Below are 72,089 nucleotides of genomic sequence, written 5' to 3' on the forward strand. Positions count from 1 at the left end.
CTGTATGATGCCACTTTTGTCATAAATCCAGTTTTCAAGTATGAGTGATAAACCGTAAAGAAAAGCAAAGAATCAAGTATCTGCTTTTGGTAAAAAAAAATAAAAATAAAAAATAAATAAATAAATAAATAAATAAATAAATAAAAATAAATAAGAAAAGCAAAGTGTCATAAAAGTCGGGCTAGTGGTTTTCTCAGGAAGTGTATCGGCAAAAAACCTGACACTATTCTTTTTTCGCTCTAATGACTTGTCTGTTCACAATAATTACACTTTGCTTTATATTTCAGAATAAAATTGTGTTATATTTATCAATAAAAGGTTAAAAGTAAGCAAACAGAAAAAAATATATATTAATGAGGGAAGCGCCAGCATCTCTCAGAAGTGAGTTCGTGGTTTTGCTCTCACTGGAAAAGCTGGCGGGAGGTGCTAAGGTGGGGATGCTGAATCCACGGATGGCCAAGCGAAGACGCGGCACTTCACTGGGGGCAGCGACGGGCCCAGACCTTGCTCGGACTGTCGTGGTGGTAACTGGGAGACCTCGCCAGAGAGGGAGCTTACAGGTCAGCTGCGCCCGGAATTAAAAGACTCACAGACAGCGGCGCAAACAGAGGGACTGACTTTAGCGACTTTAGCGAGCTCCCCAAACCTGTCCTCGCATAAGCATCACCCTCCCCCGCCCACAGAGACAGATTTCCGCCCCAGCCGCAGGCTCGCCAGGTAGGCGGTGCCGCGAAGGCCTCTGGGAAGGCGGTCCGTGGGCAGCCGCGGGGCACTCTGGGACTGGGCTCTGGGCGGCTTTTTTGCAAGTGGCGGGGCAGGCGGTGTAGTGCGCTCCGGCAGCGCGCTCTGCCCGGCTTCTTCAGTCTCCTCGCTGGGAGCGTCCGGGAGCAGCTCCGAGGCCGCGGCGAAACCAGGTGGAGTCCGAGGTTCGGAGGAGTATCCGAGGTTAGGGGAAGGCCGGAGAATGGGGTGGGAGGCTGCGTTTCGGAGCCAAGGGTTCTGTCCCTGCGATCGCCGCGTTCCCCTCCCTTGGTGGGAGCGGCTCCCGGGAAGCGGCTAGTCTCGTCTCCCCTCGCAGGCCGGGTTCCTGTTCTGGACCTTTGCCCTCGGAACACGGTGCTGTCGGCCGGGACTCCTTCCCGAGGTGGACGACTCCTTGCTCTCATTCCTGGCTCTGCCAGGACTGTAGGAAGTGCGCAGTACACTTTAGGGCATGCATAGCACTCCCTGGGAGACAGTGCTTTAGGGTCAGAGAAAAGATCTCCGCTGAAGGCAAACGCCCGCGGAGCCCACAAGTCCGGGCTGCACTGAACAAGTCAGGATGTTGCCATTGGCAATTCCGCAGAAGTCAGGAACCCATGAGAGAGAAAGAGCCGCTGTCGTAAGGTCTCGTGCCTGAGCTGTTGGGTTGAGAATGGAGCTGGAAGAGGGAACTGATCTCGGAGCTCCTCGGGGACCTTGGTTATGTTTGACCCTTTTACTTTCAGGGAGCAGGGATTGGCTCAAGTCACTGCATCCAGAGTACGGGGGAAACGAAGAAATCATGGAGAGAGTTTGCCCCAGGAGAGAGGCGAGCGTTATGTAGACTAGGATCTGGGGTGGGTAACAGTCTGTGCAGTGTGAATCTGAGAGGAGAAAACACCCAACATGGGAATGGTCAGGTAAGAAAGGACCAGAAGTTCCGGTTCTACGGTTCTGCCATAGCAAGGACCTAAGTTGCTAAATTAGGTTCTTTAATGCAGACCTGGTCTTTCAGAACTTCTTTCTCTTCCCTAGCCTCGTCATTTCAGCATTCTGGCCTTCCCTATGAGGAGGAAGATCAACTAAGTCACAGGTGAATAGGAGTTTCTTCTCTTCTAAAGTTTAATCTCCTTTGTCAGGGGGAATCGATACGCTCTCTCATCTCTTACTTGGGAAAAACAAGATCTATCTTTATCGAGTGCCAATATGTGTACTATATGTTATCACTCAATGGTCGGATAGCTGAGTAGGGTTAGTAGGTATTTTAAAGATGTGTCAGTAACTTAAGGAAAACTAGAACCTTGTCCAAGCTTACTCAAAAGGCAAGTAGCATACTACTAAATGCTACCGAACCACTTAGGATTAGGTTCAGAATCCAGATCTGTAGGAGGACTCTCAGACTCTTGGCATTATGCTGTTTCCCAGCATGCCATTCACTTACTACCTAACAATTTTGCCGTACCTGTGTACTACCTGTATTATTCTTATATGTTTTTACTTACTTTTGTTAAATCAAACTTGTCCTAAGAAACAATGTCTGTGAAATTAGCCATTTGATGGCTGCTCCTATAACAGTATAGTTATTCTAAGGTGTATCTAAAAATGTCAGTCCATGCGCTATGTAAAATCGTCTCGTGTCAGAGATACAAACTACAATTTGGGACACAATGCACTGCATTATGCTCTCTTCTGGATTCTTTTCTGGGTAGGAAAGTCCCAGCCACACATCTGAGTGTCAGTTATCCATCCATTCTTAGTGTACCGTTTTATTCTTATAGATGAATACTTTCACAGAGAATGCCCTGCTTTGTATCTTCTCCAAAAGACGTTTCACTTCCCTGTTTACAACTACCTGTTCTCAATGTTGTATGTAAAACAAGTAGGAACTCCATACATTTCAGGAGCTTACTCTCTCTTTGGGGAGTTAATGTGTACACAGAAAATAGTCTAACTCTGTGCTGTTCAATAGAGCTTTCTGTGATCAGGGAAATGTTCTCTATCTGTGCCTTATCTGTATCCACCAGCCAGATGTACCTGCTGAGCACTTAATATATGGCTAGTGCAACTGAGAAGTGAATTTTATTTTAATTAATTTAAATTTAAGTAGCCACGTATGGCTAGTGGCTACTAGTGGTTACCATATTGGACAGCCAGGTCTAGATATTTGAAATAAAATATTTTAAGGTTAATTGATTTGGACTTGGAGTTCCCCCTTACACCCCACAAAAACCTCATAGCATATATGTTACAAATGCGCTTTAACTTTAGTTTCTTAGTGAAGGGTAAAGATTCTTTGCAATTTTCAGAGACTTCATAGTTGAAATAGTTTCTTGAAATTATTTAAAGCACATTTACGGTTTATAACACTTGTGCAAATGTACAGCTTCTGTGTTTTGTTACTATTGAAATATCCGGTAAAGCAATAACTTTATAGGATACTCTATAAGCAAAAGTCTTACTATTGTGTTGTTTGTATTCATTGCAGATAACTTTTCTTCTATCTATGTTTTCTTTTATTAGTGACATTTAGACTATTTAAAAATCAGTTAAACACAACCACAATTGATATTAATGACGTTTTCAGGGCATCACTTCTTAACGCTTTGACATAGGAGTTGGTGTGTTCAACTTATTTCGCTGCTTATTAGAATAACCAGAGGGAGACATTTGGTTCATAGCTATATCTCTATCAGCTTAAATTCTATGTCAAATTATTTATTTTCCTGGCACTCAAAGTCAAACACTAGTGGACTGGTTGTATCTTGTTTTGTTTACTCTCTATGCAGGAGTATCTTCATAATTTGCCTAGTTTCTTTTTTTTTTTTTTTTTTGAGACGGAGTCTCGCTCTGTTGCCCAGGCTAGAGTGCAATGGCATGATCTCAGCTCACTGCAAGCTCAGCCTCCTAGGTTCACGCCATTCTCCTACCTCAGCCTCCTGAGTAGCTGGAACTATAGGTGCCTGCCGCCACGCCCGGCTAATTTTTTGTACTTTCAGTAGAGATGGGGTTTCACCGTGTTAGCCAGGATGGTCTCGATCTCCTGACCTCGTGATCCGCCCGCCTTGGCCTCCCAAAGTGCAGGGATTACAGGCGTGAACCACTGCGCCCGGCCACCTGTTTCTTAAGATTAAAAAATACTTGAAAGACAAAACAATCAAACATAATGTGTGATCTTTGTTTTCTGGATTAAAGAAAAGCTATCTGGGACATTTTGAGGAAGGTTGGGGAAATTCAAATATGAACTGGAATGTTAAGGAATTACTAATTTTGTTAGATGTGATAATGTAGTTATGAGGAGAATGTCATTTGGAAGACAATATTGTGGTTATGAAGGAGAATGCCATTTGGAAATGTATGCTGAAACATTTAGATTTTAAAGTGTTATGATGTCTGTAATTTACTTTAAAATAGGTCAGCCAAAACAAAAAAGTACACACACAAGAAGCAAATACAGCAAAATGTCAGCAGTTGTTCATCTACATGGTGTGGACGTGGGTGTTCATTGTTCTATTCTTTCTGCTTCTCTGTATGTTTGAAAATCTTTTTTCATTTTTTTATTTTTTGAGACGGAGTCTTCACTCTGCCACCCAGGCTGGAGTGCAGTGCTATCTCAGCTCACTGTAACCTCTGCCTCCTAGGTCCAAGCAATTTTCCTGCCTCAGCCTCCTGAGTAGCTGGGATTACAGGTACCCGCCATCACACCCGGCTAATTTTTTATATTTTTAGTAGAGATGAGGTTTCACCATGTTGGCCAGGCTGGTCTCAAACTCCCGACCCCAGGTGATCCACCTGCCTCGGCCTCCCAAAGTGCTGGGATTTGTACCCGGCCTTGAAAATCTTTATAGTAAGAAGTTGAAAGAAAAAAAGAGTACAGTACCCATCCCACAGTAGGGTAGTGAGATATTGGATGTAAAACACTTGGCTCAGTGTCTGTCACACAATAATTAACCGCACAATAAATACTCTCTGTTATAGCAGTAAATTTTGAGTTTTTAATCTCTAATAGGCAGATTTTTTCCCCATTATAAGCTAGTTTCTTGTGGAGGGAGAAAATAAACTTAATGGGAAACTCCAGTTTAGTGACAGACACCAATTTCTATCATATATATATATATATATATATATATATATTTTTTTTTTTTTTTTTTTTTTTGAGATAGAGTCTTGCTCTGTCAACCAGGCTGGAATGCAGTGGCGTGATCTTGGCTCACTGCAAGCTCCGCCTCCCCAGTTCACGCCATTCTCCTGCCTCAGCCTCCCGAGTAGCTAGGTCTACAGGCACCCGCCACCATGCCTGGCTAATTTTTTTGTATTTTTTAAATAGAGACGGGGTTTCACCGTGTTAGCCAGGATGATCTCGATCTCCTGACCTCGTGATCCGCCCGCCTCAGCCTCCCAAAGTGCTGGGATTACAGGCGTGAGCCACCACGCCCAGCCCCAATTTCTATAATATTAAGAGGATAATTTATGAAGTCAAGCTACTAATTTCCATGTGTTGCTGTAACATCCTCTTATTATTTCATGCATTAATTTGTATCAGACTATATTTATTTGTATTTATCTGTAGTTGATCTTTGAATTTTGCCATACTAGGTTCCTTGAACTGCATTTAAAAACAGTTATTGCAGAGCTACTTTCTCTCAAGGAACAGTTTGTAGTTGAAGTTCATTTTCCTCATCAAGGACTTTGTATCAAGGGAATTGTAGAAGGTGGCCCTTGGTAAACTTCTCAAACACTGTTCCTACAAAGATGTATATTCACTTAAAATAATGAAATACTCTTTCAAGTTAATAGAATTTTGAAGCAGAAAAGGCAAACCTCAAATCTCCTTTTTTTTTTTTTCTTTTTCTTGAGACAGTCTTGCTCTGTCACCTAGGCTGGAGTGCAGTGGCGCAGTCACAGCTCACTGCAACCTCCATCTCCCTGTTCAAGCAATTCTCCTGCCTCAGCCTCCCGAGTAACTAGGAATACAGGTGTGTGGCACCATACCCAGCTAATTTTTGTATTTTTAGTAGAGATGGGGTTTCACCATGTTAGCCAGGCTGGTCTTGAACTCCTGACCTCAAGTGATCTGCCTGCCTCGGCCTTCCAAAGTGCTGGGATTACAGGTGTGAGCCACCTGCCCAGCCTCAAATCTCTTTTTAAATCTGAAGAAACTGAGACCAAGAAACGTGGTTTGCTTAAAGTTACACATAGTATGTTAGTGGAAGATCCAGGAATAAAACTATTTTTCCCCTTTAAAAATTCTGTGGTGGCTCACACTTGTAATCCCAGCACTTTGGGAGGCTGCGGTGGGTGGATCATGAGATCAGGAGATTGAGACCATCCTGGTTAACACGGTGAAACCCTGTCTCTACTAAAAATACAAAAAATTAGCCAGGCATGGTGGCAGGCGCCTATAGTCCCAGCCACCCAGGAGGCTGAAGCAGGAGAATGGTGTGAACCCGGGAGGCGGAGCTTGCAGTGAGCCGAGATCACGCCACTGCACTCCAGCCTGGATGACAGAGTGAGACTCCATCTCAAAAAAAAAAAAAAAAGAAAGAAAAATTCTGCCAAGTGATATATATGGATTATATAAGGAACCCTATTGCAATACATATCTGTACTACAACTCTATGGCATTACTAATTGGTCATAAATAAACTGGCTTTTTTAAAGAATGTAAGTAAATAATTTGTCATGATTTTGTTTTTATCTTACTGAAATTTGAAAGTGCTTTAGTTTTTATTTGAACAATGCATTTCTTTAACATGTTATGCAGGGCCCTTCTAGCCCAATCCAGAGCTGTGCCATGGCAGAGACAAGAGAAGAGGAGACGGTGTCAGCAGAAGCCTCCGGGTTCTCAGACTTGAGTGACTCAGAATTCCTGGAGTTTCTGGACCTAGAAGATGCCCAAGAGTCACATGCTTTAGTTAACATGCCTGGCCCATCTTCTGAATCCCTTGGGAAGGATGACAAACCCATAAACTTACAAAACTGGAAAAGAGGATTGGATATCTTATCACCCATGGAGAGATTCCACCTTAAATATCTGTATGTCACTGACCTGGCTACTCAGAACTGGTGTGAACTGCAAACAGCATATGGGAAGGAGCTTCCTGGTTTTTTGGCACCTGAGAAGGCAGCTGTTTTGGACACTGGTGCCAGCATACACCTAGCTAGAGAACTAGAACTTCATGATCTTGTGACTGTCCCAGTCACCACTAAAGAAGATGCTTGGGCAATTAAGTTTCTGAATATACTTTTGATGATTCCTACCCTGCAGTCAGAAGGGCATATCAGAGAGTTTCCTGTGTTTGGGGAAGTGGAGGGTGTACTTCTTGTTGGAGTAATTGATGAGCTACACTATACAGCCAAGGGGGAACTGGAACTGGTGGAACTCAAGACACGCAGGCGCCCTATGCTCCCTCTGGAAGCTCAGAAAAAGAAAGACTGTTTTCAAGTCAGCCTATACAAATACATCTTTGATGCCATGGTACAAGGAAAAGTGACCCCTGCTAGCTTAATCCACCACACGAAGTTGTGTCCAGAAAAGCCACTCGGGCTATCAGTGCTGAGGCATGCCCAGAAAGGAGGTTTCTCTGTGAAATCTTTGGGTGACCTCATGGAACTGGTCTTCTTGTCTCTAACACTGTCAGACCTTCCAGTTATTGATATCTTGAAGATTGAGTATATCCACCAAGAGACTGCCACAGTGCTGGGTACTGAGATTGTAGCCTTTGAAGAGAAGGAGGTGAGAGCCAAGGTGCAGCATTATATGGCCTACTGGATGGGCCACCGAGAGCCCCAGGGAGTCGATGTGGAGGAGGCTTGGAAGTGCCGGACATGTGCATATGCAGACATTTGTGAGTGGAGAAAGGGCAGTGGAGTACTCAGCTCTACACTGAGGCCCCAAGCCAAAAAAGCCAAATGAATAGAAGGTATGCTTTCAAGAATGTCGATCCTTCCTGCTCCTGTTGTACCTAAGCATAAGAGGCCCAGTCTCTGAGTTTGGCTTTTATGGACAGTGTTCTTATTTTGTTTCTTTTTTTATTTCCACAACCTCTAACCACATTCAGTCCAGGACCAAGGCTCAGGGATGAGTGGGAGAGATGGGTTATACTACCCTGGAGCTTCACCATGGTTGCCTAAGAAGACAGATGCTCATCATGGCTGGAATGAAGGTATCCTTCAGTAAACATTGCTTTCTTAAGAAAATTCTTCAGTTTCTGATAAGTCATCCCTATTTTTATCTTGATCAAGGCTTTCTACAGTTACATAATACAATGAAATGCTGTCCGGGACAGTTGAACTGATGATTTTTTCATAATTGCAGTCCTTCAAAGATGGCCACCATACATAGTTGTGTACATGTTATTCCAAGCCTTTAAATACATACATAAACATATTTTTGAATCAGAATGAACAGACCAAAACATAAACGTAATAAATATTCTCAAAGAGACAAGGAAAGATGAAGTAGAAACAGGAAGTCATAAAAAGTGAAAATATTAGATATGAAAAACCTACTACATGGCTGGGTGCAGTGGCACATGCCTGTAATCCCAGCACTTTGGGAAGCTGAGGTAGATGGATCACCTGAGGTCAGGAGTTCAAGACCAGCCTGACCAATATGGTGAAAGCCCATCTCTACTAAAAATACAAAAATTAGCCAGGGGTGGTGGTGTGCACCTGTAGTCCCAGCTACTTGGGAGGCTGAGACAGGAGAATAGCTTGAACCGGGTAGGCAGAAGTTACAGTGAGCTGAGATCACACCGCTGCACTCCAGCCTGGGCAACAGAGTGAGACTCTGTCTTTAATAATAATAATACATGAAGTAACATGTAACATTCACATATTACAGTCCAGCAGTAGCATTCCTGGGTATATGCTGTAAGAAACATACATGTACAATAGAAAATGTGAACATGAATATACTTTGTGGCAGTTTCACAATAGCAGAAGCCTAGAAGCTACCCAGGTGCCCATAATCAGAAGAGTGGATAATGTACAGTAGCCAAAACAAATGAGCTACAGTGACATAAAACAATATGGATGAATATTAGCAGCACAACATTAGGTGAAAAAAGTCCTAAAAATTACATATAGCATGATACCCTTTTTATAAGGTGAAAAATAACATTTAAAGGAAAATGTAAAGGTAGTGGAGAGGAATCCCAATGCATCTTAGAAGGCAGTGGAGCTCTTAACTACAAACATCATCAAAGAAGCTGGAGGAAGGAATGATACAGATGTCACCTGGAAGATAAGGACTTGTTTGTGGCGACACTACTGGAGAATTTGCAGAAGTCACTGCATGGGGAGGGCAATTGGCAGGGGTAGAGTTTCTGTATTAACTGGAACGTTAAGAGCCAACAACATGGTGAATGTTGTATGATTCCATGCTATACATGAGCTGGTAAATCCTGGACATCTGTAGAAGATAAGGTAGGTTGTCTCTGGAGGCCCTTCTTAACTACACATACTCTTCTTATGGACCCTGAAATCTTATGATGACTTTTTACTGAGTGACTGTTATGGCCAGGCACTGTACTAAGCACATTGTAATTAAATCTGTATCCATTATCTCCAGCGAGGGAACTGAGACCTAGAAGGGTTATATAATTTTCCTAGCTGGGTGTAGTAGCTCACACCTGTAATCTTAGTACTTTGGGAGGGCAAGGTATGAAGATCACTTGAGGACAGAAGTTAAAGACCAGCCTGGGCAACATAGCAAGACCCCATCTCAAAAAAAAAAAAAAAATCCAGGCATGGTGGTACATGCCTGTAGTCCTAGCTACTTGGTAGGCTGAGGCAGGAGGATCACTTGAACCCAAGAATTCAAGGTTACAGTGAGCTATGATCATGCTACTGCAAAAAAATAAAAAAATTTTAAAAAAGTTTCCAGGATTCCACTTTTTGAAAGTGGTAGACTCCAGCCTAGATATGTCTGACTGCAGTGCTTATGTTCTTAATCATTATGCTATAAAAGTTTTCTTGTTGAACCTCCTGGACTGTATGTTATTATAGGCCCTAGTAAGTTTAGAGTTAAATTGGGAGCATAGTAAGCTGTACCTTGTGGGATAAACAGTATTAAGCTAATAGTCTTCAAGAAAAGAACTTGCTCAAGTTCTATAGCATCATCTTAGTTATACCAGAAGTTTTAAGAACAGGAAAAAGGGACAGGCGCAGTGGCTCGCCTGTAATCCCAGCACTTTGGGAGGCTGAGGTGGGTGAATCACCTGAGGTCAGGAGTTGAAGACCAGCCTGGCCAACATGGTGAAACCCCATCTCTACTAAAAATACAAAAATTAGCTGGGTGTGGTGGTGCACACCTGTAATCCAAGCTACTCAGGAGGCTGAGGCAGGAGAATCACTTGAACCCAGAAGGCAGAAGTTGCAGTGAGCCCAGATCACACCACTGTACTCCAGCCTGGGCAACAGAGTAAAACTGTCTCAAAAAGGAAAAAGAAAATTTGTTTTCAGATACTGATATTATTGAGAATTCAGTAATTCTTTGAGACTTCAAATCCTTATTTTAAGTTAACATCTTCTGGTTATAACCTTAGGGTTTCTCATAAGTTGAGACATCTTTAGTTGGGACCACCCCAGGATCACTGCTTATGAATGTTTGTGCTCCCTCAAATTAGTATGTTGAAATCCAAACCCTCAATATGGTAGTATTAAGAGGTGGGCCTTTGGGAGGTGATTAGGTAATGAGAGAACAGCCCTCATGAATGGGATTGGTGCCCTTATAAAAGAGTTCTGAGGGAACTCTTCAGTCTTTCCATGATGTGAGGACACAGTGAGAAGGTGCCCCCAAGACTATGAGAAATACATTTTTGTTGTTTATAAGCCACTCAGTTTGTGGTGTTTTGTTACAGCATCTCGAATGACTAAGACAATCACTGATGCTGTTTTCTATAACAAATACCTTCCTGTTTCAGCCTTCGCATGTCTAATAATGTCATCTCTCCCTTATGAATTCTGCCTAACATGTCTGAACTCCAAATTACAGCCCTGGTGGATGTTTGTTTAGTGAGTGGATAAAAGAGATGTCACAACAAAGCTATTTCTTGATTTTTAAAAAATTGTTTTCTGGGCCAGGAAATGAGTTGAATACCTTAATTGGGATTAGGATCAATTGTTTATAATAGAAATCACCAAAACAATAGTGGTTAAACAAAATAGAAGTGTATTTCTCACTTAAAAGAAGCCTAACTATAGTTAGTCCAGGACTGGTGTGGCACCCTATGATGTCAAGAGCCCAGATTCCTTCCCTCTTGTTTCTCTGACATAAATGTGTATCTTCTTCATAGTCCAAAATGGCTGGCCAAAATCCAGTCACCCATTACACATTCAGCATAAAGTTGGAATAGCAGAAAGGCACCCCTTTAAGGACACTTTAAAAATGTGTACTACTACTTTCACTTAGAGCCCACTGGCCAAAATTTGGCCACCTCGTCATAGCTAACTGCAAGAAAGGTTGGGATGTGTAGTTTTTATTCTCAGCAAGCATATGCCCTGACCAAAACTAAATTCTATGACTGCAAGAAAAGGGAGAATGGAGAGAGGATTTGGAGAAAATGGCAGTGTAGAAAGCACCAGAAATCTGTCTCCCAGCCTAGACAGCAGCTGCATTGGCAGAATCTATCTGATGTAACTATTTTGGAATCTGGAGTCTATTGAAATTTTGCAACTTCCGGGGAAGATGATAAATTGTAGTTAATTTTGGTCAATTTCAACTCTTAGGACAGTAGTAACTACCAGTTCCTCACCCCTCAGTCCTATGGCTACAGCTGTGCACATATTTCTGGAGCAGTTTGCATACAGCTTGAGTTTTTCCTCCTTCATTTTTCTTTTAACCCCCTTTGGGAGCAAGACATTGAAGACTAGGACATTCAAAAGCAACTGCATATATGGGGAAACTAGAAAATCACCATGTATGCTGAGGGGAGGTGCAGAATTAAAAAAGGCCTGAGTAGAAAAGTTTATATTTCATGCAGATTCTTGGGACAGACACAGCCTAAACAATGAAATAAAATAGAAACCCTGAGGAATGGGGAAAATCTGATATCCAGAGTTACCACATTAGATTAAAATGTCTAGTTTTTGGCCGGGCATGGTGGCTCACTCCTGTAATCCCAGTGCTTTGGGAGGCCAAGGTGGGTGGGTTGCTTGAGGTCAGGAGTTCAAGACCAGCCTGGTCAACATGGCAAAACCGTGTCTCTACTAAAAATACAAAAATTAGTGGGGCATGGTGGTTCTGAGGTTTTGGGACTCGGACTGGCTTCCTCAGCTTGCAGACGGCCTATCTTGGGACTTTACCTTTTGATCGTCAATACTCCTTCATAAACTCCCCTTCATATGTACATCTATCCTGTTCTGTCCCTCTGGAGAACCCTGACTAATACACTGGATGACAGCACATCTGTTTACAGCATGGATGACTGACTATTTTAAGTCCACTGTTGAGAACTGCTCAGAAAAAAAGATTCCTTTCAAACTTACTGCTCATTGATAGTATATCCATTCATCCAAGAGTTCTGATGGAGATACATAAGGAGATTAGTGTTTTCATGCCTTCTAACACAACATCCACTCTGCAGCCCATGGATCAAGGAGTCATTTTTAATTTCAAGTGTTGTTATTTAAGAAATACATTTCATAAGGCTGTAGCTGCCATAGATAGAGATTCCTCTGATGGATTTGGGCAAAGTAAATTGAAACCCTGAAAAGGAGTCGTCATTTTAGATGCCATTAAGAATGTTGATATTTTGTGACTCGCCTGTAATCCCAGCACTTTGGGAGGCCGAGGGGGGTGGATCACGAGGTCAGGAGATTGAGACCATCCTGGCTAACACGGTGAAACCCCATCTCTACTAAAAATACAAAAAGTTAGCCAGGCGTGGTGGTGGGCTCCTGTAATCCCAGCTAATTGGGAGGCTGAGGCAGAAGAATGGCGTGAACCTGGGAGGCGGGGCTTGCAGTGAGCCAAGCACTGCAACCGGGGCGACAGAGCGAGACTCTGTCTCAAGAAAAAAAAAGTGTTACCTTATCTTCAATTTTTGCAAAAGTTTAAGAACTGGTATTGCTTCTTCTTTAAATGTTTGGTAAAATGAACTAAAAAACAGCATTCTTAAAAAAGAGTGTTGAGATTTTAACCTCCAACCAAGACAACTAGAATTAGAAGTGGAGCCTGAAGATGTGACTGAATTGCTATAGTCTCATGATAAAACTTGAACAGATAAGGAGTTGCTTCTTATGGATGAGCAAATAAAGTGGTTTCTTGAGATGGAATCTGCTTCTGGTGAAGATGCTGTGAATATTGTTGAAATGGCAACAAAGAATTTACAGTATTACACAAACTGAGCTGATAAAGCACTGGCAAGTTTTGAGAAGACCAACTCAAATTTTGAAAAAAGTTCTATGGGGGTAAAGTGCTATCAGACGGCACTGCATATTGCATGCTACAGAGAAATTTTTTTTTTTTTTTTTTTTTTGACATGGAGTTTCGCTCCTGTTGCCCAGGCTAGAGTGCAGTCACAGCTCACTTCACTGCAACCTCTGCGTCCCCAGTTCTAGCGATTCTCCTGCCTCAGTCTCCTGAGCAGCTGGGATTACAGGCATGTGCACCACACCCAGCTAATTTTGTATTTTTAGTAAAGATGGGGTTTCCTCATTGTGGCCAGGCGTGTCTCAAACTCCTGACCTCAGGTGATCCACCCACCTTGGCCTCCCAAAGTGCTGAGATAACAGGCGTGAGCCACTGCGCCTGGCCTGAGAAATCTTTGTGAAGGGAAGAGTCAATCAATGGGACAATCTTCATTGTTGTCTTATTTTAAGAAATTGCAAGGCTGAGCATAGTGACTCATGCCTATAATCCCAGAACTTTGGGAGGCCAAGGTAGGAGGATCACTTGAGGCCAGTAGTTCACAACTAGCCTGGGAAACATAATGAGACGCTGTCTGTACAAAAATTTAAAAATTAGATAGGTGTGGTGGTGGGCATCTCTCGTCCTAGCTACTAGGAAGGCTGAGGGGGAGGATTGCTTGAGCCCAGAAGTTTGAGGCTGTAGTGAGCAATGATTATGCCACTGCCCTCTAGCACCTGGTTGACAGAGTGAGACCCACCTTTAAAAAAAAAAAATCAACAACTTAACTTTACAACTAAAGGAACTAGAAAAAGAAGAACGAGGCCAGGTGCAGGGGCTCACGCCTGTAATCTTACCACTTTGAGATTGTGAAGGTAGGAGCATCACTTGAAGCTAGTATTTCAAAACTCACCTGGGCAACCAAGCAAGACCCTGTCTCTACAAAAAATTCAAAAATTAACCAGGCATGGTGGTTTATGCCTATAGTCCTAGCTACTCAGGTGGCTGAGGCAGGAGGATCACTTGAGCCCAGGAGTTGCAGACAGTGAGCTATGATCATGCCACTGCACTCCACCTAATCGACAGAGTGAGACCCCATCTCCCAAATAAATACTCAACCCAAAGTTATCAGAAGGAAGGAAATAATGAAAATGAGAGCAGAGATAAACAAAATAATGAATAGAAAATAGAGAAAATCAATGAAACAAAAAGTTGGTTCTTCAACCAAATACTTGCATAAGTGTATGCCAACAAATTGGATAAACTAAATGAAATGGACAAAATACTAGCAACATAAACATGCTAAGACTAGGACTAAATCATGAAGAAAGGGAAAATCTGGATAGACCTATATGTCAAAGCCATTTCATTGCATCTTGGTTACTTTCACAAGTCTGGTTAGATGGAACACACACAGAGCAAGTTAAATGCAGTGAATTTGTTACTTACAGTTAGACATCAAGAGACAACAAGCCTAGGATTCAGGACAAGCCATCTGAAAGACTCAGGAAAGCTACCCAGGGTGGGTGGAGGCCTGTGTGTCATGTCCCATGTGCACTGCACCTGAGAGACCCCAGAAAGCTGCCCACTCCCTGGGTTTTATTTTTTATTTATTTTTGAGACACGGTCTCTCTCTGTCTCCTAGGCTGGAGTCCAGTGGTGCAATCTCGGGTCACTGCAACCTCTGCCTGCTGGGTTCAAGTGATTTTCATGCCTCAGCCTCCCGAGCACCTGGGATTACAAGCACCCGCCATGACACCTGGCTAATTTTTGTATTTTTAGTAGAGACGGGGTTTCACCGTGTTGGTCAGGCTGGTCTCGAACTCCTGACCTCAAGTGATCTGCCCCCCTCGGCCTCCCAAAGTACTGGGATTACAGGCATGAGCCACCGTGCCTGGCTCCTCTGGGTTTTATACCATGGGAACTATGGGAACAACATGACAGAGTGGGCTAAAGTGTTAAAGGGCATCCTGTTTCTATGGGGGACAGGAAGAGAGCCTGGGCTCTTCCACCCATCTCCTTTATCTTGGAATGTTGCATTCCCAGCATATTCCACACTTAATTTTTTTTTTTTTTTTCTGAGATGGAGTCTCAGTCTGTCACCCAGGCTGGAGTGCAATGGCACGATCTTGCCTCACTGCAACTTCTCCCTCCTGGGTTCAAGTGATTCTCCCACCTCAACCTCCTGAGTAGCTGGGATTATAGGCACCCGCCATGATGTCTGGCTAATTTTTATATATTTGTAGAGATGGAGTTTCACTGTGTTGGCCAGGCTGGTCTTGAACTCCTGACCTCAGGTGATCCATCTGCCTCGGCCTTCCAAACTGTTGGGATTACAGGTGTGAGCCACCTTGCCTTGCGGCTACACTTATTCTTAAGAAATAAGAATGAGTGAGAAAGAGGAGAGAACTAGGTTGCTCCAAGGCCACCCAGAAAATTGTCCTGTGCTATTAACTAATAATGAGATTGAGTCAGAAATCAAAAATCTTTGACAAAAGCCCAAGACCTGATGGCTTCACTAGTTAATTCTACCACACATTTAAAGAAGAAGCAATACCAGTTCTCAAACTCTTGCAAAAAATTGAAGATAAGGTAACCCTTTTTTTTTTTTTTTTTTTTTTTTTTTTTTGAGACAGAGTCTTTGCTGGGTACAGTGGTGCGATCTCGGCTCTCTGCAAGCTCTGCCTCCCTGGTTCACGCCATTCTCCTGCCTCAGCCCCCCAAGTAGCTGGGACTACAGGTGCCCACCACCACGCCCGGCTAATTGTTTGTATTTTCAGTAGAGACAGGGTTTCACCGTGTTAGACAAGATGGTTTTGATCTCCTGACCTCGTGTTCCGCCCGCCTCGGCCTCCCAAAATGCTGGGATTACAGGTGTGAGCCACCGTGCCCGGCCAAGATAAGGTAACACTTTCGACTCATCCTATGAGGCCAGCCTTAACCTGACATCGAAGCCGGACAAAAACGCTACAGGAAAAAAACAACAGACCAATATCTCTTAGGAATATTGATGCAAAAATCCTCAACAAACTACTAGCAAACCAAATTCAGCAGCACATTAAAGGAATATACACCATGATCAAGTGGGATTTATTCCTGGGATGCAAGAGTGGTTTAATATTGGAAAATCAATATTATATACCATCTAACAAATGAAAGGAGGAAAGCGTGCAGTTATGTCAATTGATGCAGGAAAAAGCATTTGACAAAATTTAGCACCCTTCCATAATAAATAAAGCAGTCAACAAATTAGGAATAGGAATACAACAATTAGTAGCATTTCTATATATGAACAACAAACTAGCCAAAAAGGAAGTCAAGAAGGAAATCCCATTTAAATTGCTACCAAAAATATTTAAATATTGAGGAATAAATTTGAGGAAGTGAAAGACATCATGAGGAAAACTACAAAATACTGATGAAATAAATTGAAGAGGATTCAAATGAATGGAAAGACATTACATGCTCATGGATCAGAATTAATACTGTAAAATGACCGTACTACCTAAGGCAATCTACAGATTCAGTGCAATCCCTATCAGAACATCAATGACAACCTTCACAGAAATAGAAAAATGTCTTAAAATTTGTAGGGAGACACACAAGACCCCAAATAGCCAAAGCAATCCTGAGCAGAAAGAACAAAGCCAGAGGGATCACACTACCTAACTTCACAATATAGTACAAAGCTGTAGTAACCAAAACAGCCTTGTACTGGCATAAAAACAGACACCTAAATCAATGCAACAGAATAGAGAAACCAGGAATTAATCACATATCTACAGCCAACTAATTTTTGACAAACGTGCCAAGAATACTTTTTGGGGACAGAGCAGTCTCTTCAACAAATGCTGCTGAGAAAATGGTATCAGTATGTCGAAGAACGAAACTGGAGTCTCATCTTTCACCCTATAAAAAAATCAACTCAAAATGGACTAAAGACCTAAATATAGGACCTGAAACTATAAAACTACCAGAAGAAAAAGTAGAGGAAATGTTTCAGAATATTGGTCTAGGGAAATATTTTATGAATAAGACCTCAGAAGCGCAGACAACAAAAACTAAACAAATGGTATTATATCAAACTAAAAAGCTTCTGCACAGCAAAGGAAACAACGGAATGAAAAGACAACCTGCAGAATGGGATAAAATATTTGCAAACTATTCATTCAACAAAGAATTCATATCCAGCGTATACAAGGAACTCAGATGTCTCAACAGCAAAAAAAAAAAAAATGAACAATGCAATTAAAAGTGGGAAAAAGATCTGGGTATTTCTCAAGACATACAAATGACCAAAAAATATATGAAAAATGTCAGACATCACTTAATCAAGGGAAATGCAGATCAAAACTGCAATGAAGTATCATCTCACCTCAGGATGGCTATTATCAAAAAGAAAAAAATAAGAAATGCCCATGAGGATGTGGACAAAACGGAACTTTTACACTGTTGGTGGGAATGCAAATTAGTACAAACACTGTGGAGAACAGTATGGAGGTTTCTTTAAGAACTGCAAATAGAATTATGTGATCCAGCGATCTCACTGGGGCACTTATCCAAATAAAAGGAAATAAGCATAGCAAAGAAATACCTGCATCCCCATATTTATTGCATCACTATTCACAATAGCCAAGATATGGAATCAATCTAGGTGTCTAACAACGATGAATGGATGAAGAAAATGTGGCGTATATGCACAATGGAATACTATTTAGCCAGAAAAAAAGAATAAAATCGGCCGGGCGCAGTAGCTCATGCCTATAATCCCAGCACTTTGGAAGACCGAGGTGGGTGGATCACAAGGTCAAGAGATCGAGACCATCCTGGCCAACATGGTGAAACCCCGTCTCTACTAAAAATACAAAAATTAGCTGAGCGTGGTGGCACACACCTGTAGTCCCAGCTACTCAGGAGACTGAGGCAGGAGAATCGCTTGAACCTGTGAGGCGGAGGTTGCAGTGAGCCGAGATCACGCCACTGCACTCCAGCCTGGCGGCAGAGTGAGACTCCCTCTCAAAAAAATCAAATCTAATATAATCAAATCCTGTCATTCTCAGCAACACTTATGTAACTGGGGGACATTATGTTATGTGAAATAAGCCAAGAAAAGAAGGTTAAACAATGCATGTTCTCACATGCAGAAGCTTTAAAAAGTTGATCTTATAGAAGTAAAAAGGAGAAAGGAGGATACTAAGGGGTAGGAAGAATTTGGGGAAGGAGGGAATAGGAAGATACTTGTTAAAGGATAGAAAATTACAGCTAGATAGCAGGAATAAATTATCATGTTCTATACCACTGTAGGATGACTATAGTTAATATAGTTTCAGATGGCTGGAAGAAGGGTATTGAATATTCCCAACACAAAGAGATGATAAATATTTGAGATGATGTATGTGTTAATTACCCTGAACGCTATACATTATACATACACACTATGCATATGTATACACATGCACTATACATATACACTATATGTCAAAATATCACTGTGTACCCCATAAATATGTACAGTTATTATATGTCAATTTTTACAAACCTCACAAGGGTCCTACAAATTTAGATACTGTTATTGTTCTCATTTTACATTTGAGGAAACTGAGGCACAGATCAATTTATAAACTGACCCAGTGTTGCATAAGAGGTAGTGCACTGATTCAAATCCAGGCGGTCTATCTCTGCAGCCCACACTGTTAGCCACTAGTATGTCAGAAATTCAAAAATTCAAAGTCAATGTCTAACCAACCCAGGAGCAGTGAACACCACCAGATGCCTGATCAAGGTCTTGAAATACCATCTCCCATTAAAAAGAGCCAGGTTCCTTGGAGAAATGGCTGATTTAAGGTCTGGATCAGGAAATGAACAAGAGAAACCTGAAGCACCTTGTCATATAGATAACAAGCTATTGAAGACTAATAGGATCACTCCAAAAGAAGACTCTCAAGAGCCAACTTAAAGAGGCTCCCAATGGCCAAAGATGTGACAATTTGAGTATTGGTAGGGATAACAACAGCAATAGATTGAAGCACATCAAACATGTTTATGAGTTCATAATGATGCTCAAAATGGTCATGTTTAGAAGATAATTGGGAATTGTTAAATTGAAGACTGGTAAATAAATTCTTTTTTCCTGACATTCCTATGTGAACTGTATACCTGAATGACTACATAGTACATGATGTGAAGCTCCTCTTTATAGAAATAATCCAGCTGCTAAATGACAAAGGAATGATAGAGTGTCCCTTTTCTACAACCTCTAACATTGTGGTGTGATCATAGCTGACTGCAGCCTCAAACTCTTGGCCTCAAGCAATCCTCCCTCTTCTTCAGCCTCCCAAGGTGCTGTGGTTACAGGCATGAGCCACTGTGCCCAGCATTTGTACTTAATTTTTTAAAACTCTAAAAGAAATTGCATTTATGAGAAAATTGATAATTTGAGCAATGACTCAATGTTTGATGATGTTAAGGAAATGTTGTTAATATTTTAGATGTGTTAATAAAACGGTTTTTAAAGTCTTTATTTTTATTGATGAAATTATATGTTCTGGGATTTGCTTCAAAATACTATGCAATGGGGTTGGGGATAGAGAGGAAACAGAATTGGCCCTGAGTTGATAATTACTGGAGTTGGGGGATGGATACATGGAAGTTCATCACTATCTACTATTGTGTAGTTTAGAATTACCATAATGAAATGTGTTTTGTAAAATTAAATGCCTAATTTTTGGGTTGCACAAAATACATACTGTTTCTAATAAAAATGTCTCACGTGTCCATGTGAAGAGATCACCAAACAGGCTTTGTGTGAGCAACATGGCTGTTTATTTCACCTGGGTGCAGGCGGGCTGAGTCCGAAAAGAGATTCAGCAAAGGGTGGTGGGATTATCATTAGTTCTTATAGGTTTTGGGATAGGCGGTGGAGTTAAGAGCAATGTTTTGGGGGCAGGGGGCGGATCTCACAAAGTACATTCTCAAGGGTGGTCAGAATTACAAAGAACCTTCTTAAGGGTGGGGGAGACTATAAAGAACCTTCCTAAGGGTGGGGGAGATTATAAAGTACATTGATCAGTTAGGTTGGGGCAGAAATAAATCACAATGGTGGAATGTCATCAATTCAGGCTATTTTCCCTTTTTCTGTGGATCTTCAGTTGCTTCAGGCCATCTGGATGTATACGTGCAGGTCACTAGGGATATGATGGCTTAGCTTGGGCTCAGAGGCCTGATAAAAAATACAGAAGTAATTTGGTCCAAAATACTTTAGATATTAAGATGTAATGAATTTATTCTACTACCCATGTCTTTAATGTATGTCCTTTCTGTTGAGAGAGAAGGCGAGAGGAGAGGAGAAGAGAGGGGAGGGGAGGGGAAGGAAGACACACACACACACACAGATTGAGAGAGAGAGAGAGAGAGAGAGAGAGAGATGTGTTTATGGTATAGAAAATGCCAGTAAAGTCAATGGGTACTCATACCAAGCCGGCTCTTAATGGTGCCAGGCAATAGTACTACATTTCCTTAATCTACACACTTGCTCATATTCAGTAAATAACACTTTATCGAATCTCAGATGCCATTGATTATAAGTTGTATTATTTTATGTACTAATAAAAAACAATGCTCCTGATTATGGAATGCCATCACTTGTAAGATAGCAATCTCACAGATGTTAAAATATGAAAAAACCATGTATCAAAATCATCATAATACAGTATTCATCTTTTCTGTCAAGCCTACAATACTTTCCCCCATCTTCATTTCAGCTTCCTATTTCACTGGGAAAATAGAAGCACTCAGAACAGGGCATCCTCTTTCTTCTACCACCATATTTGTCCACCTGTTTGCATCTGTACTTATAAACTCTGCCTCCCCTTTTATTTCAATGGAGATAAATTATCCATACTCTTACTTAGAACGATCCCTGTGATTGTGTACTGTATTCCATCCCTTCTCTCCTCAAGGACTTTCCTCCATGTAACTAGCCTGTCTATCCTGAATTGTGTATTTCCCGCCTCTACTGAATCTTTTATTTTATTAATTAATTTATTTATTTGAGACAGAGTCTCGCTCTGTCGCCCAGGCTTGAGTGCAGTGGTGTGATCTTGGCTCACTGCAACCTCTGCGTCCCGGGTTCAAGCGATTCTCCCACCTCACCCTGCCGAGTAGCTGGGATTACAGGCGTCTGCCACTATGCCCGGCTAATTTTTTTATTTTTAGTAGAGACAGGTTTTCACCATGTTGGCCAAGCTGGTCTCCAACTCCTGACCTCACGTGATCTGCCCACCTCAGTCTCCCAAAGTGCTGGGATTACAGGCATGAGCCACCGCGCCCAGCCTAGATCCTTTTAATTAGTACATAAGCTTACTATAATTTCTTCCATCTTTTTTATTTTATTTTATTTTTTGAGACAGAGACTAGCTCTGTTGCCCATGCTGCAGTGCAGTGGCGGGATCATGGCTCACTGCAGTCTCTACTGTCTGGGCTCAAGTGATCCTACCATCTCAGCCTCTCAAGTAGTTGGGACTTCAGGCAGGTGCCATGCCAGGCTAATTTTTTATTTTTTTGTAGAGATGAGGGTCTCACTATGTTGCCTAGGCAATCTTGAACTCCTGGGCTCAAACAATCCTCCCACCTTGGCCTCCTGAAGTGTTAGGATTACAGGCATAAGCCACCACACCCAGCCCCATCTTAAAAAAAAAAAAAAATTAGAACATGTGGGAAAAGGCAACAACAACCAAATATTACTGGATCCAAAATCCCTATCCCATGATAGCCTCATTTTTCTGCTCACCTTAAAAAAAAAAACTTCTTACAAGTATTGCCTGTATTTGCTTTCTCCATTTCCTCTCCTCCCATCCTTTCCTCCCACTCCTATCATATTTTCCTCAGACTTTATCAAACTTCCACCACTGCCAAAATGGCGTTTCTACATCACTAGTGACCATTGCTACAGTGGCCCATTCTTAGTTCTCATTTTACTTGACCTATGAGCAACATTTGAGACAGTGGGTCACTCCCTTCTTCTTGAAACACTTCCTTCCCTTGGTTTTACAGATCTAAACTCTCTTGCTTTTCCATCTACTTCATCTACTTCATGGATTATTCCTTCTCAGTCTTATTTGTTGGATCCTCTTCACCTCTCAGACTTAACCTGGTGCATTGCTAGAAGAAACTCTACTGAGTAAGAGCAAATTTTTTTTTAGCATACTGCTGATTTTACTTTCCAGTATTTAAAGATGCTGTGTATCCTTTTAAAAGAAAACGATTTAAAAAGCGCAGGTCTCAGGTTAGCAACACAGATACCAACTCAGGAATCTTCGCACCACCTCCCAAGAGGAAGCAGCGTCTGACGCCTTCCGGAAACGAGCTCCACTGGCCTTATGGGAAATGTGGTCTCTGACGGATGGCCTATACCCGGGAGGAGCCTAGGAACTCTAGGTGGACAGTTACTTCCGCACACGCGCAGTAGGACGCTAGCCGGTATTCAATCTTCAAATCAGCGCCGCGAGAAGTGCTGGCGGTGGCTGCCCCCCAGTCTCTGGACAACGCTGTGACTGATCCCAGGCTTGGAGCCGGAGCTGCGAGCGAGGCAGTGAAAGGGTGGCAGGTATGGCTTTGCTGGACTCGGAGGACTTAAGAGAAAGGCGGGGACTGGCTTCTAGGTTTACCCTACCGAAGATAAAACTTTACAGTCTCCAAGTGCAGTGACTTCAGGTTTGGATATGTGGGTCCTGTTCAACTCGAGTAACTGAGAGAAAGCGAGAGTTGGACTCCAACTGGCATTGGGTAGATGCCCAGGGATCTGGGGGAACTGGGAGAGGCTCAATTTGCATTCCCGCTCTTGTAGGTCAAGGTCACTGTGTAGGAGTCTGTTCATCTAACGGTACCTTTTCTGGTTCCAAAAACATAGTTGGCCCGACCGGAGCCTGCCACAATTTTAAGCTATTTCAAGGAATCCGGTGGAAACTGTAAGCCATTTCAAGGGATCCAGGAAGAAAGCATTCTTGAGAAACTGCTATGCATTCGAAGGGTATTCTCAGCAATCATTTGAAGTAAATGCTATTACCATTTTGCATGTGAATTAACTGAAGCTGAAAGGTGAAATTACTTGCCTGGACTCACACAGCCTAGTAAGTGGAAGAACTGAGATTCAAACTCAGATGCATTTTCTCCAGATTTCATTCTTTTTTTTACAGTATAGCATTCCTACATAAAACAGAGTTGGGTTTATTCTCCTGAAATATTTGAGCAATGAATGCTGAGTAAATTTCGATTTGTGGTCATTTTGTAGAGTCTCTTGGTGTATCTGCAGATCTTCCAGTGCAGACTGTGTAAATGAAGATGGGAGTCCCTGGTTTGCCCATTGTACCCTTTCTAGAGCCCCAGCAGTCCAAGCTCATAGAAGATGGGGAGTTCCTACAGAGAGAAACATTTGGAGTTTAAACTGAAGGATCCAGCTAAAAAAAAAAAACAAAAATCTCTTCCTGGGTCCCTGAATCCAGCCTTCTCAAGAAAGCCCAACCTAATTTGCAATCTCTTATCCCAGCTTCAGAGTAGAAACCAGACAATCACAGGAAGGAATCATTTTTAGACTTATGGAGCTTCAGAGGCCAAACTTTTAAGTTAGTTTTTCAACTCATTCATTATTTCTTCAGGATACATTTCTGGGAGGAAAAAAAAAAAAAATAACTGTTTCAAGAGGAACCACTTGGTGTTAGATCAGTAGGACAGAAACATACAACATCTTTATCTAAGCTCCATATATTCCTAACAATCACAAGTAGAGATCTGTGCTCATGGAACATGGACTTTTCTCTCTTGCTAGAAATGTCTTTCTCCCACACTAGGTAGCATTTTCTGAGGCTGCAGTGTGGGTACTTATGGTCTGATAGAGCGGGGTTCTACTTTGCATGCAGTCCTGGTATCTCAGGTCTTTCTATTCTCTTCCCCATTTCTGCTTTCATAGATTTCTGTGTAAGAGCTGCAGAAAATGATCAACTTCCAGGTAAGGTATCCATCTATTCATCCAGTTGTTTAAATCTCTCAAAAGTCCATATGATAAAAAGGAAATGTATGGTCAGGAAAAATGTAAACCGAATAAAAGATCAAGTCTAAAAGGAAATTTAGAAGATTGGTAAGTTGATATCCAAGTCATAGGGTTTGCAGATGGTTGGAACAAATTTGAGCTGGAAATATGTACTCCGTCTTCCTGGAAATCATAGTAAATGGATAACCAGCCAGTTAAAAAGTATTGGCATTGTCTGTGAAGATAAAGCAAAATTATTCTCCTTATAACTAAAGTTTTTCCTGACACATTTCTTTGAAGAAAATATTTTCTAATGAGTTTTCATGTAGATAACATTAGAAATAACATTCACAGCAGCAGCCTGTGATAAATACAGCATCAGGTTTCCTATGACTGTCTTAGAGTATTCCCTAGAGTAAGAACATAGTGCCAAGCAGCACTAAATGAACTCAATTTATAAGTTCAGGTATGTAGCCTTTTTAATGCCTGCCTGGATCCATAAGTAAATCTTGTACCTTTTCCAGTCTCTAGTTATCTTGAGCATTTACTCTTCTACATGAATTTTAAGGTCATCAAAATAACAAATATTGTCAAGGTTCATAAAGCAGTATGTTAGGTATTCTTTTTTCTTTCTTTTTTTTTTTTTTTTGAGACAGAGTTTGGCTCTGTTGCCCAGGCTAGAGTACAGTGGCATGATCTCAGCTCACTGCAGCCGCCACCTCCCAGGTTCAAGCAATTCTCCTGCCTCAGCCTCCCAAGTAGCTTAGATTACAGGCATGTGCCACCACGCCCGGCTAATTTTTGTGTTTTTAGTAGAGACAGGGTTTCATCTTGTTGACCAGGCTGGTCTCGAACTCCTGACCTCAAGTGATCCTCCTGCCTCGGCCTTCCAAAGTGCTGGTGGGATTACAGGTGTAAACCACTGCACCCAGCCAGATATTCTTATTATGATTGCATTAAACTTAATAGGTTAATTTGGAGAGAATTCATGACTTTTCAATGAGTCCTATTCAGGTTTTCTTACAACCTGACTTTCTTACAACCTGGCTCACTGCAACCTCCATCTCCTGAGTTCAAGTGATTCTTCTGCCTCAGCCTCCTGAGTAGCTGGGGTTACAGGCGCCCGCCACCATGCCCAGCTAAGTTTTGTATTTTTAGTAGAGACAGGGTTTCACCATGTTGGTCAGGCTGGTCTCGAACTCCTGACCTCAGGTGATCCACCCATCTCAGCCTCCCAAAGCGCTGGGATTATAGGCATGAGCCACCACACCCGGCCCTTTTATTATAATTTTACAGGATTTTATGAGTTTCTTATTGTAATTCTTGTACATTTCTTTTTTTTTTCTTTTTTTTTTGAGACGGAGTTTCACTCTGTCACCCAGGCTGGAGTGCAGTGGCCGGATCTCAGCTCACTGCAAGCTCCGCCTCCCGGGTTTAAGCCATTCTCCTGCCTCAGCTTCCCGAGTAGCTGGGACTACAGGTGCCCACCACTGCACCCAGCTAGTTTTTTTTTGTATTTTTTAGTAGAGACGGGGTTTCACCGTGTTAGCCAGGATAGTCTCGATCTCCTGACCTCGTGATCCGCCCATCTCGGCCTCCCAAAGTGCTGGGATTACAGGCTTGAGCCACCGCGCCCGGCCTGTACATTTCTAATATTTATTCTTACATGTGGTTTTAGTTGCTATTGAGAATGGGGTAGGCCTCTTTTTCATTATCTCTTCTAGTTTGCTATTTTGGTAAATAGAAAAATATGGACTTCTCTTGGCTGGGCATGGTGGTTCATGCCTATATTCCCGGCACTTTGGGAGGCCAAGGTGGGAGGACTGCTTGAGGCCAGGAGTTCCAGACCAGCCTGGTCAATATAGCAAGACCCCATCTCTAGAAAAAAAAAATTAATTAGCAGGGCATGATGGCACACACCTGTAGTTCCAGCTACTAGGGAGGCTAGGGCAGGAGGATCAGTTGAGCCTAGAAGATCCAGGCTACAGCTAGCTATGATCACACCCCTGCACTCTAGCCTGGGTGACAGAGCGACACTCTGTCTCTGAAGAAAATAAAAAGATGGATTTCTCTATGTTGAATTTATATCCAACCAATATACAGAACTCTTGTAAGATCTAAGAGTTCTTTAGTTGATTCCTCTATTTCTTAGGTAGACAATCATACATTCCAAATGGAGTTTTGTCTCTTCCTGCCTAGTATTTATACTTTCCCCCATATTTTCCTTGTCTCATTGCAATAGCCAGGACTTCTAGTCACTGCAGTTTTGAATAAACAGCCATCCTGTGGTATCCATGGGAGACTGTTTCCAGAACTCCTGCAGATCCCCGAATCTGAACATACTGAAGTCCCACAGTACAGTTGGCCCTGTGGAACTCAAGGATAGGAAAAGTTGGCCATCCATATTCATGGGTTTTACATGGCAAGAATACTGTATATATATATTTTTATTATGCTTTAAGTTCTAGGGTACATGTGCACAACGTGCAGGTTTGTTACATATGTATACATGTGCCATGTTGTTGTGCTGCACCCATTAACTTGTCATTTACGTTAGGTATATCTCCTAATGCTATCCCTCCCCCCAGAATAACTGTATTTTTTTTTTTATCTGCATTTGGTTGTAGATGCAGAACTTGCCAACCGAGGGCCAACCGTATTCATTGCAAAAAAAAAAATCTGAGTATAAGCGGACCCAGGCAGGTCAAACCTGTGTGGTTCAGGGGTTACCTGTAATTGCTAGCCAGAAGTCTTTTTTATCCTAACTTTAATGGGAGTGCTCCCAGTGTTTCACTGTTTGCTCCTGTATTCTGGTAGATAGTTGTTTATTTTGTTTTTAATCAAGTTAAGGATTTTTAACTTGTGAAGGTTATTTTAATAACTAGGAACTTTTGGCTTCATACCCTTTTTTAAAATAGCTGTCAATAATATAATATATCTTGCCACCCTTAATGTACCAGTTTAGATAATTTTTAGTGCATTTCCCAATGCTGAACTATCTATGCATTCCTGGAATAAACCCTTCCTAGTCCTAACTTTTTCATAAAGGGTGAAATAGTGAATATTTTAGATTTGAAGGCCATACAGCCTCTGTGGCAACTACTCAACTCTGTCCTTGAAGCTGAAGTAAATGAATGGGTGTGACTACGTTTCAGTAACATTCTGTTTACAAAAACAGGAGGCCAGTCCATGGGTTACAGTTTCCTAATTCCTGCTGACAATGGTCTTAACTATCTCTTTTGTGGTAGATATGTAACTACTTGTCTTTAATTTCAGTGCTTTTAACATTTATCCATTAAACATGATTTTGGCATTATGGTTAAAAGGACGTATTTTATCATGTAAAAATATCCATGTGTTCCTATTTTATTATGCTTACATGCATCTGGCATGTAAACCTTACAGTCTCAGTAACATCTTATGGCACTTACGTTTACTTTATTGAGTCTAATAGAGTGTAAGATCCCTGAGAGGAGTAATAATTTTATTTCTTTTGATATCTCCAGTATAGGGTTGGTGGAGCCTCATTAAATATTTTATGAGTGAACAAATAAGAATATGTAAGTTATATTTTAAATAGCTTTGTTGAAATATAATTATTATACCACAAAAGTGACCCGATTAAAGTATATACAGTCAGCCAGGTGCAGTGGTTCATGCCTGTAATCCCATCACTTTGGGAGGCCAAGGTGGGCGGATCACTTGAGATCAGGAGTTAGAGACTAGCCTGGCCAACATAGTGAAACTCCGTCTCTACTGAAAGTACAAAAAAAATTAGCCAAGTGTGGTGCTGCACGCCTATAGTCCCAGCTACTCAGGAGGCTGAGGCATGAGAATCGCTTGAACCTGAGAGGCAGAGGCTACAGTGAGCAGAGATCACACTACTGCACTCCAGCCTGGGCAACAGAGCAAGACTGTCTCAAAAAAAAAAAAAAAAAAAGCAATTGTATATAATTCAGTGGTTTTTTAGTGTATTCACAGAGTTGTACAGATGTCACCACTATCTAGTTTCAGAACGTTTTCATCACCCCAAAAGCAACTCCATACCCTAATTAGCAGTCACTACTCATTCCTCCCTTTCCCTAGCACTAATCGACTTACTGGTTCTATGGCTTTTCTCTTCTGAACATTTCATACAAATGGAACCATGAAATATGTAATCTTTCATGACTGGCTTCTTACACCCAAAAGTTTCCTCTTTTTCTTTTTTATTTATTTAGTTTTTTGAGGCAGGGTCTCACTGTGTTGTAGCTTCAACCTGCCAGCCTCAAACAGTTGTCCCACCTCAGTCTCTCAGATAGCTGGGACTATAGGTCCATATGCCACTATACCCAGCTAATTTTTTATTTTTATAGAGACTGAGTCTTGCTATGTTGCCCAGGCTGGTCTCAAACTCCTGGGCTCAAGTGATCTGCCCACCTCAGCCTCCCAAAGTGCAGGGATTACAGGTGGGTGGCATGGCACCCAGCCCCATACAGTATTTTCAAGGTTCATCCATGTTGTAGATGTACCAGTGCTTGATTCCTTTTTTATTGCCAAATAATATTCCATCATATGGATATACCACATTTTCTTTATCCATTTATCAGTTCATGGACACCAGATTATTCCACTTTTTTGACTATGAATAACTTTACTGTGAACATTTGTCTGTGGGTTTTTGTGTGGGCAAATGTCTTGAATTCTCGTGGGTATATACCTAGGAGGGGATTGCTGGGTTATATGGTTACTCTGTTTAACACTTGGAGGAGGCTGAGTGCAGTGGCTCTTGCCTGTAATCCCAGCACTTTGGGAGGCTGAGGCGGGTGGATCACTTGAGGTCAGAAGTTCAAGAGCAGCCTGGTCAATGTGGTAGAACCCCGTTTTTACTAAAAATACAAAAATCAGTAATGTGCACCTATAATCCCAGTTACTCAGGAGGCTGAGGCAGAAGAATTACTTGAACCCAGGAGGTGCCACTGCAATCCAGCCTGGGCGACAGAGTGAGACTCCATCTCAAAAAAAAAAACAAACACTTGGAGGAACTGCTAAACTGTTGTAGTTACTACATAGGCTGGGCATGGTAGCTCATGCCTGTAATCCCAGCACTTTGGGAGGCTGAAGCAGGAAGATCACTTCAAGCCAGGAGTACAAGAGCAGTCTGGGCAATGTAGTGAGACCCCATCTCTAAAAAAATTTTTTTTTTTTTTTGAGATGGAGTCTCACTCTGTTGCCCAGGCTGGAGTGCAGTGGCGCAACCTGGGCTCACTGCAACCTCCGCCTCTTGGGTCAAGCGATTCTCCTGCCTCAGCCTTCTGAGTAGCTGAGACTACATGCACATGCCACCATACCTGGCTACTTTTTTGTATTTTTAGTAGAGACGTGGTTTCACCGTGTTAGCCAGGATAGTCTTGATCTCCTGACTTCATGATCCACCTGCCTCAGCCTCCCAAAGTATTGGGATTACAGGCATGAGCCACCGCACCTGGCCCCAAAAAATATTTTTTTAATTGCCTGGGTGTGGTGGCACGTGCCTGTAGTCCCAGCTACTTCAGAGGCTGAGGTAGAAGGATCGCTTGAGTCCAGGAGTTGGGTGCTGCAGTGACCCCTGATTGTACCACTCCACTCCACTACAGCCTGGGTGACAAAGCAAGACCCTATATCAAAGAAAAGAAAAGAAAAAAGAAATAACGTAGTTGCTGCACCATTTTGCAATCCCAGTGTACAAGAGTTGAGTAATGTACAAGAGTTTCGGTTTCTCCACATCCTTGCCACCACAGGTCATTGTCTGCCTTTGATTTTAACTGTCCTCAGAAGTGAAGTGCTATCTCATTATGGTTTTGGTTTGCATTTCACTAATGACTAATCACTAGTGATGTTGAGCATCTTTTTTCTTTTTCTTTTTTTTTCTTTCTTGCTTCAGTTTCAGACCCTAATGTTGAACATCTTTTCATGGGCTTATTTACTATACACATACCAACACAGATACATACACACACATATCTGTATCTATCTAGAGATAGATAGATCTGTCTTTGGAGAGATGTCTCTTTAAATCCTTTGCCCATTTTAAAATTGTGTTGTCTTTTTATTGTTGTTTTTTTCCTCCCATCCCCCATTGTTGAATTTTAAGAGTTATTTATATATTCTGGGTACAAGCCTCTTATCACATACATGATTTGCGAATATTCTCTCCCATTCTGTGGATTTTCTTTTCACATTCTTGACAGTGTCCTATGGAGCACAGAAGTTTTCATTTTGATGAATTCCTATTTATTTTTTATTTTGTCACTTCCACTTTTTCTGTCACATTTCACAAACCACTGCCTAATCCAAGGTCACAAAAAACTTTTTTTCTGTTTTCTTCTAACTGTTTGATAGCTTTGTTTCTTACTTTTAGCTCTCTGGTCCATTTTAGTTCATTTTCTTATATGATGTGAAATGGGTGGGGAGTCCAGTGTCATACTTTTGCATGTGGATGTCTAGTGGTCTCAGTACCAGTTGTTGAAAAGACTTTTCTTTCCCCTGTTGAACTGTTCTGGCATCGGTTGGATATGTTTAATAAGATTTTTGTTACTATCACAAAGCATATTTCTGAATCAAACATGTAATCATTATATCTAATTTTCTACAAACTCAACAGTGAACATGAGATGATATTAAGGAGCTGCCTTGATTCTCTTGCAAGTTCGCTAATGATGCACACTTTAGTTTGAAGATGAATGTGCTGTTACAGGAATCAGTGACATTCCAGGATGTGGCTGTGGATTTCACCGCAGAGGAGTGGCAGCTGCTTGATTGTACTGAGAGAACCTTGTATTGGGATGTGATGTTGGAGAACTATAGAAACCTCATCTCAGTGGGTAAGGACAATAAGTGATAACTTTTCAGTGTAACTCAGTATATACTAATAGTGCTCATCTTTTAAGATGTGTGAACGCTTGCCAATTGTGGTGGCTCATACTTACAATCCCAGCACTTTGGGAGGCAGGAGAATTGCTTGAGCTCAGGATTTCAAGACCAGCCTGAGCAACATTGTGAGACTGTCTCAATAAAATTTAGCTAGGTGTGGTGGCATGTGCCTGTCATCCCAACTACTTGGGAGGCTGAGGTGGAAGGATCGCTTGAGCCTAGGCGTACCACTGCATTCCAGCCTGGGTGACAGACTGAGACCCTATCTCAAAAAAAAGACTTATGAAAGCTGTGAGCATTCTGAGGCATTAATCAGCTGGGCCCTAAATTTTAGTTGTCAAAGATTCTGAGTCCCCTTTGAGCTTCACATAGTCTGCTTAAGCTTCTACTTCCCAGATGCAGGAGAAGGGTCTGTTCTGGGTTTTTTTGTTGTTGTTGTTTTGTTTTCTTGTTTGAGACGCAGTCTCGCTCTGTCACCCAGGCTGGAGTGCAGTGGCAGGATCTCGGCTCACTGCAAGCTCCACCTCCCAGGTTCACGCCATTTTCCTGCCTCAGCCTCCCAAGTAGCTAAGACTACAGGCGCCTGTCATCACACCTAGCTAATTTTTTGTATTTTTAGTAGAGACACGATTTCACTGTGTTAGCCAGGATGGTCTCGATCTCCTGACCTCGTGATCCACCCGCCTCGGCCTCCCAAAGTGCTGGGATTACAGGCGTGAGCCACCGCACCCGGCCCAGGTCTGTTCTGTTTTAAAGCCTGCTTGTTATTCTTTAAAGACCCTGAGACTCAAGGAGGCAACTTGAGTTGTGAGCTGGTTGTTTGCCTAGCACTTTGGCCCCACTTCTATGTTATTTTCCCACCAGCAGGATGTCCAATTAACAAAACAAAAGTGATCCTCAAGGTAGAGCAAGGACAAGAGCCATGGATGGTGGAGGGAGTGAACCCACATCAGAGCTCTCCAGGTGAGTGAGAGAAATTCAGATGGGGGTGTGTGAAGTTGAGATCCCTGTTGGTCAGTGAAGGACAGGCACCTCTGAAATTTTTCTTAGAAGCACCTCTTAAAAGCCGCACACCTTTAACGTAACATCATCAGCCAGCTCCCCAAAAGCTGCCTTCACCCTCCTTTCTGCACACGTGCCCTTTCTGGTTGCTCAGCTGTTGTATGGAGGGTCCCTCTCCTGTCCTCTCTGGCTTCTCACACAGCCTGTTTCATCTAGGCCCTCGCTTTGTTTCTGTTCTCTTCATTTCTAAAACCCTTATTCTTCTTCCCTTCTCAACATAGACCTTTTTTCTATATACTTAGTCCTTATAATGAAGTTACATTATCTGAATTTGAGGCGTTACTTTACCAATTACTGTCTAATCTTTTTTTTTTATTTTTGAGACGCAGTCTCACTCTGTCGCCCAGGCTGGAGTGCAGTGGTGCAATTTCAGCTCACTGCAAGCTCTGCCTCCCAGGTTCACACCATTCTGCCTCAGCCTCTCCTGTGTAGCTGGGACTACAGGCGCCTGCCACCACGCCCGGCTAATTTTTTGTATTTTTAGTAGAGACAGGGTTTCATTGTGTTAGCCAGGATGGTCTCGATCTCCTGACCTCGTGATCCGCCCGCCTCGGCCTCCCAAAGTGCTGGGATTACAGGCGTGAGCCACCGCGCCCGGCCTATATACAGTTTTCTTCTCGGCATTAATCCTGATTCTGGTCTGCTCCTAAAACCAGCATTTTATTAAGTCTGAATTCAGCTTTTCCTCTTTCATTGTAACTCCTGTCTCAATTAATCTTTACTTTCTTTGAACTCCCAAGCCAATTCTATTATGACTCTGTCATGAAAAATTTATATATACTGTCTTGGATATATGTTTTTTTAATCATTGTGGCTTTTAAGGCTTTTGTTTTGTTTTTTTTTTTTTGTTTTGTTTTGTTTGTTTGTTTTATGATAGTGCCTGAAGAGAATGATCTGTTTTATGCTGAGCATGTCATGGTATACAATGAACATTTTATTTATTCATTGTTATAGAGCCAGACATTGGGGGGGATGTTTCTTTTCTTATTTTTCTTTTTCTTTTCTTTTTTCAGTATCCCTGTCATAGCAATGTAGGGGATGTTTCTTATTCTTCCATTCAACAAGGCTTTTAAAAACGTTTCCTGAAAAGGTTCAAAGGAAGCAAAAATCTCATTACCATTTTCTAACTTATGAAAGGTATTTGGAACAGCAAAACATGTTCATATTAAAATATTTTCCCTAGTGGTTAGGAAAACAATATATAAATAAAAAATAAAAGTTTGGGTTTTTTTCGTTGTTTGTTGTTTTTTGAGACGGAGTCTCACTCTGTCACCAGGCTGGAGTGCAGTGTTGCAATCTCAGCTCGGATTCAAGTGATTCTCCTGCCTCAGCCTCCTGAGTAGCTGGAACTACAGGTGCCTGCCACCATGCCTAGCTAATTTTTGTATTTTTAGTAGAGACATGGTTTCACCATATTGGCCAGTATGGTCTTCATCTCTTGACCTCATGATCCACCTGCCTCAGCCTCCCAAAGTGCTGGGATTACAGGTGTGAGCCACCTCACCCGGCCCAAAAATAAAGTATCTTAAAATTCAACAAACAAGTGTGAAACATTTCTTCAGTGCACATTAACATTGCAGTTTTGTTCTAATTAACTGTCAAAATGAATGGTACAGAGCAGCAGTGACTATCTTAGAAATTCATAGAAAATGGAGCTTAAAGTTTAAAGTATGCAAAATTTGGAGAAGTCTTTTTTTGAGGTTATGGAACAGTGGTTCCTCCCTAAAGAATATCTAAGTTCTAGATAGAATGAGAGGAGATAAGGGAGGGCAAATTAAGGTGGAGAACGAACATGAGCGAAAGATTGAATTTAGGAATCTAGAGTCCATGGAGTAGAAGGTATTTGTTGAGGACTAGTGGAACGCATGTTCCCATGAGTGAATTCATATCTTGCATAATTTTGTTTGCCAGGCTGATGTTGAATTTCTCAGTGGATTATTGTTGGTAGAGGTAATGCAGGATGCTGCTTCCCATCTGTTGAAATAGAGCAGAAAGAAGAAAGGAACAAAATCCCGAGTCAGAACCACTCTATAAAGAAATGTGTACTGATGGCTGTAGCCCACTACTCAGTCTAGCTCCACACAGAATAAGGCACAGAGAAAGAGGCTCGGAGTATTGTGCTAACACTCCACATGGAGGGAAACTTAAGCGTGGGGAATTATAGACCCCCTCTCCCCAATTTTTTTTTTAATGGGAACAGATTTGGGATTTATAGTGTTTTGAGGATAGTGAAAAAATGTGAATTCAGGAGCAAAGCAGCTTGCTGAAGAATGGTTTGTTAGATTGAAAGAGGATGTAAAAAGAGTATTTGTCAAATAGAAGTATGACAGGTAGTTGTCATATATAGAAACTCAGCCAGAATAAAAAAAAAATAGCAAATAGAATCTGTTTGCTATTATTATCCCAAGCTAAGGATGATTTACTCTTGGATGACTTGCTGGACATTAGTGTTCCTGGGCTTACAAGTACAGGTACAAATGAATTCTAGCTCTCAGTAGAGCTGGAACCATGACTACAGACATGCTTCTGTGGTTTGCTTGGGGTTAGAGGACTGGAGACTTGAGAATGTTTCTAAAGGAAACTGATATTGTGCAGACTGATCAAGAGGAAAAAGACATAAGTGAGAGAAATAGGAAATTATCCTACCAAGATGATCTAGAAATTAATTATGTAGTGATTTATATAACTGCCTGTTACCACCTCCTCCAAACCTAGACTGTTTTCTGATATTTTCTCTTAACCCCTTTGCCTTTGTCTCCTTTTTTTTTTTTTGGAGGTGGAGTCTCGCTCTGTTGCCAGGCTAGAGTTCTATGGCGCCATCTCGGATCACTGCAACCTCCGCCTCCCAGGTTCAAGCGATTCTCCTGCCACAGCCTCCTGAGTAGCTGGGACTACAGGCGTGTACCACCATGCCCAGCTAATTTTTGCATTTTTAGTGGAGACAGGGTTGCACCATGTTGGCCAGGATGGTCTTGATCTCTTCACCTCATGATCCGCCCGCCTCAGCCTCCCAAAGTGCTGGGATTACAGGCGTGAGCCACCATGCCCGGCCTATCTCCTGTGTGTTTGGCTGTCCTGTCCATTAATCACATTGCCACAATGGGCCCTCTTCATTTCATGAGCTAACCCTGTACCCTTGTTGAGCAGCCTTTTGACTTACTTTGTACCCTCACTCTACCTTGTGCCTATTTTACTGTCTTTCCACAGGTCACAAGTTAAGGCGTCTGTTCCCACACCCTCTTCAGCAGTTTTATTCTTAAAGCTCAGGAGGAGTGAGACAAATATAAGATTTCTTTCAGAATGAGATACTATATTTGAAACGATAGATGTTTTTCTCTATAACATGTTGGTGGGAAAAAGTAACTAGGAATGTTTTATTGTACTCCTTTTTAGAATCGGACTGCCCACTTGATGAACCAGGGAAGCATCGGGAAAGCAAAGACAATTTTTTGAAGTCAGTTTTGCTCACATTCAATAAAATTCTGACTATGGAGAGAATCCACCATTATAATATGAGCACAAGTCTTAATCCAATGAGAAAAAAATCATATAAATCATTTGAGAAGCGTTTGCCACCTCATTTAGACTTATTTAATTACAATAGAAGTTATACTGGAGACAACGCTTATGAATGCAGTGAATGCGGCAAAGCCTTCAAAAGGAAGTTTCATTTCATTAGACATGAAAAAAATCATACAAGGAAAAAACCTTTTGAATGCAATGACTGTGGAAAAGCCTATAGCAGGAAGGCACACCTTGTAACTCATCAGAAAATTCATAATGGAGAGAGACCCTTTGTGTGCAATGATTGTGGGAAGGCGTTTATGCATAAAGCCCAACTCGTAGTCCACCAGAGACTTCACACTGGAGAGAAGCCTTATGAGTGCAGTCAATGTGGGAAAACATTCACTTGGAACTCCTCATTTAATCAGCACGTGAAATCTCATACACTTGAGAAGTCATTTGAATGTAAGGAATGTGGGAAAACCTTCAGGTATAGTTCATCCCTTTATAAACATTCCAGATTTCATACAGGAGAGAAACCCTACCAGTGTATCATATGTGGCAAAGCTTTTGGCAACACATCTGTGCTTGTTACACACCAAAGAATTCACACAGGAGAGAAGCCTTATGGATGTATTGAATGTGGCAAAGCCTTCATCAAGAAGTCTCATCTCCTCAGACATCAGATAACTCATACAGGAGAGAAGCCCTATGAATGTAACAGATGTGGGAAAGCATTTTCCCAGAAATCAAATCTTATTGTACATCAGAAAATTCATACATAATATTCACTTTATGAATATGAGGCTTTATTAAATATTTGCTAAATCTTATTAAATACTAAAGAATTCATGGTGAGAAGTCTACAGTTTAAATGAATTTGGAAGAGTAGATTCCCATAAAAATCAATCAATGCCAATCATGTTCTGGAAGTGTTAATAAACTTTTTACAGAAAACATGACAGAAAACAACTATAAATAATAGAGCATAAAGCTTAGAAAGTAAGCGTAACTTAAATAATCAAAGAACCAGTGGAAACTACATTTGCAATTCCTGACTTTTAATTTTTATAATAAAATAAATATGCAAGTGTGAGTATAAAATATATGCTTATACATTATATTAAATTATGCCTATTAAGAGTTTCTGCAGTAAATAACATTTTTTCTTCCAGTCTTAACATGCATAATTAAGTGAGAAAATGTGGTTTAATATGTCGTGTGAATTTCAGTAATACTTTCATCCATTTGCTGGCACTTTTAATGGGCGTGACAGTGTTACTGAATCTGAGTCTCCTTTAATTATACAACTGAAGACTTCTTATTAAAATTCATATAAAGATGTTTTCCTATGTATGTAAATACCAGAACAAAAAATTTAACAAGACACTAATTGAGGAGAGAAAGGTACTTGTATTCTGTATTACAATAAGTATTCAGTTGAGGAAAATAATTAAATATGTAAATAATTTGCACTTCAAATATTCCTGTTCGTTTTATTTTTCATTGGTATAACTACGTAAGCTGTAAGGATAGCTTAAGTGGTTTTTTTTGTTTTGTTTTGTTTTTGACAGAGTCTCGCTCTATCCCCCAGGCTGGAGTGCAGTGGCGTGATCTCAGCTCACTGCAACCTCCACCTCCTGGGTTCAAGCTATTCTCCTGCTTCAGCCTCCCAACTGGCTGGCACTACGGGTGCGTGCCACCACACCTGGCTAATTTTTGTATTTTTAATAGAGACGGGGTTTTGCCATGTTGGCCAGGATGGTCTCAAACTCCTGACCTCATAATTTGCCCACCTCGGCCTCCCAAAGTGCTGGGATTACAGGCGTGAGCCACTGTGTACGGCCAGCTTAAGTGGTATTTAAGTGGGGTATCATCTGTATTTTATTTTAATAAGGTAGGGTCTCATGATACTTTCCAACTTTTGAGGACAGTTTTGGGGATTTTGTTGTTTTGTTTGTTTGTTTGAGGCGGAGTCTCGCTCTGTCACCCAGGCTGGAGTGCAATGGCGCCATCTCGGGTTCACGCCATTCTCCCGCCTCAGCCTCCTGAGTAGCTGGGACTACAAGCGCCCACCACCACTCCCGGCTATTTTTGTTTTTGTATTTTTAGTAGAGACGGGATTTCACTGTGTTAGCCAGCATGGTCTCGATCTTCTGACCTCGTGATCTTCCCGCGTCGGCCTCCTGAAGTGCTGGGATTACAGGCATGAGCCACCACGCCTGGCCTTTTGTTATTGTTTTATAGAGACAAGGCCTTACTCTGTTCCTGAGGCTTGAGCGCAATGGCACAATCATAGCCCACTGTAACTGTGAATTTCTGGGTTTAAGCATTCCTCCCACCTCAGCCTCTTAAGTAGCTAAGACTACAGGTGCAAGCCACCAGACCTGGCTAATTTTTTATTTTTTGTAGAGAAGGCATCTCACTATGTTGCCTAGGCTGGTCTTGAACTCCTGGCCTCTAGCGATCCTCCTGCCTGTCATCCCCCTTCAGCCTCCCAAAGCGCTGGGATTACAGGGATTTTTTTTTTTTTTTTTTTTTTTTTTTTTTTTTAAAGAAGTCAATACATGTTTAGCTCCGAAGATGCCTGGAATTTTCCTTATGAACAGCATAGTCATCATTAATGAAGATGAAAACTTGTTAGAAAAGAGCAAGTTTTTCTGTGTAGCAACTTTGGAATGTGACATTTTGTAAATTCTACATATTCCCTTCAAGGATTAATTAGTCATTATTTAAAGTTTTCTTGCTGTCCACAATATTCCTTGGTAATGCCAAAAAACTTTCATGTCTTTTCTTGAATGGTGACAAAACTTAGACTTGAACCTAAATTCAGAAATCAAGCCTTTTAAGTTTAAGCTCAGTTACAATTATATTGCACTGTTTTCTTTCATTAGCCATTTTTTGAAAGAGTAGTGTTGGGTAATAACTATAAATGATAGTGCTTTTTTGAATAAGCATACTGGGACTTTAAAGATCTAAATTAAATCTTGTCTTTCTAAGTTATTTTAGGAGGTTATATGCTAATTTCATTTATGAGGTCATTCCAGAATTTCTGGAACCTTCTTTTCAGGGAGTTGTCTTCACAATTAGTATGCCAGCCACACAGGAAAATCTTGGTATTTATAGTCACAGGACTTGCCTTTTTTCAGCTCAGGAGTTTTCTGTCATTTCTTACATGAAGTCCTCACTTCAGCCTATGTAGTGCTTACCATTTCCATTCTGTCTCTCCTTCCCCTGCCTGTAACCCTCATCTGAGAAGCTCCAAACTACACAGAAAAAGGAAGAGAGATGGGGGCAGGAGGCTCCACTGTTGCTGCATGGTATGAGATGCCCCTGAAAGAGCAGCTATGTAGGTCAAGGTGGCAAGAAGTGTGCATTAGTCTGCTCTACAGCTTACTGGAAATAAAATGTAGCCAGGACATTTAAATTGTAATACATCAGGATGTCTGTATGTGGTTTCATAATTTTGTTTGCTCCCAAACAAATGAATTTTACCTAGAAATGGAGTGGGAGAAATTTCTACAAATATGCCTTAGCTGTAGTTTGGATGGAGTCAGAGGCTGAGGCTATGAGAAGGTGCCTATAATAAGAGGGAGTTAGTGGCTGACAATTTGCTTGGTGGTTGTGTGCAAGATGAGTAAGAGGGGAAAGACCAGTGTATGAAGAAGACTAAGGAAAATCCTAACAGGACAATTTAATATTTGGAAATTGTGAACCTTGACTCTCCAACTCCAAACCAATCCACCTCCTCTCATTTCCCCATCATGCCTTTATCTCCTTGTTTTGATTACCCTCCTTACTCATCCTTCTGAGATGGCTTACCCAGTTCTCAGAGTTCACCCTGCATCCTTGTTAAAAATTTTTTTTAAAATTCTTTTATCGTCATTATAACTTTGTATCTATTTCACCATCTTTCACAGGTTGGAAAGTATTGTTTCTAACTTTAAAAAAGCTATGTGATGGGGAATGATAGTTCATGCCTGTGATAGCAGCACTTTGAGAGGCCAAGGCGGGAGGATCACTTGAGCCCAGGAGTTTGAGACCACCCTGGACAACATAGTGAGAACCCCATCTCTACAAAAGGGAAAAAAATGAGCCAGCTGTGTGCACACCTCTAGTCCTCCCAGGAGGATAGGGGGCAGCTGAGGATTGCTTGAGCCTGGGAGGTCGAGGCTGCAGTGAGCCATGTTTGCGCCACTGCACTCCAACCTGGGTGGCAGAGCAAGATTGTCTAAAAAAAAAAAAAAAGCTACTTGTTTTCATTATTGTCAGGTTTCCGGACCCCTATTTTAGCAGTGTTTTCTTAAAGCCCAGGGGCAAGGCAAATGCAGGATTCTGTTTTGTTTTGTTGCCCAGAATGGTAATGAAAATGATCATCTGTGGGGTAGGTGGTAATGAGATGGAGGAGATATTTTCACCTTTTGTCCAGACCTGAAACCAGAAACTCTGTGTGTGTGTGTGTGTGTGTGTGTGTGTATCTGTGTGTGTGCGTGTGTGAAGTGCTAAAAAAATGACATGAAGTGTACCCTATCAAATTTTTTTTGAGACGGAGTCTCGCTCTGTCGCCCAGGCTGGAGTGCAGTGGCTCAATCTCCACTCACTGCAAGCTCTGCCTCCCGGGTTAACGCCATTTTCCTGCCTCAGCCTCCTGTATAGCTGGGACTACAGGTGCCTGCCACCGTGCCCGGCTAATTTTTGTATTTTTTTAGTAGAGACAGGGTTTCACCGTGTTAGCCAGGATGGTCTTGATCTCCTGACCTCGTGATCCACCCATCTCGGCCTCCCAAAGTGCTGGGATTACAGGTGTGAGCCACCGCGCCCGGCCCCATCAAAATTTTAAGTGAACAGCACGTTATTGTTTACTAGATGCACTTCATTGTAGAGCAGATCTCTAGAACTTTTTCATCTTGCATGACTGAAACTGAGTAGCCATTGAACAATGCCCCATTTCTAACCCTTCCAACCCCTGGCAACCACCATTTTACTTAACTGATTCGGTAAGTTTGAGATGGGGTCTCACTCTGTCACCCGGGCTGGAGTGCAGTGGCGCGATCATAGCTCACTGCAGCTTCAACTCCTGGGCTCAAGTAATCCTCCCTCCTCAGCTTCTTGAGTAGCTGGAATCATAGCTGCATATCACTATGCCTGCTTAAAAAAGTTTTTGTTTTTGTTTTTTTGGTACAGACTGGGTCTTGTTTTGTTGCCCAGGCTGGTCTCAAACTCCTGGCTTCAAGTGATCCTCCCGCCTCAGCCTCCTGAGGTTCTGGGATTATAAGCGTGAGCCACCCCATCCAACTGACTACACCTAATTCTTAAGGATCATTCACACTGTAGCCTATGACAGAATTTCCTTTTTTTTTAAGGCTGAATTATTCCACTGTATTTATATCCCACGTTGTCTTTATTCAACCATTGATGGACATTTAGGTTGTTTGCAATTCTTGGCTATTGTGAGTAATGCTACTATGAACATGGGAGAGCAAATATCCCTTTGGGATCCTGTTTTCAATTCTTTTGGATAAATACCCAGAAGTGGGATTGCTGCATCATATGGTAGCTGTATCTTTAATTCTTTGAAGAGCCTTTATATTGTTTTCCGTAGCAGCTTGACCATTTTACATTCCCACCTTTAGCGTTCAAGGGTTCCAGTTTCTCCACATCCTTGCCAACACTCGTTATTTCTTGTTTTCTGTAAGTGATATTACTGATTTTATTGAAAAGATTTCAGAAAATTTTGAGTTATAAGTAGACAGTTTTAATGTAGAGTGTAAAGCTTAGGAAATTGTGAGGAATTGAATATGAGGCTTCAGATGGACTATAATTACATGTATGCACTGCCCTGATTTATTTTTTATACAAATTATAGAAATATCTGCATTGCTTCAAAATTTGTATAACTGTAGGTTTGAAATATGTCATGCACTTTATATAAAATTTTATCTATTATGATAATGGTTGTACAACATTATGACTGTACTTAGTGCCAGTGAATGATACACTTAAAAATGGTTAAAATCTTAAATCTTATTTACATTTTAACACGATTTTTAAAAATGCTCCCAAAATTGGGTCTATTAAAAGTCTCTGGCCAGGCATGGTGGATCACCTGAGGTCAGAAGTTTGAGACCAGCCTGGCCAACATGGTGAAACCCCGTCTCTACTAAAAATACAAAAATTAGCCGGGCGTGGTGGTGGGTGCTGTAGTCCCAGCTACTCAGGAGGCTGAGGCAGGAGAATTGCTTGAACCTGGAAGGTGGAGGTTGCAGTGAGCTGAGATCGTACCACTGCACTCTAGCCTGGGGGACAGAGTGAGACTCCATTTCAAAAAAAAAGAGTCTCTGGTAAACACCTTATCTCTTCAAATCCTAAAAATCACCATTTGCATAATTGCCAAGTGTAAGTGAAAGAATATGATTTATTATGTAGTATGAATTTCATCTCTATGAACTTCATTTCTAACCATTTCCTGGTGCCAGTCAATAGATGTGACCGTTGTTACTGAGCATTCTTGAACCTCCTTTAGATAACAGAAGTCAGAGACAGTCACATAGTCTTCTACTGCCTCTGCTCAGCCGAGAGCACTGTAATATGTTTTCTTCTCTATGCAAACCACCAAAGGGAGTGTGTGTATGTATGTACGTGTGCATATACATATATTTAATCCTGATTAACAAGATACTGAAGAAAGAAAGCAGCTGTGTTCTGTACTACTTTAAGCATTTAGTACAGGAAAAGAGGCATTTCTGCAGGTAAATAGTTTTATAAATATAACTCATCCTGTTTCACTGCTGTAGCTACATATGTAGGAGTAAACCTACAGGAGGTCAAGCGGCATGTAACTAGGGAACTCCTATATTTAGTTTAGAAAAATTAGTATGATACTTTGCAGAAACTTCTGGAAGAAAATTAATTAGCATTATATTAGAAAGGAATTTAGAATGAGGGAATGAATAGGTCTTTGCATCGACAAACGTGCTATGATTGAAAGGCAAATAACTGGTCAGGGCTTGTGACTCTTCTTCCCTAATCAGGGAAATGTTCATGATATTTGAATTAAAAAATGTTAAGAAAAAAGTTACAGAGAATATCCTGATTTTAAAAAGTTTTATATACATATGTATTCCAAAATGTAAGTAGTAGTAACTTTTGGGTGATGTGATTATATATTTTGTACTTTTTCTACATCTTCTCTAATTATATATAATATTTAGCTTTTTTTTTTTTTTTTTTTTTTTTTTTTTTTTTTTTTTTTGAGACAGGGTGTCACTCTGTTGCCTAGGCTGGAGAGCAGAGGTGTAAATAGGGTCACTGCAGGCTGGACCTCCCTGGGCTCAGGTGATTCTCCCACTTCAGCCTGCTGAGTAGCTGGGACTACAGGCACATACCACCATGGCCAGTTGATTTTTGTATTTTTGGTAGAGATGGGGATTCACCATGTTGCCCAGGCTGGTCTCGAACTCCTGGGCTCAAGAGGTCTGCCCACCTCAGCCTTCCAAAATGCAGGGATTACAGGTGTGAACCACTGTACCTGGCCTTAGCACTTTTCTTATCATAAAATAAAAATGATATATATATAGCAAATGAAATGTTATTCCCTTTGCAGGGGTAGGAGCTATACTTGAAATGTTTGTTGTTTCCTTTTCTTTTCTTTCTTTTTCTTTTTCTTTTGAGATGAAGTTTCACTCTTGTCTCCCAGGCTTGAGTGCAGTGGCGCCATCTCGACTCATTGCAACCTCTGCCTCCCAGGTTCAAGCAAGTCTCCTGCCTCAGCCTCCCAAGTAGCTGGGATTACAGGTGCCTGCCACTACAGCTCGCTAACTTTTTGTATTTTTAGTAGAGATGGGGTTTCCCCATGTTGACCAGGCTGGTCTTGAACTCCTGACCTCAGGTGATCCACCTGCCTCAGCCTTCCAAAGTGTTGGGATTACAGGTGTGAGCCACCACACCCAGCCGAAATGTTTGTTGTTTTCATCAAATTTTCTTTTCTTTTCTTTTCTTTCTGACATGGAGTTTTACTCTTGTTGCTGGAGTGCAATGGCGTGGTCATGGTTCACTGCAACCTCTGTCTCCCGGGTTCAAGAGATTCTCCTGCCTCAGCCTCCCGAGTAGCTGGGATTACAGGGGCCTGCCACTATGGCCGACTAGTTTTTGTATTTTTAGTAGAGACGGGGTTTCACCATGTTGGCAAGGCTGGTCTCAAGCTTCTGACCTCAGGTGATCTGCCTGCCTTGGCCTCCCAAAGTGCTGGGATTACAGGCGTGAGCCACCATGCCCGGCCCAAATTTCCTTTCCATGGATGAATGGTAATGATAAGAACCATCCACAGCCTAGGAAAAAAAAGTCATAATTTAAGTATTCTAGCCTAGAAATACAAGCTGTCAAACTAGTGGGCAAGATAAGAGGCTTAGAGTTGCTGATGTAATTATTTTATATAAAAAGAATATACAGCAGTCAGAAAATCTTTAGCCAAGTGAATAGAGAGTACAACTATACTGCACACACATTCTAGAAGAGAAAAATATGGAGAAGAACCAGAGATCATACTTTCTATATGTAAGTTCAAGTAGATCGTAGGCTAAGAGGTTTCATTTATATCAGCAACCAATTTATGTGTGTCTGTATTATTCAATGTAGGATCGTTATAGATATGAGGCATTTTAACACTGCAGATGATTTTTCAGTATTATCTGAGGTGGTATAGTCATAGATGCACTTGATCTTGCTTATTTTCTCATAGCTAAAATAAACTCTACGGTTGGGCATTAAAAACTACGGTTTTGGCTGGGTGTGGTGGCTCATGCCTGTAATCCCAGCACTTTGGGAGGCCGAGGTGGGCAGATCACAAGGTCAGGAGATCGAGACCATCCTGGCTAACACGGTGAAACCCCGTCTCTACTAAAAATGCAAAAAATTAGCCGGGCGTGGCGGCGGGCACCTGTAGTCCCAGCTACTTGGGAGGCTGAGGCAGGAGAATGGTGTGAACCCGGGAGGCGGAGCTTGCAGTGAGCCGAGATCGCAGCCACTGCACTCCAGCCTGGGCAACTGAGTAAGACTCCGTCTCAAAAAAAAAAAAAAAACAAAAAACTACGGTTTTAGGCATTTAAGCAGTAAGAAGTTTCTATTCTATTTAGAAATAAATTTTACAAAATAACAATGTAACCAGTATGATTATTCATTATTAACTAAGAACAAAGCCAATTTTATGTGTGTACCTGAGTACATTTATAAAGCAAACTCCTTAGCAAAATATTGTCAAGCTTCCTATATTCAAACTAAGTCAAAATATTAAAAATCTCTGTATTTTGGAGACCAACTTAAATATGTTCATTTTCACAACCAGCTCCCAAAAACTTGTCAAAATTAAGAATTGAAAATGATAGCTACCATGTGAATATATCTAATTACTGGGAATTTACTTTGATCAGCTTTGGTTCTGAAGTTGCTATGTCTCTAGATTTAGTAATTTTGCATTAATTGACTGTACTGCAATGAATGGGTTTGTGATGATTCAGGTACAAGATTGAGACAGTGGATTCAGAATTTATGGGTTTTTTTTTTTTTTTTTGAGACAGAGTCTCGCTCTGTCATCCAGGCTGGAGTGCGGTGATACAATCCTGGCTCACTGCACCTCCGCCTCCCAGATACTAGTGATTCTCCTGCCTCAGCCTCGTGCGTAGCTGGGATTACAGGTGCACACCACCACGCCTGGCTAATTTTCATATTTTTAGTAGAGACAGGGTTTCACCATGTTGGCCAGGCTGGTCTCAAACTCCTGACCTTGTGATCTGCCCACTTCAGCCTCCCAAGGTGCTCGGAATACAGGTATGAGGCACCGCGCCTGGCCCAGAATATATGTTTTAAATGTGCCTTTAAGTAAAACATATAATACAGAGTTTTAGAAAACAAGGGTTACAATTATTATGGACTAAACATTCATTATGTTGATGCATGAATTTCAAGACTGAAAAATCACTAGTGAATTATTTCAAAGCTTTAAAAAAGACAGTGAATTTCATTCTGCATCATCTCTCAGTGCAACTTAATCTTTCTTCTTAGAACCATAATAAATACAAATAACCACACTAAAAGATCTAGCACATTCTTATTCACACGTTTTATAGTGCAGTAACTGGGAAGGAAAGTACTGGCTTTTAAGTAATCCTACAAAACAATTTCAGTTGATAGAACACCTGCCTACTTATTGGCAAAACTACCAGTTCTTATGAAGGGTATTTTAATGCTTAGCAGCTCTATTGAGGTGTGAATGCAGCTAAGTTTGCACTTGCTGGTTAGTCTATAAGACGGTCCAAGTATCTACAAATTGCCTTGAAAATAGGAATGATATCTTCTGGATCAAATGAAAACTTTACATGTTGTGAAAATGAGGATCAAAAGACTGTCAGTATGATTTATTAGAAGGGTTTTGGGCCAGGCACAATGGTTCATGCCTGTAATCTCAGCATTTTGGGAGGCTGAGGTTGGAGGATTGCCTGAGCGCAGGAGTTTGAGACCAGCCTAGGCAACATAGGGAGACCCTTTCTCTACAAAAAAACAAAAAAAATTAGCTGGGTATGGTGGTATGCACCTGTGGTCCCAGCAATTAAGGAGGCTGAGGTAGGAGGATTGCTTGAGCCCTGGAGTTTGAGACTGCAGTGAGCCATGATCACACCACTGCAGTCCAGTCTGGGCAACAAAGCATGAGACCCTGTGTGAGACCCTGTCTCAAAAAAAAAAAAAAAAAAAAAAAAAAAAAAAAAAAAAAAAAAAGAAGAAGGATTCCGAACTCCTAAACAACACATATGGTTATTGTCTTTAAAAATTAATGCACGTGGCCAGGCGTGGTGGCTCACGCCTGTAATCCCAGCTCTTTGGGAGGTGGAGGCGGGCGGATCACCTGAGGTCGGGAGTTCAAGACCAGCCTGACCAACATGGAGAAACCCTGTCTCTACTAAAAATACAAAATTAGCCGGCCATGGTAGTGGGCACCTGTAATCCCAGCTACTCGGGAGGCTGAGGCAGGAGAATTGCTTGAACCTAGGAGGTGGAGGTTGCAGTGAGCCGAGATCGTGCTATTGCACTCCAGCCTGGGCAACAAGAGTGAAACTCCATCTCAAAAAAAAAAAAAAAAAATTAATGCATGTATGTCTGTTATTCTCATTTAGGTTTCTATTTTGTCTATTTATTTCACGGATGTATCCCAGGTACCTAGAGCATTATCTTTTAAAAGTGTTTTTAATTAGAAGATGATTTATTTTATTAAATGCTGTTTTGCCACCCTGTGAGATGGTCATGTGGGTTTTCCTTACTTACTTCTTATGATTACATATGTAATAGATTTTTTAAAGCGAACTGCATCATTCTAGATTACTGGGCTCAAATAACCAGTACCCACTGTAGCTAAAAGGAATGTATTGAAGGATATTTGGTAGTTCAGAGAATCTCCTCAAAGGCCAGATAAACAGGCCTGGAAGCTACACCGTTTGGAACAATGCCCAACTCACACAGCAGGACTGTCCCAGTTAAAACCACTGCCGTGCACCAGACACCATAGTTTGTACCGCTGACCTAGGGCACCAGACACCATCCCTAGAACATTTGCTCGTACTGCTCCAGGAAGCTGGATGTCTCTGTGGCCATCTTTACTATTTCCAGCCACCAGCTTCCAAATTAAAGACTTGTATGAGCGCATTTGATTTGTCAGCCCAAGCAACAAGGGGAACCGAGGAACAAATCTGGCTTCTATCTTGGGGACACAGAGGTTCATAAGGTGAAGAATTGCCAGACATAAGAAGGTTACTTAAAGGTGCTAGGTGACCAAAAAGAATGATAGATCAAGGAATCTTTGGATTTGTTTAACAATAAAGGTATCAGTTAGTCTGTGTAATTAGGTAGCATTCAGTGAACTTAACTTTGAAATATAACTTTGAAATAAAATGCAATGGAACTTGGCTGTATAGGTAAAAAAGGATATAAAGAATACAGACACTCCCAAATATGTATCTAAAACATATAGAACACTATGGATCTGTGTATAATTGGGAATGAGAGAAGACGAAGTAGTTAAGGCTGACACAGGTTTTGGGGATGGGGTAAATGGTGATACTTCAATGAGATGAGGAACAGAGGAGATGCAGATATTGTATGCGCGTGGAGGTGGCAGTTAGAAGATAGTTTGGGACTTCCTTCCTCTTCTGGCAAGATGGCGGGCGGAAAAGCTGGAGTGACTCTGAGGCAGCTGCATCTTTCCCACCAGGATCTCACCACCTTGGATGTTACCAAGTTGACGCCATTTTCACACGAAGTTATCAGCAGACAAGCCACCATTAATATAGGTACAATTGGTCATGTGGCTCATGGGAAATCCACAGTTGTCAAAGCTGTTTCTGGAGTTCACACTGTCAGGCTCAAAAATGAACTAGAAAGAAATACTACAGTCAAGCTTGGATATACTAATGCTAAGATTTATAAACTTGATGACTCAAGTTGCCCTCGGCCAGAATGTTATAGATCTTGTGGGGGCAGGACACCTGATGAGTTTCCTACAGACATTCCAGGGACCAAAAGGAACTTAAATTAGACACGTTTCCTTTGTTTGTCTGTCCTGGCCACGATATTTTGATGGCTACTATGCTGAAAGGTGCAGCAGTGATGGATGCAGCTCTTCTGTTGATAGCTGGTAATGCATCTTGCCCTCAGCCTCAGACATCTGAACACCTGGCTGCTATAGAGATCATGAAACGGAAGCATAATTTGATTCTACAAAATAAAATTGATTTGTTAAAAGGAAGTCAGGCTAAAAGAACAATACGAGCAGATCCTTGCATTTGTCCAAGGTACAGTAGCAGAGGGAACTCCCATTCCAATTTCAGCTCAGCTGAAATACAATATTGAAGTTGTTTGTGAGTACATAGTAAAGAAAATTCCAGTACCACCAAGAGACTTTACTTCAGAGTCCCAACTTATTGTTATTAGATTCTTTGATGTCAACAAACCTGGCTGTGAAGTTGATGACCTTAAGCGGGGGTGCATGTAGCTGGTGGTAGTATTCCAAAAGGAGTATTAAAGGTGGGTCAGGAGATAGAAGTAAGAGCTGGTATTGTTTCCAAATATAGTGAAGTAAAATTCATGTGTAAACCAATCTTTTCCAAAATTGTATCACTTTTTGCAGAGCATAATCTGCAATATTCTGCTCCAGGCAGTCTTATTGGAGTTGGAACAAAAATTGATCCCACTTTGTGCCGGACAGACAGAATGGTGGGGCAAGTACTTGGTGCTGTCCGAGCCTTACCTGAGATATTCACAGAAGTGGAAATTTCCTATTTCCTGCTTAGATGGCTTCTAGGTGTACACACTGAAGGAGACAAGAAAGCAGTCAAGGTGCAAAAGCTGTCTAAGAATGAAGTGCTCATGGTGAACATAGGATCCCTGTTGACTTAGTGCTGTCAAGGCCGAGTTGGGTAAAATTGTTTTGACCAATCCAGTGTGCACAGAGGTAGGAGAAAAAATTGCCCTTAGCCGAAAAGTTGAAAAACACTGGTGATTAATTGGTTACGGTCAGATGAGAAGAGCAGTGCCAATCAAGCCACCAGTAGATGATGACTGAAGAATACCAGTTAAATAATACATTTGGATGGAGTTGGAAGTTGGAATTTCTCTTAACAACCGGGGGGTTTATTTTCAAAGCGATATTGGGGAATTGATTTCACAGTTCGTTAGCTTAGTAGGTTGCTGTAAGGTTATTCTCATTTGTTTTTTGTTTTTTTGTGTGTGTGCTTATGAAAACTTAGCTTAGGGACTACAATTAATATAAAAATTGGCATAATGTTGGATTGAATCTACATTTTGGCAGAAGTTAAGTATTCCCATATAATGTCAAAATTATACATCATGCAGTTTGTTTGTTTGTTTGTTTGTTTGTTTTTGTTTTGAGTCTGGCTCTGTCACCCAGGCTGGAGTGCAGTGGTGTGATCTGCAACCTCTGCCTCCTGGATTCAAGCGGTTCTCCTGCTTCAGCCCCCCAGGTAGTTGAGATTACAGGCACGTGCCACCACACCTGGCTAATTTTTGTATTTTTAGTAGAGATGGGGTTTCAACATGTTGGCCAGGCTGGTCTCTCCTGACCTCAGGGTGATCAGCCCACCTTGGCTTCCCAAAGTGCTGGGATTACAGGCGTGAGCCACCTTGCCCAGCCCAAGTAATACGGTTTGAAATGAAACTTTGCTACAACCAGCCTTTGCTGTAGCACACACATATACTACTGAACCTGTTCGAAATAAAGTTTTCTTTCTTTTTCATGATTCATCTTTGAGTAGCTCCAGGCTGAAGGACTGAGGTACCAGTAAAAACTTAAAGGCACAAATTCTCCTTGAAGACCTTCTCCCTTTTCTTTGTCCCCGTATTTTATGTTGCTTTATCTTTAAAATTTTGCATGAAAAGGAAATTAATGGGTTCAAATGAAATTGTCCTTTAGAGCATGAGTACTTGTTTCCATGGACAAATCTTTTTCTCCCCTTGCTCTTCCTGGCCTGAAACATGGGAAACCAGAGTCAGAGGTTATCTCCCTTTCCCTGTGATGCCTTGGGATTTTTTCTGCATTGTTTTATGCCTGAAATCCAATAGTCTTCCTCCACTGGAAAATACTGTTATACCAAATAATTCTAGATGAGTAACAAAGATCTTTCCAGGCCTTCATTTTATGTTTTTTCTTGACTGTTACATTATCATGACACAGATTGTAATATTACTAATTTTTGGACGTTTCAAAAGGTCAAGAAGTAAAAGATGTTAGAAAGCAATGAGTGAGTCCTTTTGATTTTTAACTTAATCCCCATGTCCCTATACTTACTTCCCCATGTCCCTATACTGACTTCCTGTGCTTTATCTTTTTTATTTTTTTAGAGATGGAGGCTCACTCTGTCATCTAGACTAGAGGAAAGTGGCACGATCTGGGCTCACTGCAACCTCTGCCTCCTTGGTTCGAGCGATTCTCGTACCTCAGCCTCCCGAGTAGCTGAGATTACAGACACATGCCACCACACCCAGCTAATATTTATATTTTTAATAGAGATGGGGTTTCACTATATTGGCCAGGCTGGTCTCAAACTCCTGACCTCAGGTGATCTGCCCGCCTTGGCCTCCCAAAGTGCTGGGATTACAGGCGTGAGCCACTGAGCCTGGCTTATTTTTCTTTATTTATGTTTTTGCTTCATAAGAGGTTCTGTTAAGCAGTGATTCCCAGCTCTCGCTGACATTAGAATTGCTGGGGAAGCTTTTTAAAAAAAATGCCCCACAGAGATTCTGGTTTAATTGGCTTGGAATAGAATTCAGGCATTGATATCTTTAAAAACTCCCCAGCGTTGAGAAACAAATTTAGAGAGTTGAGAAGCAGGTATGTTAAATTACAGAATCTTACTGAATTTTGGTAGTCTGATAATATAGTTTGCTTTGCTTTTCTTAAATTTGCACTGAGATGGGATTTAAAGCATATTGTGCTCTGTTGAATGTTGAAGCTGCATTGAAGAAGTTTAGAAGCTCTGGCTATGGGTTATCTAAGTTGATGTTTTGAGGAAGCATATTAATTTTATAAACTTGGCTGACTTTTAAGGTTGTAGCATAGAAATAAAACAATTTTAAATAAAAAGTTTAAAGTGCCTGTGGGACATCCAATTAAAGAAGTCTAGAAGGTAGGTAGTAGATATCAAGGTCTGAGAGAGATCCAGGGTAAAGGTACAAATGTATGAGCGGTCACCATAGATTGGTCATTAAAGCCATGGGCTTGGTTGATATGTGAGAAGAGAAGAAAAAGAAACAGAGAAGAACCTTGAGGAACACAAATATTTAAGAAATGGGCATAAGAAGAGGAGATTATATTGCAGGAAGGCAACATGGTATAGACCAACTAGGAGGCCGAGGTGAGAGATCACAGTGGCTCAGAAAAAAGTGGTGACAGCAGAGATATTTATTTATTTAGAGACAAGGTCTGTCTCTGTTACCCAGGCTGGAACACAGTGGCGCAATCATGGTTCACTGCAGCCTCATCCTCCTGGGCTCAAGTGATCTTCCCACCTCAGCCTCTTGAGTAGTTGGGACTACAGGTGCATGTCACCGCACCAAGCAAGCTTCCTTCCTTTCTTCTTTCCTCCCTCCCTCCCTCCCTCCCTCCCTTCCTCCTTCCTTCCTTCCTTCCTTCCTTCCTTCCTTCCTTCCTTCTCTCTCTCTCTTTCTTTCTTTCACGGATTTTCGCTCTTGTTGCCCAGACTGCAGTGCAATGGCACAATCTCGGCTCACTGCAAACTCCGCCTCCTGGGTTCAAGTGATTCTCCTGCCTCAGCCTCCCGAGTAGCTGGGATTATAGGCATGCACCACCACACTCGGCTAATTTTGTATTTCTAGTCGAGATGGGGTTTCTCCATGTTGGTCAGACTGGTCACAAACTCCCCACCTCAGGTGATCTGCCTGCCTCTGCCTCCCAAAGTGCTGGGATTACAGGCGTGAGCGCCTGGCCTTATCTTTTTCTTTATGGTAGAGATGGAGTCTCCCTAGGTTGCCCAGACTGGTCTTGAATTCCTGGGCTCAAATGATCTTCCCACTTGGGCCTCTCAAGGTGTTGGGATTACAGGCGTGAGCCACCACATCCAGCAAAGAGATATTTAGATTTAGTGATGGAGCAGATGTGAGGGAGGAGGGAGAAAAAGAAATCAAGGATGACTCATATTTTTCTGACTTCAACATTTTGGTGGTTGGAGGTATGATTTCCTGAACTCAATTTCCTGATCATTTCCTAAACATGAAAGAGAAGCCGAGATAAAATTGGAATTTAGCATGTTCATTTAGATGCCTTTGAGGCATCCAGGTAGGTATTTGTTTCATTGGGTAGATATTTATTGATTACCTATTCTAAGTCAGGCACTGTGTTTCAAACTGGATATTCATCTGGCAGGTACTTGGGTCTGTAACTGTCTAGCTTGAGGTCTCAGCTGCAAGTGTACATTTGAGTTGTCAGCATTCAAATGTCATTTGAAGCTATAAGAATAGATGAGATCACATGGGGGAGTGAGTAAAGTAAGAAGGGGGCTTAAGATCCAACCTGGGGAACCCCAACATTGATGAGTAAAGGAGATTGAGAAAGAGTGATCAGAGAGGTAGGAGAAAAATCAGGTTATTATGGTATCCAGATCATGAGAGGAGAGAGTTTTGAGGAAGACTGTGTAGTCAACAGGACCAAATAATGTCAAGAAATCAAGTATAAAAAGGATTGAAAACTTTCAATTGGATTTAGTGGCAAGAAAGTCATTAGTTATCTTAATGAAGATGAATTTCTGAATTGGAATTGCTGGGTCAAAAGATGTTTAATAAATATTGCCAAATTGCTCTCCAAAAAACGTGTATAATAATTTATACTCCTTCCAACAGCATATGAGGGTATCTGTTTCTTCATACCCTCACTAATGAATATTATAAGTCTTAATCTTTGCCCAATGGATTGAGAGAAATAATGTGTCATTGTTATCTGAATGTACATTTCTTTTTCTTTCTTTTTTTTGAGACGGAGTATTGCTCTTGTCGCCCAGGCTGAAGTGCAGTCTCGGTGCCATCTCGGCTCACTGTAACTTCTGCCTCCCGCCTTCAAGCAATTCTCCTGCCTCAGCCTCCCGAGTAGCTGGGATCACAAGCATGTGCCACCATGCCCAGCTAATTTTGTGTTTTTAGTAGAGGCAGGGTTTATCCATGTTGATCAGGCTGTTCTCCTGACCTCAGGTGATACGCCTGCCTCAGCCTTCCCAAAGTGCTGGGATTACAGGCATGAGCCACGGCGCCCAGCCTGAATGTCCATTTCCTTGATAATTTGTGAGGCAGCATATGTTTTTGTCTGTTTATTGGCCATTTGTTTTTCTTCTAGGAATTATCAGGTCATTTTCCATTTGTCCATTTTTTAACCAGTGCATTTTATCTTTTTCTGACTGATGTTTAAGAGCTCTTCAGATTATTAGGGTTAGTGAGCCGCCGCATATGACACATGTATCTTTTTACATTTTAAAAATTGTTCTTTTAATTTTTCTTATGGCTTGAGGTGAACTCTGAGGTTATCCACCTCCCCCAGTGTTGCCAGGTGGACCCTGTGCCCCACATGCATTGCTGTAGATGCTTACTCACTGAAGAGGAATTCCTGTTCATTGGTGTTTTAGGAACCTGTTACATTCAAGGATGTGGCCATGGACTTCACCGAGGAGGAATGGGGGCAACTAGACTCTGCCCAAAGGGCCTTGTACAGAGAAGTGATGCTGGAGATCTATGGCAACCTGGTCATAGTGGGTGAGGACAACTACTCTTTGGAGAATTCTGGCTTCTTTGGTTGTAAAAAGCTGTGGACTCTTAAAGTGGTTAACTAAGCTAGGGCTTTAGATTCAAATATCAGAATTTCCAAATCACGACTGAAGAAATAAAATGTTTCTCTCTAAGTAAAAACTCAAGTTTCAGGGCCAGGTGTGGTGGCTCAGTCCTGTAATCCCAGCACTTTAGGAGGCCAGGGCACTGAAGAAATAAAATGCTTCTCTCTAAGTAAAAACTCAAGTTTCAGGGCCAGGTGTGGTGGCTCAGTCCTGTAATCCCAGCACTTTAGGAGGCCAGGGCAGGAGGATTTCTTGAGCCTAGGAGCCTAGACCCTGTCTCTACAAAAAAATTAAAAATTAGCTGGGCGTGGTGGCACATACCTGTAGTCTCAGCTACTCGGCAGGCTGTGGTGGGAGGATTGTTTGAGCCCAAGAGTTTGAGGTTTCAGTAAGCTACGATTGTGCCACTGCAGGGGACCTGGGCGACAGAGCAAGACCCCCACCAGCTCTGGAAAAAACCCCTCCAAGTTTCTACATCCCTATTTGTTTTTTTTTTCCTTCTTTCTTTCTCTTTCTTTCCTTCCTTCCTTTCTCTTTCTTCTTTCTGTTCTTTCTTCCTTCTTTCCTGAAATAAATATCCTTGTACTTATAGTTTTGAGTATTTGTTGCAGTATTTCTATAGGATAAGTCTCTAGAAGATGAATTGATGGATCAGAGATTTATATATTTACTGTAGTGTAAATTTGCCCCCTGAGTAGTTGGAATTAATTTCTATTCTTGTCATGGTAATTCCGGTTTTCCACACTCTCACAACTCCTCATCTTTTTATTCTTCACCTACCTGAAGAGCAGGGAAAATACCATTTACTATCTTTTGATTTCCTCCCTTTCGCTCCAAACTTGTTCTCCCTCTGTCTTCTATTTCTCACAATAAAGTGGAAACTCCACCCTTCAAGTTGCCTAGGCCAAAAATCCTGGAGTCACCCCATTTTTCTTTCTCTCTCACCCCCAGATCAATCCATCAGCACATCTGTCAGCTCTACTATCAAAGTATATTCAGAATCCAACCACTCCTCACCACTTCCACTGTTGTTACCCTAATTAACCCACTGTGCCTCTCTGTTTCCCTCTCCCTTTCTCTCATTTTGAAGAGCCTCCTACGCAGCCTTCCTTACTCTCCACATCCCAGCCTGTTTTCCATGTGGCAGTCACTGTGATTGTGTAAAACACTCAGTCAAATCAAAACCTTCTCAAATCAATGTTCTTCAGTTGGCGAATACACAAACTGAAGTATATCCATGCCTTGGAATTCTACACAGCATAAAAAGAACGAAGGGTTGATTCACACAACAGTTTGGATAGATTTGAAGGGAATTATGCTAAGTAAAGAAAGGTAATCTCAAAAAGCTACGTACTGTGTGATTTCATTTCTGTAACATTCCTGAAATGACAAAATTATCAAGATGCAGAACAGATTATTGGTTGCCAGGGACTGGATAGAGGAAGCGGGAAGTGAGATGGGTCTGGCTGTAAAAAGGGTAGCACAAAGAATCCCTACAGGCCGGGCGCGGTGGCTCAAGCCTGTAATCCCAGCACTTTGGGAGGCCGAGACGGGCGGATCACGAGGTCAGGAGATCGAGACCATCCTGGCTAATACGGTGAAACCCCGTCTCTACTAAAAAATACAAAAAAAAAACTAGCCGGGCGACGAGGCGGGCGCCTGTAGTCCCAGCTACTCGGGAGGCTGAGACAGGAGAATGGCGTGAACCCGGGAGGTGGAGCTTGCAGTGAGCTGAGAGCCGGCCACTGCACTCCAGCCTGGGCGGCAGAGCAAGACTCCGTCTCAAAAAAAAAAAAAAAAAAAAAAAGAATCCCTACAATAGAATAGTTCCTTATTTTCTTACACAATTCTATACAGGTAATAAAATTGCACAGAACTAAATATACACACAAATTAGTGCATATAAAACTGGCGACACTTGAATGAGGTCTGAATTGGTAACGTCATCTTACATGTAAACCAAATTATAAAAATTAGATTTGAAAATACGTATATTCTATAGAAATTTTAGCAAATACAGATGCTTAAAAATAAAATGTAGGATGGAATTTCACTAAATGTATTCCCTTAAAAAATGAAATATTGGCTGGACGTGGTGGCTCACGCCAGTAATCCCAGCACTTTGGGAGGCCAAGGCGGGCGGATCAGCTGAGGTCAGAAGTTTGAGACCAGCCTGACCAACATGGTGAAACCCTGTCTCTACTACAAATACAAAAAATATCCGGGCATGGTGGCTCATGCCTGTAGTCCCAGCTACTCCAGAGGCTGAGGCAGGAGAATTGCTTGAACCCAGGAGGCGGAGGTTGCAGTGAGCAGAGATCATGCCAATACACTCCAGCCTGGGCAACAAGAGCGAAACTCCATCTCAAAAAAAAAAAAGAAGGAATATTATTCAACGCTAAAAAGAAATGAGCTATCAAGTCATGAAAAGTCATGGAGGAACCTTAAATGCATATTACTAAGTGAAAGAAGCCAAACTAAAAGGCTAAATGTACTGTATGATTCCAGGTATATGACAGTCCCAAAGGCAAAACTATGGAGAAAGTAAAAATATCAGTGGTTTTCCAGTGTTTAGCAGGGAGGAAGGATGAGTAGGCAAAGCACAGAAGATTGTTAGGGCACTGAAATATTCTTTATGATACTAAGATGGTGGAGACATGTCATTAGACATTTGTCAAAGCCCACAGAATGTGCAACACCAAGAATGAAGCCTAGTGTTAACTATGGATGTTGAGTGATGTGTGGGTGTAGGTTCAGCAGTTGTAACAAATGTACCATTCTGGTGAAGGAAGTTGACAGTGAGGGAGATATGCATGTATGGGGGCAGGGTGTATATGGGAACTCTACTTTTTTTTTTTGAGATGGAGTTTCGCTCTTGTCGCCCAGACTGGAGTGCAATGGTGTGATCTCGGTTCACTGCAACCTCCACCTCCCGGGTTCAAGCGATTATCCTGCCTTAGCCTCCCAAGTTGCTGGGATTCCAGGCACATGCCACCAAGCCCAGCTGTTTTGTATTTGTAGTAGAGACGGGTTTTACCATGTTGGCCAGGCTGGTTTCGAACTCCTGACCTCAAGTGATCCACCCGCCTCAGCCTCCCAAAGGGGGGATTATAGGCATGAGCCACTGAGCCCAGCCAAGATTATCTCTTTATCTTTAAAGAGGTTTTACAAAATCCTCAGAGGCAGAAAAGTGTCCTGCCATTTCACTAAATGTATCTAAGCATGAGTTTTTTATGTTTATCCTAATCAGGACACATTATGCTTCTTTCTTGGTGCTATTTTCTATTTTATTAATTTTTAAAATCTTTACTAAATCCTTCTACTTATTTTAGGGTGTTTTTGTTTGTTTTGGGGTGTTTTTGTTTGTTTAGTTTTTTGTTTTTTTGTTTTTTTGCGATAGAGTCTCGCTCTGTCACCCAGGCTGGAGTGCAGTGGTGCCACCTTGGCTCACTGCAAGCTGCACCTCCTGGGTTCAGGCCATTCTCCTGCCTCAGCCTCCCCAGTAGCTGGAACTACAGGCGCCCACCACCACGCCTGGCTAGTTTTTTTGTATTTTTAGGAGAGATGGGGTTTCACTGTGTTAGCCAGGATGGTCTCAAACTCCTGACCTCAGGTGATCCGCCTGCCTTGGCCTCTCAAAGTGCTGGGATTACAGGTGTGAGCCACCGCGCCCAGCCTTTGTTTAGTTTTTAGAGAGACAGGCTCTTTCTCTGTTACTCAGGCAAGAGTGTAGTGGCATGATCATAGCTCACTGTAATCTTGAACTACCGGGCTCAAGGGATCCTCCTATCTCAGCCTCCCAACTAGCTAGGACTACAGGCGCACACCACCACTCCTGGCTAATTTTTAAATTTTGTTGGGGATAGGGTCTTGCTATGTTGCCTAGGCTGGTCTTGATCTCCTGGCCTCAAGTGTTCCTCACATCTTGGCTTCCCAGAGCTCTGGGATTACAGGTGTGAGTCACCACACCTGGCCTACTTCTTTTAAGTTTATAATTATTTTTCTAGTTTCTTGAGTTAGAGCTTATTTATTCTTATTTTCTAACAAATGCATTTCACTGAATTAAATTTTCCCTGAATACTTTGGCAGCATCCTGTCCAGAACACAGTTTGGCAACATATATCAAAAGCCTTAAACTGTTTCTACCATTTGACTTAGAAATTTTACATCTAAGAACTACATTAAGGAAATAATCAGATGAATTATGTGTAAAAGGTATATATTACCATGTTATTTTTACTATTTTTAAAAGGAAACATTTTACATTACAATAACAGAAATGTTTTTCTGTAAATTATAATATTTATATATGATTCATTATTCTCTAGCAAGAAAAATTATATTTTTGGATTATTTTTAATGACTTAGGTAAATGTACATAAGTTATAGCAGATGTTAAAGATACATACATATAAGAAAAAACTGGAAAGACACTAATATATTAATAGTATCAATGAGTGGTTTTTATTTTCTATTTTATGCTTTTCAGGGCTTTGCAAGCCATCTCAAATATTTCCCAGTATTATTGCTTGGCAAATAGCAAAAGTAAGCAAAAGTAAGTGTAACTGGTTTATTGTGGAGTGTCACCTCAATGGGGCATATAGGATTATGAAATGGTTTTATTTTTTCCAATCACTGCTTTCAACCATATTCTATTGAATTCCTCAAATAAATTAATGTATGAATAAATATTGAATGGGAAAGAAAAACCTAGAGGGAGGGCTTTAAAACAGAGAGGTTTTCCCCTTTACCAGCTCCCAGAGGAAGAATACGAACGGAGTAAAAGATTACAAACTGTTGAAAATATTTGCAATTCATATTGCAGACAAAGGGATCCATTACCTTATTTATCGAGAGCTCTTAGAAATCAAGAAGAAAAAGCATGGAAAATATGAAGAGACTTGTCAGAAAGAAATACAAATGACTCTTACGTTTTTGGAAAGGTGTTCTACCTTTCTCATTATATGAGAAATGAAAATCAAAACCCTACTGAGACACCATTTCCTACCTATCAGGTTAGCAAAAAATTGAAAAGTTTTTTTTTGTTTTGTTTTCTTTTTTCTTTTTTCTTTTCTTTTCTTTTTTTTTTTTTTTTTTGAGGTGGAGTCTTGCTGTGTTACCCAGGCTTGAGTGCAGTGCACAATTTCGGCTCATTGCAACCTCAGCCTCCTGGGTTCAAGCGATTCTCCTGCCCCGGCCTCCTGAGTAGCTGGGACTACAGGTGCATGCCACCACACCTGGCAAATTTTTTCTATTTTTAATAGAGACAGGGTTTCACCGTGTTAGCCAGAATGCTCTCAATCTCCTGACCTCATGATCTGCCTGTCTCGGCTTCCCAAAGTGCTGGGATTACAGAAATGGAAAAGTTGTAAAACCCATTGTTAGTGAGGCTGTGGAAAAACAGGCATCCTCAGACTGCTATGGGCAGGCACAAAATAGAATAACTCCTTTGGAGAGGAATTTGACAGCATCTACCAAAACTGTAAATACACTTGCCTTTTGAGTCAAATACCCCATTTCTGAGAGTTTATCCCACAGATACACTTGCACGTGTGCTTTGAAAACATTCGGCATTGTCTCCATTAGCAAAAAATGGAAAACAACACAAATGTATGTCAATAGAGGACTGGCTTAATAAACTAGACATCCACATAGTGGAATAGTATGCAGCTCCAATGAAGAGTACGCAAAACTTCCTCACTGAAATGGAAATATCTCCAAGATATGTTATTAAATGAAAAATGCAAGATAAAGAGCAATGTATGTATGTATTATATATAAATATATTAAATAGGTACACAGAATATTTTGTGTAAGGGAGAATGAGAGTGATATCCATATTTGCTTATATTTGCATAATGTCACACTGGAAGCCTAAATAGGAACTAATAAAGTCATTTAATAATCAAAACTATATTTAAAAGTTGTCTGGGGAAGCAGGGGTAAGAGTGAGACTTTCCTGTAATTTTTTCTTTTTCACTTTTAAATATAGTTTCGATTGTTGAATAACTGGAACACATTACCCATTTGTTAAATATAAACAACAGAAATGTATTTCTCACAGTTCCGGAGGCTAGAGGGTAGGGATCAGAACCTCACCAGAGTCAGGTTCTGCTGAGGGCCCTCTTCTGGTTACAGATAACCATCTTCTTGTAGGCTCCCATAGCAGAGAAGGCTACAAGGACCTTGGCTTGTTTTTTTGTTTGTTTGTTTTTTGAGATGGAGTCTTACTCTGTCGCCCAGGCTAGAGTGCAGTGGCATGATCTTGGCTCACTGCAACCTCCACCTCCTGGGTTCAAGCGATTGTCCGGCCTCAGCTTCCCGAGTAGCTGGGATTATAGGCGTGCGCCACCATGCCCAGCTAATTTTTGTGTTCTTAGTAGAGACAGGTTTTCACCATGTTGGCCAGGCTGGTTTTGAACTCCTGACCTCAGGTGATTCGCACACCTTGGCCTCCCAGAATGCTGGGATTACAGGTGTGAGCCACCATGGCTGAACCCTGTTTTTTAAATTGTGCTAAATGAGAGCCAGTGGGTTTTCAGTATTTATTAATATTAAAATATTGTTTTTCCATATTAAAATTTTTTTTTTTCTGAGACGGAGTCTTGTTCTGTCGCCCAGGCTGGAGTGCAGTGGTGCTGATCTCGGCTCACTGCAACCTCCGCCTCCTGGATTCAAGTGATTCTCCTGCCTCAGCCTCCCAAGTAGCTGGGACTACAGGCATGTGCTACCATGTCCGGCTATTTTTATTTTTATTTCTAGTAAAGACAGGGTTTTTGTTTTTTTTTTTTTTTTTTTTTTTTTTTTTTTGTATTTTTAGTAGAGACAGGGTTTCACTGTGTTAGCTAGGATGGTCTCGATCTTCTGATCTCGTGATCTGCCTGCCTCAGCCTCCCAAAGTGCCTTACTAACTATTTATGTGGTTATTTTTAATAAAATACTTTATTTGTAAGTTTTACACCTATACATTTCTGTTTTTTTTTTTTTCTTTTTAAAATTTGTTTGTGCTATTTTAGTCAGGATTTGGTATTATGGTTATTTGGTCTCTAAAATGGAGTAAACTGCCTAAATAAACTAGAAAAAGAAAAGCAAAAATAAAGCAAGCAGAAGGAAAGAAATAATAAAGTTTAGCCGGGTACAGTGGCTCACACCTGTAATCCCAGCACTTTGGGAGGCCAAGGTGGGCAGATCACATGAGCTCAGGGGTTTGAGACCACCCTGGGCAACATGATGAAACCCTGTCCAAAAAATTGGCCAGGTGTGGTGGTGCGTGCCTGTAATCCCAGCTACTTAGGAGGCTGAGGCACAAGAATCACTGGAGTCCTGGGAGCAGAGGTTGCAGTGAGCCAAGATCACGCCACTGCACTTCAGCTTGGGCTACAGAGTGAGACTCCATCTCAAAAATAAATAAAGAAAAATTTTTTAAAAGTTTAGAGCAGAAATCAATGAAATTGAAATCAGAAAAATAGAGAAAACAAATCAAATCACTGATTCTTTAATAAGAAAGAGAGAGAAGACACAAATTACTGACATAAACAATGAAAGAGGGGACATCACTACTTTCCCTTTTTACAGACAGTCAAAGGATGATAGAGAATCCTAGGGACAACTCTGTGCACGCGTATACAACAACTTAAATAAAATGGACCAATTCCTTGAAAGACACAAATTATCAAAACTCATTCAAGGAGAAATAAAGTGAATAATCCTGAATCTATTAAAAGATCTAATTCATAGCTTACAAAAAGGAAAACTTGAGGTCAAATGATTTCACTGGTGAATTCTTCCAAACATTTGAAGAAGAAATAGCATAAATTCTTCACAATCTCTTCCAGAAGATAAAGAGGCAATACTTTGTAGCTCATTTTATGAAACCAGCATTACCTTCATATCAAAACTAGACAAAGATGCCAGGCATGGTGGCTCACGCTTGTAATCCCAGCACTTTGGGAAGCTGAGGTGGGTGGATCACTGAGGTCAGGAGTTTGAGACCAGCCTGGCTAACATGGTGAAACTCCGTCTCTACTAAAAATACCAAAAATTAGCCAGATGTGGTGGTGGGTGTCTATAATCCCAGTTACTCGGGAGGCTGAGGCAGGAGAATTGCTTGAACACAGGAGGCAGAAGTTGCCATGAGCTGAGATCCTGCCACTGCACTCCAGCCTGGGTAACAGGAGCAAAGCTCTTTTTCAAAAAAAAAAAAAAAAAAGAACAAAACTAGACAAAGACATCATGAGAAAAGAAAGCTACAGATCAATTACCTTCATGAACATAAGTGCAAAAACTCTTCAGCAAAATCTTAGCAAATCAAATTTAGCAATATATAAGAAGATAACACATCACAACCAAATGAAGTTTCTCAGTAATACAAGGCTGGGTCAGCACTTGAAAATCAATGTAGGCTGGGCGTGATTGCAGCACTTTGGGAGGCCGAGGCAGGTGGATTAATTGACATGAGGAGTTTGAAACCAGCCTGGCCAACGTGGTGAAACCCGGTCTCTGCTAAAAATACAAAAAATTAGCCGGGTGTGGTGGCACGCGCCTGCAGTCCCAGCTACTTGGGAGGCTGAGGCAGGAGAATTACTGGAACCTGGGAGATGGAGGTTGCAGTGAGTTGAGATCGAGCCACTGGAGTCCAGCCTGGGGGACAGAGCAAGACTTCGTCTCAAAAAAAAAAAAAAAAAAAAAGAAAAAGAAAAAAGAAAGAAAGAAAAAAGGAAAGAAAATCAATGTAATGTACACTTATATAAACATTAACTAAAAATGGATCATAACAAAACTATGGGATACCACTTCACACTCAATAGCATGGCAATAATCAAGAAGACAATAATAAGTGGTGGTGGTTGTCACTCTCATGTATTACTGTTAGAACCGTAAAGTGGTGCAGCCATTGGAAAACAGTTTAACGCATCCTCAGAAAGTTACACGGAAAGTTTCCAAATGGCCCAGCAATTCCACTCCTAAGCATACTCAAGAGAAATGCAAACATATACCCACACAAAAACCTGTACACAAATGTTCATAGCAGCAGTGTTCATATTAGCTAAAAAGTTGAAATAACCGAAATGTTCATCAGCTAATGAGTGGATCAATAACACATGGTATATCCACACAATGGAATATTATGAAGCTATAAAAAGAAATGAAGTACTGATATCTGCTACAACATGGATGAACCTTGAAAACATGCAAAGTGAAAGAAATAAGTCACAAAAGAACACATATTGTATAATTCCATTTATATAAAATGCCCAGAATAGGTAAATTTATGGAGACAGGATAGGTTAGTGGTTAGTGGTTTAGGACTAAGGGTGGGAAGTAGGGAAGAGGATTGATTGGTAATGGGTATAAAGGTTCTTTTGGGGTGAATGATAATGTTCTAAAATTAGTTTGTAGTGATGGTTATACAATCCTGTGAATACACTAAAAAACACTGAGGCGGGGCGTGGGGGCTCACGCCTGTAATCCCAGCACTTTGGGAGGTCAAGGTTGGGGGTTGCAGTGAGCCAAGATGTCACCACTGCACTCCAGCCTGGGCAACAGAGCGAGACTCTGTCTCAAAAAAAACAAAAAACAAAAAACAAAAAAATCGAATTTACATTTTAAATGAGTGACTTGCATGGCATGTGAATTATATCTTAATACGGCAATTAAAAAAAAAAAAAAAGATCACAGGCCCAGTGCAGTGGCTTATGCCTGCAATCCCAGCACTTTGGGAGGCCGAGGTGGGCAGATCATCTGAGGTCAGGAGTTCCAGACCAGCCTGGCCAACATGGTGAAACCCCATCTCTACTAAAAATATAAAACTTAGCTGGGCGTGGTGGTGGGCGCCTGTAATCCCAGCTACTAGGGAGGCTGAGGGAGGAGAATTGCTTGAACCCGGGAGGCAGAGGTTGCAGTGAGCCAAGATCGTGCCACTGCACTCCAGGCTGGGTTACAGAGTGAGACTCCATCTCAAAATAAATAAATAAATAAATAAATAAATAAATAAATAAAAATTATTATAAAACTCTTAGAAAAAAAACTTTGTGAGCTTTAATTAAGCAAATAATTTTTTTTTTTGAGAGCATCTCACTATGTTGCCCAAGCTGCCTTCAAACTCCTGAGTTTGAGCAATCCTCCCACCTCAGCCTCCTGAGAAGCTGGGACTACAAGTATGTGCCAAAGAGCTCTAACATATAATACCAAAAGCACAATCCATGAAACAAAAAATTGATAAATTGGATTTCATCAAAATTAAAAGCATTTTATCAGTGAAGGATATTGTTCAGAGAATAAAAAGACAATTGAGAGAAAAACATTTGTATGACACATCATGCAAAGCCATATGATATGATTTGGATTTCTGTCCCCGCCCAAATCTCATGTCAAATTGTAATCCCCAGTGTTGGAGGAAGGGCCTGGTGGGAGGTGATTGGATCATGGGGGCAGATTTCCCCTTGCTATTCTCAGGATAGTGAGTGCGTTCTCACAAGGTCTGGTTGTTGAAAAGTGTATAGCACCTCCCCTTTCACTCTCTTCCTCCTGCTCATCAGAGGTACCTGCTTCCCCTTTGCCTTCTGCCATGATCGTAAATTTCATGAAGCCTCCCCAGTCATGCTTCCTGTACAGCCTGTTGAATGTGAGCCAATTAAACCTCTTTTCTTTTTTCCTTTTTTTTTTTTTTTTTTTGAGATGGAGTCTCACTCTGTCGCCCAGGCTGGAGTGCAGTGGCACGATCTCGGCTCACTGCAACCTCTGCCTCCCGGGTTCAAGCGATGCTCCTGCCTCAGCCTCCTGAGTAGCTAGGATTACAGGCACACACCACCATGCCTGGCTAATTTTTGTAATTTTAGCAGAGACGGGGTTTCACCATGTTGGTCCAGCTGGTCTTGAACTCCTGACCTCGTGATCCACCCACCTCGGCCTCCCTTTCTTTATAAATTACCCAGTTTAAGGTATTTCTTTACAGCAGTGCAAGAACAGATTAATACACCATATATTTAGAATATGTCTTTTTAAAAACTCTGTCAGACTGGGCTCAGTGACTCATGACTATAATCTCAGTGCCTTAGGAGAACGCACGGAGAGGACTGCTTGAGACCAGGAGTTTGAAGCTGCAGTGAGCTATGATCATGCCACTGCACTCTAGCCTGGGGGACAGTGCCAGAACCTGTTCTCTGAAAAATAAATAAGTAACCTTGCAAGACTTGACAATGAGGAAACACATGATCCAATTTTTAAGAGACAATATGAATGGATGTTCACGAGAGAATATATACAGAGAGCAAATAAACATCTCAAAAGATGCTCAACATCATTAGTTATTAGAGAAATGCAAATTTAAAACACAATGAAACCTTATTACACATGTACTTGCTATTTATTGCTGTGTAACAAATTACCCCAAAATTTAGTGGCTAAAACAACATGACGTTTATCTCAGTTTCTGTGGGTCAAGGATCCAGGAATAGCTGAATTGCGTTCTCTGCCTAAGAATCCCTCACAAGGCTTCAATCAAGTTATTGGTTGGGGCTGTGAACACCATTGAAGGCTGGGAGGCTGGAGGGAAAGGATCCTCTTCCAAGCATGATTATTCACAGGATTCAGTTACTTGAGGGCTGTTGGGCTGAGGGCCTCAGTTCCTCGCTGACTGTTCTCTGGAGATGGCCTTCAGTCCCTTGCCAGGGTTGACCCTTCCCATCAGATCAAGCACGCAAGAAGAGCCAGAAAGAGAAGTCCAGCAAGACAGAAGTCACAGTCTTTTGTAATGTGATCCCAGAAGCAACACCTCATCACTGTTGCCATATTAATTGACATTTAAGAAAGTGAAAGGGAAATTAATATTGTTAGTATTTCTTATTCTATTCATTAGAACCAAGGCATTAGGTTCAGCCCAAACTCAAGACGAGGAAATTATCCAAGGGTACACCTACCTGGAGGCATGAATACCATGGGAGCCATGTCAGAAGCCTCCTACCACTTGCCCTTTTGAGATTAGCTATAATTTGAAAATACTGACAATACCAAGTGTTAGCAAGGGTTCAAAGCAACAGGAATTCTCATACATTGCTGGTGGGAGTGCAAAAATATCACAGCCACTCTGGAAAACAGTTTGGCACTTTCTTAAAAGTTGAACATATATCATGTTACCCAGCGATCTCACTTCTAGGTATTCATTCTAGAGAATTGAACAATGAGAACACATGGACACAGGGTCACACATCAATGGGGCCTATCAAGGGGTGGGGGGCAAGGGGAGAGAGAGGATTAGGACAAATATGTAATGCATGCTGAGCTTAAAACCTAGATGGTGGGTTGATGGGTACAGCAAACCACAATGGCACATGTATACCTATGTAACAAACCTGCATGTTCTGCACATGTATCCCAGAACTTAAAATAAAATAAAAATAAAAATAAAAACTTACATCCAACAAAATCCTGTATACAAATGTTTCTAGCAGCATTATTCATAATCATCCAATGCTGGAACCAACTCAAATGTCCTTCAGTGAGTGAATTAATAAAAAAATTGTGGTATATCCATTAAAGTTTCTACCCAGCAGTGAAAAAGGACTTAATTATTAATAAATGCAACAACATGGATAAATCTAAAATACTAAGTGAAAGAGCCCAATCTCCAAACTCATCTCAGACACATAATGTGTGATTCCATTTATATTGTTACTGGCGGAGGGTGTCCAAGTTCTTGGTGTCTTGAACAAAGAATTTGACAAAACACACCAACAAAGCAAAGAAAGAATGAAGCAACAAAAGCAGAAATTTATTGAAAATGAAAGTACACTCCACAGTGTGGGAATGGCCCGAGCATAGAGGCTCAAAGGTCCCATTAAGAATTTGGGGGAGTTTACCCACACAATTGCTACAAAGAGAATAAAATACCTAGGAATCCAACTTACAAGGGATGTGAAGGACCTCTTCAAAGAGAACTACAAACCACTGCTCAATGACATAAAAGAGGACACAAACAAAAGGAAGAACATTCCATGCTCATGGATTGGAAGAATCAATATTGTGAAAATGTCCATACTGTCCAAGGTAATTTACAGATTCAATGCCATACCCATTAAGCTACCAATGACTTTCCTCATAGAATTGGGAAAAAAACTACTAAGTTCATGTGGAACCAAAAAAGAGCCCGCATAGCCAAGACAATCCTAAGCAAAAAGAACAAAGCTGGAGGCATCATGCTACCTGACTTCAAACTGTACTACAAGGCTACAGTAACCAAAACAGCATGGTACTGGTACCAAAACAGATATATAGACCAATAGAACAGAACAGAGGCCTCGGAAATCACACCACACATCTACAACCATCTGATCTTTGAAAAACCTGACAAAAGCAAGAAATGGGGAAAGGATTCCCTATTTAATAAATGGTGCTGGGAAAACTGGCTAGCCATATGTAGAAAGATGAAACTGGATCCCTTCCTTATACCTTATACAAAATTAATTCAAGATGGATTAAAGACTTAAATGTAAGGCCTAAAACCATAAAAACCCTAGAAGAAAACCTAGGCAATACCATTCAGGACATAGGTATAGACAAAGACTTCATGACTAAAACACCAAAAGCAATGGCAACAAAAGCCAAAATAGACAAATGGGATCTAATTAAACTAAAGAGCTTCTGCACAGCAAAAGAAGCTACCATCAGAGTGAACAGGCAACCTACAGAATGGGAGAAAATTTTTGCAATCTACCCATCTGACAAAGGACTAATATCCAGAATCTACAAAGAACTTAAACAAATTTACAAGAAAAAAAAAAAAATCAAAAAGTGGGCGAAGGATATGAACAGACACTTCTCAAAAGAAGACATTTATGCAGCCAACAGACACATGAAAAAATGCTCATCATCACTGGTCGTCAGAGAAATACAAATCAAAACCACAATGAGATACCATCTCACACCAGTTAGAATGACGATCATTAAAAAGTCAGGAAACAACAGATCCTGGGGAGGATGTGGAGAAATAGGAACACTTTTACACTGTTGGTGGGACTGTAAACTAGTTCAACCATTGTGGAAGACAGTGTGGCGATTCCTCAAGGATCTAGAACTAGAAATACCATTTGACCCAGCCATCCCATTATTGGGTATATACCCAAAGGATTATAAATCATGCTACTATAAAGACACATGCACACGTATGTTTATTGTGGTACTATTCACAATAGCAAATACTTGGAACCAACTAAAACATCCATCAATGATGGACTGGATTAAGAAAATGTGGCACACACATACCATGGAATACGTGCAGCCATAAAAAAGGATGAGTTCGTGTCCTTTGCAGGGACATGGATGAAGCTGGAAACCATTATTCTCAGTAAACTATCACAAGGACAGAAAACCAAACATCGCATGTTCTCACTCATAGGTGGGAATTGAACAATGAGATCACTTGGACACAGGGCGGGGAACATCACACACTGGAGCCTGTTGTGGGGTCAGGGGATGGGGGAGGAATAGCATTAGGAGAAATACCCAAAGTAAATGACGAGTTGATGGGTGCAGCACACCAATATGGCACATGTATACATATGTAACAAAACTGCACGTTTTGCACATGTACCCTAGAACTTAAAGTATAATAATAATAATAACTTTTGGGGAGTTTAAATACCCTCTAGAGGATTCCATTGGTTACTTGGTGTATGCCCTATGTAGATGAAGAGGATTAAGTAAAGTTACAAGGTCGTTTACTCTGCATATGCCTATGAAGAGGATATTTCCTGTCATAGCTGAAGTGTGAATTGGCCTTATGTTCCCTGCCTGCAGACCCTATTTTCCTGCCTCAATATGACCTTCTGGAAAAGGCAAAAATATAGGAATAGAGAACAGATCAGTGGTTGCCAGGGTTAAGGGATAAGAGGGAGAATCTGAAGAGAAATCAGCCAGGAACAGTGCATATGACAATACAAAGCACAAACAGATGATTCCTGAACCTGAAGAGAAAGAGATGTTATCTGGATGATACAGAGAATCTTTATGTGCACTGACTGGGCAATAAACAAATTTATAAATACCTCTTCTCTACCCATTCTAGATCTTTGTTGATATGTCACTATGCCTCACATTGGCCCATGAAATTGCTAATGTATTTTTTAATCAAATGTTTTATATAGACCGGGCATGGTGACTCATGCCTGGAATCCCAGCACTTTGGGAGGCTGAAGCGGGCAGATCACCTGAGGTCACAAGTTTGAGACCAGCTTGGCCAACATGGTGAAACCCTGTCTCTACTAAAAATACAAAAATTAGCCAGGCATGTTGGCAAGTGCCTGTAATCCCAGCCACTCAGGAGGCTGAGGCTGGAGAATCTCTTGAATCTGGGAGGCAGAGGTTGCAGTGAGCTAAGGCCATGCCACTGCTCTCCAGCCTGGGCAACAGAGCAAGACTGTCTCAAAAACAAACAAACAAACAAACAAACAAACAAAACAAAAGGGTATCACTAGTATTTCCTATGTACTGGACATTGTACAAGTACATTTTATTATCACAATCACACATCATCTTCATTATAGCCCTATGTCATGGAAAGAGGTTGCTATTCCTGTTTTACTGAAAGAGAAGACTCAGGCATAGAGGGATTTCATAGCACGTTCCATGGCATACTGTAAAAAATTGATGTTGTCAGAATTCAAACACAGGGGCCAGGTGCAGTGGCTCACATGTGTAATCCCAGCTCTTTGGGAGGCCAAGGCGGGTGGATCACTTGAGATCAGGCGTATGAGACCAGCCTGGCCAACATGGTGAAACCCCGTCTCTACTATAAATACAAAAATTAGCCAGTCATGGTGGCAGGCACCTGTAATCCCAGCTACTCAGGGGGTCGAGGCAGGAGAATCGCTTGAACCTGGGAGGCCATTGCACTTCCAGCCTGGGGGACAAGAGCGAGACTTTGTCTCAAAAAAAAAAAAAAAAAAAAAAAGATTTTAATGATTCTTTACAGAAAACTTTCTTGCTGCCAAATATAGGAAAAGGTGACAGTCAAATAACTCAGAGTCGCAACTACATTATGACTCTTGAAGGGGAGGATTCCAGAAAATATTGCTTAGGGAAGCTCCAAAGTCAACTGTTGCCTGGCTTTATAGAGCAACATTCTCCACTACCTAATGCAGGGGTTCCCAATCCCCCTGCCACAGGTACCAGTCTGTGGCCTGTTAGGAACCTAGACGCACAGCAGAAGGTGAGCGGTGGGTGGCAAGCATTACCAGCCGAACTCCGTCCACCTCCTGTCAGATCAGCAGCAGCATTAGATTCATGTAGGAGCACAAACCCTATTGTGAACTCTGCGCATGAGGGATCTAGGCTGTGTGCTCCTTATGAGAATCTAACTAATGCCTGATGATCTGAGGTAGAACAGTTACATTCCAAAACCACTCATCCTTCTCTCTCCCCACCCCCTGTCCGTGGAAAAAATGTCTTCTATGAAACTAGTCCCTGGTACTCAAAAGGTTGGGGACCGCTGAACTAATAGCTCAGAAACCTAATCCAACCCTGTGCTTAGGGTTACAAATATTTATAACAAGAAGTCACAATTTGTCACAAACAGGCACTGAAGAACTCCCATAGAACAGAAGTCCTAATTTAGTAATAACTATGGAATTATTTATTTATTTATTTTGAGATGGAGTCTCGCTCTGTCACCAGGCTGGAGTGCAGCGGCGTGATCTTGGTTCACTGCAACCTTCGCCTCCTGGGTTCAAGTGATTCTCCTGCCTCAGCCTCCCAAGTAGCTGGGACTACAGGCATGTGCCACTACGCCCAGCTAATTTTTGTATTTTTAGTAGAGACGGGGTTTCATCATGTTGGTTGGCCAGGATGGTCTCGATCTCTTGATCTTCTGATCTGCCCACCACGGTCTCCCAAAGTGCTGGGATTACAGGCGTAAGCCACCACACCCAGCCAGAAATTTTTTTTGTAATCACTCAAATGTGCAAGGATATACCATAACTCACAGAGAAATTATATATAGATGAGTGACTCAGATACAGCTGAACCCCTTACCACCTATCACCAAATTCAGACATTCCACAAGGAGAGAAACCCTGCCAATGTTTGTGGTAGGCCTTCAGCTGAAGTATTTCCTTTGAGTTCATGAGACAATCGGACAGAAGAGAAGAGAACCTTGTATATATGAAGAATGTGTTAAAAGCTTCGGCCCATTTCCTCTTGGAGTGCACACAATAGAGGGGGCTTATAAATGTGATGCATGAATTGTGGGTATCAGCTAGTACAAAACCAGTTATGAAAGCACCTGTGTAGGAGGAAAACTTTGGAAGTGAAGGGAATGTGGTCAGGGTTATTGTACAGTTGCAGATCCACATGGGACTCAGGAACCATATGGGAGAGCAACCCTACCTGTGTGATGAGCGTAGTGAGAGCTTCACCAGGCGCTCCTCTCTTCTCCTTCATAGTACCCTCCATTCAGGAGAGAACGCACATCATTGTCATAAGAGCGGTGAGAATTTTTCTCAGAGTGCAAAACTTGGCACTGATGAGCGAGTCCATAGGGGAGAGAGACCCCATAAATGTGATGAGTTCAGTACGGGCTTCTCTCAAGCCTCAGAAGTTCACATTCACCAGAGAATCCACACTAAAGAAAATTGCTATTAATGAATGTAACACAGACTTCAGTCAGAAGGGAAATGTTCACCTTTAGCAGAATCTAGGCAGAAGGAATCAATGTGATAATGAGGACTGTCAAAACATTCAAAGACATTCAAGTTACAAAGTTACAGAATAGATGCCTACTATAAATGTGACAATTAAATTTGGGGTTGGGGTGAGGAAGTTTACCCAGAATCTTAAAACTCATGACAAAATTCCACATAGGAAATAAACAATACCAATAGTCTAAATGAAATCTAAATGAAAATATTATTTTCCAAGTGTTTTAATGTTACAAAATGTAGAAGGGGTTACCATAAGGTTCTGTTTCTTGGCCAGACGGGGTGGCTCACGCCTGTAATCCCAGCACTTTGGGAGGCCAAGGGGGGCGGATCACCTGAGGTCAGGAATTTGAGACCAGCCTGGCCAACATGGCAAAACCCTGTCTCTACTAAAGATACAAAAAATTACCCAGGCATGGTGGCGGCTGCCTGTCATC

General features: G+C 41.4%; 2 protein-coding genes and 1 pseudogene across 19 annotated transcripts; all 3 read left to right on the forward strand.

Annotated features, from left to right (window-relative positions):
• Positions 1–754: 754 nt before the first annotated feature.
• On the forward strand, positions 755–8,036 carry EXO5 (exonuclease 5). Of its 8 annotated transcripts, none has more exons than XM_030913002.1 (4): positions 755–945; positions 1,488–1,661; positions 1,777–1,834; positions 6,503–8,036. In XM_030913002.1, exon 4 carries the CDS (start codon positions 6,533–6,535, stop codon positions 7,652–7,654), a length of 1,122 nt encoding a protein of 373 aa, XP_030768862.1. In that variant the 5' UTR covers positions 755–945; positions 1,488–1,661; positions 1,777–1,834; positions 6,503–6,532; the 3' UTR covers positions 7,655–8,036. The 8 variants fall into 8 exon arrangements, with proteins under 8 accessions (XP_030768862.1, XP_030768864.1, XP_010352531.1 ...); XM_030913004.1 differs by having other exon boundaries at positions 755–926; XM_010354229.2 differs by having other exon boundaries at positions 755–914.
• Positions 8,037–22,470: 14,434 nt separating this feature from the next.
• Positions 22,471–37,057, forward strand: ZNF684 (zinc finger protein 684). 11 transcript variants are annotated; one of them, XM_030912991.1, is made up of 6 exons: positions 22,547–23,220; positions 24,057–24,095; positions 27,623–27,676; positions 30,739–30,958; positions 31,872–31,970; positions 35,463–37,057. In XM_030912991.1, exons 4-6 carry the CDS (start codon positions 30,814–30,816, stop codon positions 36,356–36,358), a joined length of 1,140 nt encoding a protein of 379 aa, XP_030768851.1. In that variant the 5' UTR covers positions 22,547–23,220; positions 24,057–24,095; positions 27,623–27,676; positions 30,739–30,813; the 3' UTR covers positions 36,359–37,057. The 11 variants fall into 11 exon arrangements, with proteins under 11 accessions (XP_010352532.1, XP_030768851.1, XP_030768860.1 ...); XM_030913000.1 differs by having other exon boundaries at positions 30,832–30,958; XM_030912994.1 differs by having other exon boundaries at positions 22,573–22,697.
• A 10,715-nt stretch (positions 37,058–47,772) lies between these two features.
• Positions 47,773–49,176, forward strand: LOC104654899 (annotated as a pseudogene).
• Positions 49,177–72,089: the final 22,913 nt, after the last annotated feature.

The sequence above is a fragment of the Rhinopithecus roxellana genome, chromosome 12 (genome assembly GCF_007565055.1).
Source record: "Rhinopithecus roxellana isolate Shanxi Qingling chromosome 12, ASM756505v1, whole genome shotgun sequence".
Lineage (NCBI taxonomy): Eukaryota > Metazoa > Chordata > Mammalia > Primates > Cercopithecidae > Rhinopithecus > Rhinopithecus roxellana.

Coding starts and splice junctions, on each gene's coding strand:
- ZNF684 (XM_030912991.1), top strand. CDS start 30,814: ATGAATGTGCTGTTACAGGAATCAGTGACATTCCAGGATGTGGCTGTG. Junction 30,959..31,871: donor TAGAAACCTCATCTCAGTGG/GTAAGGACAATA, acceptor TTTTCCCACCAG/CAGGATGTCCAATTAACAAA. Junction 31,971..35,462: donor CCCACATCAGAGCTCTCCAG/GTGAGTGAGAGA, acceptor ACTCCTTTTTAG/AATCGGACTGCCCACTTGAT.
- EXO5 (XM_030913002.1), top strand. CDS start 6,533: ATGGCAGAGACAAGAGAAGAGGAGACGGTGTCAGCAGAAGCCTCCGGG.